At 42.3% G+C, this 71589-nt stretch overlaps 2 protein-coding genes across 4 annotated transcripts; one reads left to right on the forward strand and one right to left on the reverse strand.

Moving 5' to 3' along the window:
* Positions 1-23942: 23942 nt before the first annotated feature.
* Positions 23943-36413, reverse strand: ANKRA2 (ankyrin repeat family A member 2). Of its 2 annotated transcripts, none has more exons than XM_055136376.1 (9): positions 36222-36413; positions 32205-32591; positions 31266-31424; positions 28864-28929; positions 26913-27010; positions 26274-26399; positions 25933-25999; positions 25196-25276; positions 23943-24453 (listed from the first exon to the last, which is right to left on the reverse strand). In XM_055136376.1, the coding sequence occupies exons 2-9, from the start codon at positions 32491-32493 to the stop codon at positions 24398-24400; spliced, it is 942 nt and encodes a 313-aa protein (XP_054992351.1). In that variant the 5' UTR covers positions 32494-32591; positions 36222-36413; the 3' UTR covers positions 23943-24397. The 2 variants fall into 2 exon arrangements, with proteins under 2 accessions (XP_054992351.1, XP_054992348.1); XM_055136373.1 differs by lacking the exon at positions 36222-36413 and adding an exon at positions 35937-36215.
* Positions 36413-58233, forward strand: UTP15 (UTP15 small subunit processome component). Of its 2 annotated transcripts, none has more exons than XM_004608514.3 (13): positions 36413-36692; positions 41269-41436; positions 41909-42001; positions 42111-42295; positions 43842-44020; positions 47104-47229; positions 49287-49422; positions 52478-52562; positions 53249-53395; positions 54203-54304; positions 54933-55066; positions 55479-55537; positions 56336-58233. In XM_004608514.3, exons 2-13 carry the CDS (start codon positions 41347-41349, stop codon positions 56551-56553), a joined length of 1554 nt encoding a protein of 517 aa, XP_004608571.1. In that variant the 5' UTR covers positions 36413-36692; positions 41269-41346; the 3' UTR covers positions 56554-58233. The 2 variants fall into 2 exon arrangements, with proteins under 2 accessions (XP_004608571.1, XP_054992339.1); XM_055136364.1 differs by having other exon boundaries at positions 41310-41436.
* Positions 58234-71589: the final 13356 nt, after the last annotated feature.

Below are 71589 nucleotides of genomic sequence, written 5' to 3' on the forward strand. Positions count from 1 at the left end.
AAGGCTTTTTGGAGACACAGGACCATCTTGGGAGCCCAGGAAACCCATGTGATGCAGAATTCCAGACCTGGAGCATGGCTGGACATCTGAGAGGAGAGGCTTCCTCTCTGGAATGGAGAACACCTTAATAGCCAAAACCATCAACTGTCCAACCTTAACGATCACACTCGTCTCTCCCCCTGAGATGCCTGTTTCCTTCCTTTCACTGCATGTTGCATTTACCCACATCTCCCCTCAGATGTGGACTTTCTCACGCTACATAGTCTCCATCTTGGGAATTCACTGCAGATCTACTTGAGATATGTACTATACTTTAGTATAGGGTGCGTTTGCTTGCCTCTTTACCTGAGATGTATATTCTGTTTCTTTCATTTTAAGATCCTTTTGCTTACATTTCTGCCTGTGATGTCTGCTTTGCTTTCCACTCTGGAAAAGCCTCTATTCTCTCTCTCTCTCTCTCTCTCTCTCTCTCTCTCTCTCTCATCTCTTCTTCCTCTCTCTCTCTTTCTCTCTCTCTCTTTCTCTCTCTCTCTCTCTCTCTCTCTCTCTCTTTCTCTCTCTCTGTACTACTTATCTCCTCTCAAAATTCTTTACTGTGAGGGAAGATGATGGACCTGGAAAAACCTGGGTAGGATTTAGGAATTGCTTTCCTTTACAGCAAAGAGCAATTCTCTGCTCCAGCCTAGAAGCCACAGATCCCAGAAATTGGGTGGTAGGATTGTTTCTTATGCTGAGCCGAACAAAGGGGTCTCAAGTGTGGTTGTCAACCACCTTGTGGGACTGGGGAGAGACGTCATGTCTGTACTGTGCAGGAGCTCATTGCAGACTCTCATCCATCCTAGATTTCCCCATGTAATTCCCAGGAGACAGGGGTTGGCACAGGCGGAAGCAGCCTTCTAGAGGCTGCCTCCTCCCCACCCCCACCAATCATGAGCCATGGTGAATGTACCCAAGCCTGCAAAGAGTGATCCCTAAGCTCAGAACCAGTAGTAAACCCTGAGCATCTCCAAGTATGGCCCCCAAACAAGCCTAATAATAATAATAATAATAATAATAATAATAATAAAGTCAAAAGAATGAAGCCCTTGCTTATTTAGTTCTATAGTCCTGGAGAAGATTCCAAAGGTGAACGCAAACACTAATCATTAAACAAAATTGGAGATTAAAGTGAAGCTAGAGCAACGGAATGTGTCTTGACTACCTCTACGGTGACGGTGCATCATTGGAAATCAGCCAGAAGACAAGAGAAGACACTGTGAGTCTCTGGACTCTAGAGTCCGTCTTCACCAGGAGCAACACAGAAGGAGTTTCACGGGCTGGAAGAACTGAGGGGCTGATGCAGGGTTGGAGGATGGAAGTTCTGCAGGGAAGCAGGGCCAGGTGAGGCGGCAGGATTGCGAGGAGGGGCTGGGGAAGACGACTGAGCCAAGGCGGCCTTTTTGAAGGGCAGTAAGCCTTGGGCTTTCATTCCATGGGGGCTGGGAGACCCCATCGATCTGAAGAGGGCAGAAGAGAGTAAGAAATGGGCCCTAATTCTTCTCATCTTTCAATGCTAAATATCCCAGGTCTTACCAGCAGGGAGAAGCAGGAGGGTCGCATTTCTGTCCCAAGGAACTCTGGGATGTCTGGACAAGACATTTTATTTTAATTTTAGGTTTGTGGCTCATACCTCTTGATGCTCTGGGGCTGCTTTTGGCTCTGTGCTCAGAATTTACTCCTGGCGAGGTTGGGGTACCAGATAGGGTGTCAGCGATAGAACCTGGGTTGTCCGCGTGCAAGGCAAGTATGCTACTGTTCCCACATACAAGGCACTTTAGAGGGTTTGTGAGTAAGTTTTCCTCTTTTTAAATTTTTTTTTATTGTTTGTTTTTAGTTTAGGGCCATACCCAGCAGTACTTAAGGGCTTACTCCTGTCTCTGCACTCAGGGATCACCCTGGTGATACTGGGGGACCACATGTGGTGCATGGGACCAAACCAAGGTTAGCTGCATGCAAGGCAAGTGCCTTTAACCCTCTACTCTGCCCCCCATATTTTGAATGCTATTTATGATATCTGATTTCAATTTTGTCCTAGCAGCTTATGATATGATTATGAAATTTATAATTCATTTTATGGCTGTACATAGGATAACACTATAATAAGAATATAAAAGGTAGGGGCTGGAGTGATAATACAGCAGGTTGGGTGCTTGCTCCCAGCTGACCTAGGTTCTATCTCCAGCACCACATTTAGGACCCCAAGCCCCGCCAGGAGTAATCTGTGAGAGCAGAACCAGGAGTAGCATTGAGCAGCACTAGGTTTGTCCCCTCCCCTGTCAAACCAAAACTAAAATTACACACACACACACACACACACACACACACACACACACACAACTCCAGAGGGAGGAGCAACTCCTGGTAGACTCCACGGAGCCCAGTGCATGGGGGCATCAAGAAAACTCAGGCCTCGGTGAACACCGAGATCTCAACTGGTTATGACATCAGAGTTAGAAAAAGCTGGCATCCCCTCTAATGCGCGCGTACCTGTGGGAGTAGCAGGCAGAGCCTGGACCAGCGGGGCGCACTAGGAAAGCTAGCTGCGGTGTCGGTGAGTCATCCAGCCGGCCACCAGGACCAGGACAACAAGACTAGCAGGTTTTCACCAAGGACTTCATGGAGAGAGGGCAGAGCCCAACTTCCCAGGAGAGTCGCCAAGGCAGGCCAGCAGCTGCCTGGGGGCTTCAGGACAGCTGGGGTCGGCCCCAACCCGCAGCGGGGAGACCCTGTTAACTTCATCAGGGCCTAGAGTGGAGGTCAGTCCTGCTCAGGGGAATGTGGTGTCTCCAGTGGTGAAGAGGAGTGGACAGCCCGGTGGGTCAGTGCCTTCCCCCTGGTGGGAGACATGCCCTAAGTCCCCAGAGCAAGTTGCATCAATGGGCTGAAAGAGAGCTGCAGAGGTGAGCGGCCCAACAGGAAAGGGGCTTCCATGCTCCCCTAGGTAAGGAAACCTCCACGAGGCTATTGCTTTCGGGGAGAGAGCTGGGACTCAGTCACAGCAAAGACCAGTGGGGCAGAAGTGAAAATCCTGCCCACCCGTGTCTTTAAAATTTTTTTAATTTTAATTTTATTCTTAGCAAAAGGTGTAGGTGGGGGCTGGGAGTGGGGAGGCATGCTTCTGGTAAAAAGATAGTCATTGCAGGGGGGAGAGGTAGTGCAGCAGAGAGGGCACCTGCCTTGCACACAGTCGTCTTGGGTTCGATCCCCAGCACCTATATGGTCTCTAGTGCACCACCAGGTGTGATCCCTGAGTGCAGAGCTAGGAGAAAGCCCTGAGCATTGCGAGGTGTGGCCCAAATTCCAGCCTTCCCCCAACCACCCCACCCCATCTCCACCCCGAAGAAAAAGGAAAAAAAAAAGATAGTCACGGGGTGCCAGGGGAAAACTCATTCTGGAAGGGCATCTCACTCTGTCCGGGAGACTGAGTCTGAACTCAGTGTGCAGGGACAGCCAAGCTTCTGTTCCATGACAATCTTGCCTTTGAGTACATGCCACTGTTGAGTACATGTCACCCGGGTTCAGTTCTTGGCATATGGCCCCCTGAGTCCCACTAGGAGTAATTCCTGAGTGCAGAGCCAGGAGTAACCTCTGAGCACTCAGGGTGTGAACAAAACAAACGAAACAACTGGTGCTAGTGGGTAATAGTACAGGAGTAAGGCATTTGACTGATGCTGATTCAAGCCCCAGAGCTGCAGATGGTCCCCAAGCACCACCAGGAGTGATCCTTGGACACAGAGCACACTCTGAGCAGCACTGGGCATGGCCATATCCCCACCCCCTTCCCCCTCCCCCCCCCCCGCCCCGTCCCAGCTCAAACAAGAAAAAGCTGATGCTAATGTGCATCTTTCTGTTCAACTAGAGAAGCAAGGACCCCCCTGAGCTTGAATACGACTAACGGGGGCCTGTCTGACAAAGGGATGCTAATAATAACAAAACAGTAATAATTATCAGTCCTCGGTTATTATTTGCCATGTGTCAGAAATTTTATATGCATTATTTCAAATCCTTTGACAGTCTCTTAGACGCGGTATTATCATTTTACAGGGAAGGAAACCAAGGCTCAAAGGAAATCCTTGTTAAAAGCACGAGTTCAATCCAGGTCTCTGTTGAATTCTACAACTCTGAGCCTTTTCACATTGGACCTCCTGAGTAAATGCCACTAAGTAACATTTTGTAGAGCGAAATGCATTTGCAAAGTGAAGGGCTAGAGGGATGTGAGACATTGGCTTCACACCTAACGAAGGTTTCCACACCAAAGGACAAAAGCAAAAATAAATAAATAAAAATAAATAAATAAATAATAAAAAAATAAAAACACATCTCAGTAACTAAGTCAAGTGTTATGACTCACAGTCATGAACAAAGAAGGGGTTCTTGTGGCACTGGGGGGGTTGAACCCAGGGCCTCACAAATTACCCCTGTACCATCTCTTCAAAGCCTAGTAACTTAGTTGACAGATGAGAAGTTAGCAACTATGAAGGAGCAGGTGACAAGGGTGGGAATCACAGATTCTCCTCTCCCTCATGAGGCTACCAACCTTCGTTTGTTTCTGACTAAAGGTCGCTGGCCCAAGTGGTGGGAGACAAGCCTTGGGACAGGCGAGGGGAGCAGTTCTGTTTCTCAGCCCGCAATCAGCAGTGAGAAAACCCATTTCCAGAAAAGCAACATTGATTTGAATACCCAAGTGGTTAGATGAATTAACAGTTAATCCAAACCACCAGAATGGTTGGCTCAAACTCTAGCACAGAGAAGGATAAACAAGTCTTTCTAACTGGGACATGGTTCAGAGCAATTTTCCTTTGCTTTTCCAATTCATCAAAGATAAGCTTTCAACACCAGAATGTTTTATTAAAATTTTTCTAATAGGCGTCATTGTTTGGTTAATCACTTGTCACAGCACTGCATCTTTGTATCTGTCTTGCTAATTGGCTTCTTTTAAGCCATGTTGACACTTTTTGTTGTGAATCCTGCACTCTTCTTTTTTTTTATGAAAAGGTCCTGTCATATTAGTTTCTTTGAAGATTGGCCACCTTTTAGGGAACTTTTCTCTTTTAATCATACTGATTTGTGTGCTTATAAAATATGTAAAGAGGAGGACAGTTGGACCGAGGACTGGAGTGGAGAGGAGTGGAGAAGGAAATAATTATCTGCATTGTGCAAATTCTTCTTGGCATTTTGTAGGCTATGAGCTAAAAATATAAGGGAAAAAATAGCTCCAGAGATATAGTACAGCAGGTAAGGTGCTGCCTTGCACATAGTTGACCTAATTTCTATCCCTGGCACCACATATGGTTCCCCAAGCATTGCCAGAAGTGATCCCTGAGAGCAGAAACAGGAGTAAGCTCTGAGCATAGCCAGAAGAGCCCCCAAACTAACAAACAAACAAACAAACAAATCACAAAAATAATGATGATGAGCTGTTAAGGTAGCAGCTGTTTCATGTGGGTCTTGGGGTCTCAAGAGTGAGGCTCTTAGAATCAGGTGCCTGGGTGCTTACCTGGCCCATACTACTTACCACACCCGCCCAGTTTCCAACTGAGGCAGAACTGATATGGTTTTTAGGATTCAAAGTCCTGCCTCAACAACAGCTATCAGGGGGAAAAAAATCATCTTTTGGCTTGGGGGATTCTGGGGGGTTGGTTACACCCTGATGTGCTCAGTTAAAAAAAATTTTTTTTAAAAAGCTGTGCTTAGTTTTATTTATTTTTATTTTATTTTATTTTTTGCTTTTTTGGGTCACACCCAGCGATGCTCAGGGGTTACTCCTGGCTTTGCAGTCAGGAATTACTCCTGGCATGCTTGGGGGACCATATGGGATGCTGGGATTGAACCCGGGTTGGCTGCGTGCAAGACAAACGCCCTACCCGCTGTGCTATCACTCCGGCCCCTGTGCTTAGTTTTAAAATAATCCATCTTTAAAATTTTTGTTTTGTTTTGTTTGGGGGCTACACCAGCAGTTCTCAGGGCTTACTCCTGTCTCTGTGCTCAGGGATCATTTCTGGTGATGTTCAAGGGACTATACATAGTTCAGGGATCAAACCCAGTGCATGCAAGGCAAACACCTTAAGCGCTGTACTGTTCTCTGGCCCAGGGGTATGTTTGCATAAAATAAAAATTGATGACAAGTTCTTCACTTCATATAAATTTTTCATAGTAGGCCCTTAAATTATAGCAAGTGCCTTACAACAGAATTTGTTACAGAAAATCCTAGTGGACCCACAGTGTTGAGGGAAATAACTATTATCTAAAGTAGGTGACAGTTGTGTAGTGCCATCTCACAGGAGCAGCACTTTAAACCTGCTTTAATCTGCTGGGCAAAGAGGCACTCACAGGAACACATTAATGTTGCTCTGATATTTTTTTTCTCTTTCTTTTTTTTTGGAAAATGTAGAAAACAGAAAATTGTGAGCCATTAGCATCTTCTCTTAAAAAATGAAATGTCAGGGAGATAGCACAGGGGTTTAGATGCTTAGTCAGCACACAGGTGACTGGCTCAAACCCTAGCACGACATGAGATTCCCCAAGCACTACTAGGAGTGATCCCTGAGTGGGTCCTGAAGACAACTGGGTGTGGCCCCTAAATGGAAACACACACACACACACACACACACACACACACACACACACACACACACACACACACACCACACAACTCTTTTTGGCTCCCAGGAAGTCCAGGGTGAATCTAATGAGATAAAAAAGAGGAAGGATTTTGCAAACTATTGAAAGCTCTTACAAATATATGACAATTACCAGGAAAAACCAATACTTGGAACGTGTTTTGGCAAACATTTGTGGTAGTAGAAAGGATCTTTTCAGTTAATTTTTTACACTTTAAAAGTAATTCAGGGGGCTGGAGCAATAGCACAGGGGGTAGAACATTTGCCTTGCACGCAGCCCGACCCAGGTTCGATTCCCAGCATCCCATATGGTCCCCTGAGCACCGCCAGGAGTAATTCCTGAGTGTAAAGCCAGGAGGTAACCCCTGTGCATTGCCAGGTGTGACCCAAAAAATAATTCAGAACAAAATAAAGGATTGGATCTAAGTCTATGTAAAGACTACAGCCAATTTTAGGGTTTAAGAATGATGACAGATTCTCTCCAGGATTTGAGACATTGAAGAAGGTATTTGTGTGTGGTGGGGGTTCGGGGCGTGGGGTAGGGAGGTTGGATGAGAGGGGGGTGTTCAGTGCCAAGTTCTAGATTTTCTCAGGTTTTCCGGCTGGAGCCGTGAGCAGCAGTGTTGACTGTGAGAGAGCCAAAATTCTGTCCATCATTTTGTGAAGGGGATCACTTTAGATTAGATTTTCAGCCTTGGGTGTGGGTGACATGGTGACAACCACAGTTGAAAAGGGGTTTACAGACGATTAGGGTTTGAAAAGGCCCATCCAGCAATGGAAACTTAACAACAAAATTCAGAGCAGGAACTGGAGAAATAAATCAGGACTTCATATTCTTGCCTTGCACGTGGCCTACCCAAGTTCTACCTCTGGCACCACAGAGAGTTCCCCAAAAGCACTGCCAGGAGTGATCCCTGAATGCAGAGCCAGGAGCAGGCCTTGAGCACAGCTGGGTCACTGTCCTCCCCCCCAAAAATATGTCAGAATAGAAAAAAGATCAGACTGAGGCGATAGCACATCAGGTAGGGCATTTGCCTCACACGCAGCTGACCAGGGTTCGATTCCTCAGTCCCTCTCAGAGAGCCTGGCAAGCTATCAAGAGTATCCTGCCCACACAGCAGAGCCTGGCATGCTATCCTTAGTGTATTCGATATGTCAAAAATAGTAACAACCAAGTCTCACAATGGAGATGTTACTGGTGCCCGCTTGAGCAAATCAATGAGCAATGGGATGACAGTGACAGAGACAATGCAGAAAAAAGATGGTCTTTTTCTTTATTTTAGTACAATGCAGGGTCATAGAGGAAAAATAAGGGCAGTGGGCCGGAAAGATAGTACAGAGGGTAAGGTGCTTTCCTTGCACGCAGCTGGCCCTAGTTCAAATCCTTGGCACCACATATGGTCCTTGAGCACTGCCAGCGGTCACTCCCAAGCACACTTGAGCCCGGAATAGCCCAGAGAACAGCCCAACCCCTTCCCCCACCACCCAAGCAATAAATACATAAAGGGGAGATGAGAGGTTCTGCCCTCACAGGACCCATTGTGAAGGAGAATGGAGACTCGGTCCAGGCTTTCATCCAAGGCCGGCAGCACAGTATGGTTCTGGCTGCATTTGTCAAGTTAAAAATCCTTTGTAGGCCTCTAATTAAAATAATGAAAAATTGTAATCCTGTGGGGCTGATATTAGACCCCCGGACACCAAATCCTGTGGGAACCTCGTGAGCTGGAGCATGAGCCTCCGTCCAGGCTTTAGGCAGCTGCATGTCAGAGTCTAGGGGATGCCCCAAGATGAACCCTTCTTAGGGTTGGGTGAACGGGGGACTCTTATGTGCGCTTCCCCCAACGCAGGAGGGACACAGGGTTCTTGGAACTCTCTCTCAGGGTTGTCACTGAGATTTCTCTCCCCTTTTCTTCTGGATGGGTCTGATTTGGAATAATCCTTTCCCAGATCCCCTGACAAAGGACTCAGACGCGTGTGTGTGACCTTGGCAGCCCGAGACAAAGCATATTTGTCCTGTGAAAAATCTGTGCAGGCCAAAGGCACAGACAGTCACCTTCCGCAGCAAATGGGGATGATGGCTGGATTGTATTATTCTGTGAATGATTTCGTCTGTTTATAGCATGGAGCGAAAAAATTTAAACAGTTGGGCTGTGTATTTGTTTGAGTTTGTGATGGTGTGCTTTAGTATGTCAATAACTTTATTGAAATATGTCTTTATAATGAATCTGTTACACACATGTGTGGATGCGTGTGTTGTGTGTGTGTGCCAATAGAAACATTCACAGTGACGGAAAGTTGATTATTGCGAATGACTGGCAGTGGATGCAAGTGCTCTGTTCTTAGCAGAGTATTTGGTCCCCAGGAACCCAGAGTGTCCCTGTCACTGGCCCCTCTCCCCTCCTCACACTGTATTTCCCAGGAGCCAGAGTCTGGGACAACCCCTGATGATACTTTGTTGAAGTCATCATTGACCTGACAGAGGAGGTTACTGGGATGTATTTGAACAGTTCCAATTTGCTAGAAGGCACTCTATTTCATTTGGGGGGAAAAAATAGAAAAGTCACCTTTTTTGTGATTGGAATTTGAAGGCATTTTCTTTGCATCAGAAAGAGCAGAGTTTTCTGTCACCTACAAAAGAAAGAACAGCCTGGACTGTACAGATGCAGCGTGACTTGTCTGGGATTCCAGAACATTCTAGAGCGATGTGAAATTTTTCTACAGGAAGGTTGGGCTGAGGTGCTACCATCTTGTTTCCTTCTTTAAAATACTTCCCCTCAGACTGCTTCATGAGTGGAGGGGAGAAGGCAGGTGGAATAGAGAAGGGATCCCTAAGAAAATGATGGCTGGAGGAACCAGTTGAGATGGGAGATGCATGCTGAAAGTAGGTAATGGACCAAACATGATGACCTCTCAGTGTCTGTGTTGCAAGCCATAATGCCCCAAAGTAGAGAGAGAGTATGGGGAATATTGTCTGACATGGAGGCAGGGGGAGGGTGGGGAGAAGGGGGTATAATGGGGATACTGGTGGTGGGGAATGTGCACTGGTGGAGGGATGGGTGTTTGATCATTGTGTGATTGTAACCCAAACATGAAAGCTTGTAACTATCTTATGATAGTGAGATTCAATAAAATTAAAAAAAAATACTCCCCCCCATGGGTGGAGGGGAGTTTGGGTCGAATCCTGTTGCCCTCGGGGCTTGCTCTCGGCTCTGCACTCTGGGATCAGTCTTGGCCGTGCTGCTGAACTGGGAATGAATTGGGACTGGCCACGTGCCAGGTCTTGGGGGCCCATATGTGGTGCTGGGGATTGAACCAGGCCTCACTGTGTGCAAGGCTTGTGCCTTAATCCTTGTACTATCTCTCTGGTCCCCATCTTGTCTCTTTTTAGGGGTGTCTATGGAGAGAGGGAGGAGGAAGGGATGGAAGAAACTGGCATGATTCAAAACTGAGTCAAACCTGAGCAGTTGTCTTTAGCAGAATAATTTTGCTGTGCTAAACAAACAAACAAACAAACAACCCTCAAGACCTCTTTTAAAAGACGGTTTGCTCCATGGTCACTAATTTCTCAGCAGCTAAAGGGTTCTAAATGGGCCATGTGCAGTGTCTTAGCCTGGTGGGGGAACCTTGTGGGCAGGAAGGAAGAATGAGCAGAGTGGCTGGATCTGAGAGCCTGTTTTATGAAAGGTGCTATTTTATGTGGGTGAAGGCTTTTCTCCAGGGGCATTTTTGCAGGAGGTTGAGACCATGAGGGAGGAAGAGAAGATGTGGTAAATGTGGTTGTTGTGTCTGGAATCCTACCCAGAGAGAGTGAGGCAGGGATGAGAGAAGAGCAGGAAGGGGAGAATGGGGGAAGAATGGGGAGGAAAGCAATGACAAGCTTGACTAATGCACTAAAGGAGTCATTTTCATGAAGGGTGCCCTGCGCCTGGGGGCCAGAGTGAGATGCAGAGGCTGAGAGAGGGATGCTTTGCTCTTGCCTTATTACTATCTATGCCCTGAGCATCAGCAACCAGTTCTGGTTGCGCAGAAAAAGAAGGGACTACAGAGCATTTGGTCTCTAGAAATGCCAGGAAGTTTGAGTAGCAAGACTGGAGGAAGGGAGGACCAGGAAGATTTGCAGGGGCAAAGCTCAGAATCCTCCCATGAGACAAGGCAAGGCACCACGTGCGGTACAGCGTCTGCTAATCCCAGCAGCCAGAGACTGCTGTGGACACCGTGATTCTTCCTGCCATGGCTGGGTCCTCAGAAGACCTGGGGCAGAGTATGTGAGTGCTTCAGCCACCATCGCTAACATGCCTTCTGCCTGCAAGGGAGGCTGGGTAAGATGAACAAGGATAGAAAGAGAAACACCTGGGATTTTATCTCTTCCTTAGAAGGGTGGTGAGGGGTCAGAAATATAGCTCAGTGAATCACTGATGCAGTCCCCGGGGAGCTGAGCACCACTTGGGGATCCCCCAAAAGACAGGCCTTTTGTCTCGTTTTCAGGGGTGGCAGTTAGTTGGCTATATCTGGAAGTGCTTAGGGCTGAGACTCCGTGCTCAAGGATTGCTCATGGCAGCGCGGGGCCAGACGGGTGCCAGATGGGGGCCCGTATTCAGAACGAGCCCCTCTGAATACGGGCTCTCTCAGGCCCTAGGGCAGTAGAGGAACCATTTCCCTTGCTTTATGTCCAGACTTTCTAGCTGCTAGATAATTTGAAAATAAAATATACAAAATCTTCCTTCTTAGAACCAAACATTTTGGGCCCCTTCGTTTCTATGGGAGTCCCATGCTTTTGCTCTGTTTAACAAGTCATACATAGACTGACCTGGTGAACTCCAAGAATTTTATCCCGTCAAAACTTTTTATTTGGTTCCCATGTATAGCTTTAATTACGACAAACAGATCAGGCATCCAGAAAAGTGTAGAGTAAACAAGAGCGTTCTTTGTAACCAAAGAGAATAAATAGATGTTGACATTAAAAAAAAAAAGAAATATAGCTCAGTAATGGGGTATATGCTTAAGGCTTTGTACATAAGGCTCTGGGGAATTCTGGACACCTCCAAATAAAAATACGAAAGTGGACTGTTTGAGATATTATTTTGGAGCACCAAGGAACAAGTGGATTTAACTACACAAAAATAAGTTAAGATATAATAAAATATGACTGTTCTGGGGGGGGGGAAATGAACAGAGTTGAAAGTCATATTGGTTGTTGTAATTAACTTGCTGCAACTTCTTTCTGAAGATGGCTCAGTCATCAGCTTACATAGTTTTATGTACAAAAGGGTAGAGAGACAGAGAGAGATTAAAGACTATTTGATTTTGACCAAGACGAGTGGTGGTTTCTATCTTCTAGAGTTACAAATATCCATGTGAACGTGCTTGTCCATTGCTCATAAGGTTTTAGAGATTAAAAGCTCCATTTTGTACGAATGACATCAATCTTTGAAAGGCAAATAGTTCCCCAAAGGACACTTTACACAGGCTCACAAGGAAATCTTCCCGGTCACAATGTATAAAATGGATTTTGTACTTATTTGTTTTTAGGTTGTAGTTTAGGCAACGTGGTTACAACAGTGTTAGTATTTGTGGTTTTGATGTACAAAGTTACTGGCCTTCCAACATCACTGAAGTGTCCAGGGCCTGCCACCTCTGTCTTAGGTCTCTCCTTACCTGCCTCTTTCTGATCCTTCACTGCTTGGTTTGCTCAAATTTGTGATCCAAACCAAAGATTTATCATAGCTTGATACTATCTATTCCTTATTTACCACAAATAAATGAGATTTTTCCACTGTCTGCGCTTCTCCCTCTGACTGATTTTGCTTCATTTGATGAAGCAGTCCCACTCAAGTTGAAGCAAACTGCAAGGTTTCATATTTCTTCTAGCTTCATAGCACTCTTCTGTGCATATATGCCCATATCATATATCTGTTCATATATGCGATAGTGCCTTTATCTTTTCATCTATTGTTGGACATTTGGGTTACTTCCATATCCTGGACATTGTACCAGATACTGTAATGAACATAGTTGTGTACATATCTTTTTAGATCAATGGTTTTGTGTTTTGGGTATGACAAGACACAAGAAATGAAATCACTGGGCCATGTGGATGCTCTAGTCTTCTTATTTTGAGGAATCTGCACACTTGTGTTCCATAAAATTTGAATCAGACAACATCCCACCAACTGTGTATGAGGGTTTCTTTCTCACCACCACCCAGCCAGCACTGGTTTAATAGTGGGTTTGTTGGGGGGGGGGGCGGGCTGGAGCGATAGTCCAGTGGATAGGGCCTTTGCCTTACTCATGGCCACCTTGGGTTTGATCCCTGTCATCCTATCTGTATGGTCCCCTGAGCATCACCAGGAGTAATTCCTGAGTGCAGATCCAGGAGTAATCCCTGAGCATCACGAGGTATAACCCAAAAAGAAAAGAAGTGGGTGTGAGGAAGGGATAAGAGGGGGCCCTGAGACATGGTGCAGGGTATGGTATCGTAACGTTGGATACATGAAACCCTAGAATTAACAGTGTTGTAAATTGTGATTATACAAACAAAATTCAAACATAAATAAATAGAACAGGATTTTAGGGCCAGAGAGATAGTTCAGAAGTTAAAGGGCCTATGTTCAGTAAGGTCAGCTCAAACTCAATCCTTGTCACTGTTAAGAGTGATCTCTGAGCACAGAGTCAGGAGTAAACCCCGAGCACTGCTGGGTATGGCAGGATTTTATGAAGCGGAAATCATATAGTCTGCATGATTACACTTAGTGGTATGCATATAATTTTTTTATGTCTTTACATGATTTGAAAATTTATGTCTTTTAAGCAAGGACTAATATTCCATTGTCTGGAATACTAGATTGTTTATTCATTTATCAACTGAAGGATGTCTTGGTAACTTTCAAGGTTTGGCAATTCTGAATACCTTTGCCATAAGATCTGCGGGTAGCTTTTGTGTTAAAACTTAGTTAAAAGTCTAACTCCTTTCCTAAGTATCAGAACATGATAACTGAATATATGGTAACATAACACTTAATTACCAAACTATCTTCTGACGTGGCTTGATGATTTTGCAATGCTATCAGCAAAGAGTTGCTGTCAGAATGGGAGTTTCTGCTGCTTGCCATTCTCATCAACATTTGGTTGAAAATCTTCTAAACATTGGTAGAGGTATTTTGTTGTTTTAATTTGTATTTTCCTTGTAACACACCTTTTCATGTGCTTCTTTTTTTTTATTTTGTTTTGGGCCCACACTGGCAGTGCTCATGACTTACTCCTGGCTCTATGCTCAGAGATCACTCCTGGAGGGCTTGAGGGTGGTGGGGGGGGGGTGTCAGGGATCTAACCCGGGTCAGCTGTGCGCAAGGCAAATGCACAACCCTTTGTACTATCACTCTACCCCCCCACCCCCATGCTTCTTTTCCATCTTTATATTTTCTTTGCTAAGGTGTCTTTTAGGCTCTTTCTCCAAATTTTTTAAGGGGCAATCCCCAACAATGCTAGGTGTCTGGGGACCACTCATAGCAATATTCAGACCAGTCACAATATTCTGAGGGAGGGAGGAAGGGAGGAAGAGAAAGAGGGAGAGAGGTAGGGGGAGGAAAGGAGGGAGAGCAGGGAGGAAGGAAGAGAAGGAGGGAGAGAGAAGAGGGAGAGATCGAGTGGAGGGCCCTCAGAGGCAGCAGTCTCCTGCAGTTAGTTATTTGACCTCAGCCATGGTGGCAGTCTCGGTGGTAGGGCAGCAAACAAGGGGACAGCCCAGAGAGAAGTGGCGTGGACCCCGGGCTGTGGAGGGCTTACCTGGCTTTCGGGATGGATTCTGTGAACTGGCATGACTTCTGGAGAGTCAGTGCTTCAGTGGACGCTGAGCCTATAGGAAACCCTGGAAGAAAGGAAAAGTAAGAGCACAAAGCCCTTGGGTGTGTCTGGTCTAAACGACTGTCCTGGAAGTTCAGGGCTTCTTTTCATGCAAAAGGTAAGCAAGGGAAGGCAAGAATCACGCGGCAGCAGAAGGAAACTCAGGTTAGTGAAGAATGCTCAGGCATGACAGGCAGCTCTCTGGGTAACAAAAGGTGGATTACTCACCCATGGCAAGATAAGTGGTTTCAACATTTCTGTCATACAGGCTTAAAGAGGAACATGTTGAACGTCACAGAAGAATGATAGCAGGTACCAGCAGGCCAAGACACAAAGGCTTAAACCTGGCTCTTTCCTAACGTTCTTTTGTAATAGGCAATGTGAGAGGCATGGGCTCAAGAGTGGGCTGGGCGGTACTGGTTGCCCCAGCCAGGAGCGAATGACCCTGCGTGGTGTCCTCAGCCTTCCCTGTGACTGACAGCCACTCGGGGAGCTGTTCCCAGTACAGGGCCCCAGTAGCAGTTAGACTAAGAAATCAGACTCTCCAGGTTGAGGGTGGGGCTTTAGGGTTTTCCAAACCTTTCCAGATGGTTCCATTATGTTCCCTGGACTGAGACCCATGCTTGCGCAGAGCTTTCTCCACCAAGGAGCTGGCCTCTGGGTCCTCTCAGGAATAAAGGTTTCTGTTGGGTTGGTTAGGATGCACTTTGGCACTAAGCAGACCAAGACGCATAGGGGAAATCAAGTACGAGGATTTTAGAGCCTTGAATATAAGTCAGGTAACACAAACCCTTTTCAAAAATTTTTTCAAAATAGTGTCCACCCCTAGTGATGCTCTAGTGTTGCTTGGGTGCTACCAGGGCTGTACCCTGTGGTGTTCAGTAAGTCATGTGGTGCCAGGATGAAACTGAGGGTCTTACACATGCTAGCCGTTTGTCCTACCCTTGAACTTTCTAAGGCCAACATGGAGTGGTTCCATGCTCAGGTCATTCCCATGTGGTATTATGATATGATCCATATGTATCATGGATCAAACCTGGGCCTCCTGCACGCAACATATGTGCTCCACCCATTGAGCCACCGCTCTGACTCCCAGGGAAGATGATTTTGAGCAAAACCAAACTCATTTGGGAGGCATTTCCCTACATCCGATCCACAGGATAGGGCAGGGCAGCTGAGTGGTGGATCTCACTGCACCCCCAGACCCAGCGTGCAGCCCAGATTACAGGTTCAGTAAATGGGTGTGGCAGGACTGCATGCTTCCAGGGAAATTTATAGTTTCAAACATGGAGCTCTTTGGAGATGGGATGATGATTAGAAAATCAGCTGTGCAACCTGGAGTTTTTCTTTTTGAGGGAGGCATACCTGGAGTTGCTCACGCCTTACTCCTGGCACTGAGGTCAGAGATCACTTTCGGTGGGCTCAGAAGACAATATGGGGTACTCAGGAATTTGCTTGGCTGCATGCAAGACAAGTGCTCTACCCATTGTACTATCATTCTGGCCCCAGAAAGGCATTTATGATGCTTTCCATCGACTGATTATAGGATGTCTGCTATGATCAGCTCAGTGGATGTAAGAGAGATCACAGACACATGGGAAATATAACATTTCCCAGGCTCTGAACTTAAAAAAGCCACTCTGTCCAAACAGACAGCATTTCCCCCTAACTTTTTTTTGCCACACCAGGCAGTGCTCAGGATATTCCTGCTTCTGTGCTCAGGGGTCACTCATTCTTGGCAGGCTAGGGGATCATATGGGATGTTGAGGATTGAACTTGGGTTGGCTGTGTACAAGGCAAGTGCCTAATCCTTTGCACCATCTCTCTAGTTCCGATTTTCCCTAATTTATGAATTGATAGGGCTGGAGTGATAGCACAGCAGGTAAGGTGTTTGCTTTGCACGAGGCCAACCCAGATTCCTCCGCCCCTCTCAGAGAGCCCGGCAAGCTACCGAGAGTATCTCGCCCGCACTGCAGAGCCTGGCAAGCTACCCATGGCGTATTCGACATGCCAAAAACAGTAACCACAAGTCTCACAATGGAGACGTTACTAGTGCCCACTTGAGCAAATTGATGAGCAACAGGATGACAGTGATACAGTGATGAATTGATAATAAAATGAGGAACAAATTATTCATGTAGTGGCCTTTAGTCCATGTCACAGGGAGAACTCAGCAAACACTGAGTTTGCAAAGGTTTATTCTCAGGCTCATAATTATGGATCCAATGTTAAGTTCCACTCCATGATGTATAAAAATGACCATAATGATTTTTCTTACTATGGGCCCTGTGGTAATAGAGCACGAGCTGTGGTCCCATGCGCATAGTCAGACTCACACATCCTGCACACAGGGGAAACCTTTACAGTTTCTCTTAGAGGAGCATTACTCTGAATTGTAGAGATAGATGGTCATTTATGAGTCAAATCATTTCCTCAAATCATTTCCTGAAAGTTAATAAACGGATTGTGTGTATATATATACGCATGTACATATATATATTTTTTTAAAATTTATTTTTTCTTTTCAGGTCACTCCCAGCATTGCTCAAGGGTTACTCCTGGCTCTGCACAAACAAATTACTCCTGGAAGTGCTCGTGGGACCATATAGGATGCCAGGGATTGAACCCAGGTCAGCCACATGCAAGGCTGATCCTACCCACTGTACTATTGATTCAGCCCAATTGTCCAATATTTTTTTTTTGGAAGTCAGGTTTTTATTTCATGGAAATGTCTTAAGGATTAGAGCTTTGTACAAAGCAGTAACTGGAAGTTTTGGGGTTTTGTTTTAAGGACTTTTAGAGAAAATAATTATTAATTCTATTCCCATTATTCTTTCTTTCTTTATTTTTTATTCAGTGCACCATGATTAATGATGAGTTGGAGAAATTGTACAGCAGGTAAAGTGGTTGCTTTGCATTCAGTCAACTCACTTTCAATGGCCATATATTCTGCCCCAGTTCCTCTAGGAGAGATCCTTGAGTGCAGAGCCAGGGGTAAGACATGAGTTGAATGTGGCCCCCCACCAAAAAATAAACATTTTTTTTTTTTTGCTTTTTGGGTCACACCTGGCGATGCACAGGGGTTACTCCTGGCTCTGCACTCAGGAATTACCCCTGGCCGTGCTCAGGGGACCATATGGGATGCTGGGATTTGAACCCGGGTCGGCCGCGTGCAAGGCAAACGCCCTACCCGCTGTGCTATCTCTCCAGCCCCAAAATAAACATTTTTAATCATATGTTTTTTTAAATTTATTTTTCAATAAGTGAATCACCGTGAGGGTACAGTTACAGATTTATACATTTTTGTGCTCATGTTTCCCTCATACAAAGTTCAAGAACCCATCCCTCACCGGTGCCCCGATTGTCCAATATTTTAAATGAAATAGACTACCCACCCCCACCTCATCATGCCAGGTAAAGAATGAAGGTCGAAAGTATGCGGTGCAAGTGCTCTACTGTTGAACAATGAAGCTGGCCCCAAAGTATGCTAGACTTTTAAGAAAAAAAGTGCTTTTAGAAAATAGTCCATGGCCTGGAATGTGATTCAGTGGCAAAGCACATGACTTGTGTATATGGACTCAATTCCCTAATCCTTCGTAAACCCCCAACACACACACACATACACACAAATATAAGTCCACATAATGAAGGTGAGTTTTGCACAAATTACATTGATTTAATAATTTGACTCTGTTTATTTATTTTTGATTTTTTTGCCACATCTGGAGTTCTCAGGGTTTACTCCTGGCTCTGCACTCAGGAATCACTCCAGGTGGGGCTCAGGGGAGCCATACAGGATGCCAAGGATCTGAACCCAGGTGTGTGATGGGTGGGTGGCAAACACCTTAAATGCTGTACTATTGTTCCAACCCCTACATTTTGGTTTTTTTTTTTTTTGGAAGTTTTGTACACTTTTATTATGTTTGTTGTAAGATACAATCACCATTACTTAACTTAAAATAAGTTTAGTACATGCCCTTTGTCCAAGAGTTCCATTGGGGAAATAAAATATTTTTGTCTATTTTATTTTATTTTATTTTATTATTATTTTTTTATTTCATTTTATTTTTATTGAGTCACCATGAGATACACAATTACAAAGCTTTCATAATCTAGTTTCAGTCATACAATGTTTCAACACTCATCCCTCCACCAGTGTACATTTCCCACCACCAATGTCCCCAGTATCCCTCCTGTCACCCTCTCTCCCCCAGCCTGCCTCTATGGAAGGCACTTTTATTCTTTCTCTCTACTTTTGGGTATTCTGGTTTGCTATACAGATTCTCAGAGGCCACCTCGTTTAGTCCTTTACCATTGTCAGCACACATCTCCCATCCAGAGCTATCCTTTCCAACCATAATTGTCATAGTAGTCCCTTCTCTATCCCAACTGTCCTCTCCCCCAGCCCTTGAGGCAGCCTTCCAACCATGGACCAATCCTAGTGGCCTTTTTTTATATTGTCCTTGGGTGAAGGTTAGTCTCATACTATGGTTTTTTTTTTTAATTTATTTATTTTTAATTAGAGAATCACCGTGAGGGTACAGTTACAGATTTGGGAACCCATCCCTTCACCAGTGCCCATTCTCCACCACCCGTAAACCCAGTGTCCCTCCCACCCTCCCCAATCCCATCTCCCCCCCACCCCACCCTGCCACTGTGGCAAGGCATTCCCTTCTGTTTTCTCTCTCTAATTAGCTGTTGTGGTTTGCAATAAAGGTGTTGAGTGGCCGCTGTGCTCAGTCTCTAGCCCTCATTCAGCCCGCAACTCCCTTCCCCCACATGGCCTTCGACTACAATGTAGTTGGTGATCCCTTCTCTGAGTTGACCTTTCCCTGGAACGTGAGGCCAGCCTCGAAGCCATGGAGTCAACCTCCTGGTACTTATTTCTACAGTTCTTGGGTGTTAGTCTCCCACTCTGTTATTCTATATACCATAGATGAGTGCAATCTTTCTATGTCTGTCTCTCTCTTTCTGACTCATTTCACTCAGCATGAAACTTTTCATGCCCATCCACTTGACTACAAAATTCTTGACCTCCTTTTTTCTAACAGCTGCATAGTATTCCATTGTATAGATGTACCAAAGTTTCCTCAACCAGTCATCCGTTCTGGGGCATTCGGGTTTTTTCCAGATTCTGGCTATTGTAAACAGTGCTGCGATGAACATACATGTGCAGATGTTGTTTCGATTGTACTTTTTTGCCTCTCTGGGATATATTCCCAGCAGTGGTATTGCTGGGTCAAATGGGAATTCAATATCTAATTTTTTGAGAGTCGTCCAAATTGTTTTCCAGAAGGGCTGAACCAGTCGGCATTCCCACCAGCAGTGAAGAAGGGTCCCTTTCTCCCCACATCCTCTCCAACAGCGGTTGCTTTTGTTCTTTTGGATGTGTGCTAGTCTCTGTGGTGTGAGGTGGTATCTCAAAGTTGTTTTGATCTGCATCTCTCTGATGATTAGTGATGCAGAGCACTTTTTCATGTGCCTTTTGGCCATTCGTATTTCTTCCTTGGTAAAGTTTCTGTTCATTTCTTCGCCCCATTTTTTGATGGGGTTGGATGTTTTCTTCTTGTAGAGTTCAACCAGTGCTTTATATACCATTGATATCAACCCCTTATCTGATGGGTATTGTGTAAATATCCTTTCCCATTCTGTGGATAGTCTTTGTATTCTGGTCACTGTATCTCTTGCGGTGCAGAAGCTTTTTAGTTTAATGTAGTCCCATTTGTTGATCTCTGTTTTTACTAGATTGCTTAGTTCCGTGTCACCTTTGAAGATACCTTTATCTTCAATATCGTGGAGGGTTTCGCCGACCTTGTCTTCAATGTACCTTATGGTTTGTGGTCTAATGTTGAGGTCTTTAATCCATTTTGATCTGACTTTTGTGCATGGTGTCAGGTCAAGGTCTAAACCCATTTTTTTGCATGTGGTTGTCCAGTTGTGCCAGCACCATTTGTTAAAGAGGCTTTCCTTGCTCCACTTCACATCTCTTGCTCCCTTATCAAAGATTAGATGGTCATACATTTGGCAACCCCTACATTTTGTTTAAAAAAATAATATCCACGTCTTTACTGAGTTTATTAACATGGAGCATAATATAAATATACATTTAATTTTTAATAATTAGATTTGGATTTGGACTGGAGCGATAGCACAGTGGGTAGGGCGTTTGCCTTGCACGTGGCTGACCCGGCTTCGATCCTCCATCCCTCTAGGAGAGCCCGGCAAGCTACCAAGAGTATCCTGCCTGAATGGCAGAGCCTGGTAAGCTACCTGTGGCGTATTCGATATGCCAAAAACCGTAACAAGTCTCACAGTGGAGACGTTACTGGTGCCTGCTCAAGCAAATCGATGAGCAATGGGATGACAGTGACAATGACAGATTTGGGTTTATTATTTCAGGAAAAGATTAATAATACAAATTTTCTTAATTTTGTTACTGGCTTACTGATGAAATAATATACTGGTACTTAATTTTAAGATACTTGTTTTTATTTGTTTATTTAGGGTACTACCTGACGATGCTCAGGGGCTACTCCTGGCTCTGCACTCAGGAATTATTCTTGGAGGTGCTCAGGGGTCCATATGGGATGCTGAGGATTGAACCCGTGTTTGCCTCATGCAAGGTAAATGGTCTACCCACTGTACTATCACTCTGGCACCTAATTTTAAGGCATTACAGTACAAATTTGTATTCAACAAAATTGCAATGAATTTGACAGATGTATGGTATCATCAGTAATTATATTTGTAGTTTGTTTGAACATGATTACCAAGATCCTTAGCAACTTAAAAGTTGGGTTCATAAGTTGAATTATAATTATTAGACACCTAGGTAATTTCGAAGTATGATAAAATATTAAAATTGTATATTATCTGTTTAAATATAATGAGACATAATTTTAGGCTTACATACTCCTAATATTTTTTGTATGCTACAGGTTGGCTCTATCTTTGGATTATATTAATGAATATGTGTAGTTCTACCACTTTGAGGAACTAAGGGTGGGATTCATGTGGCCATAGAAAGCTGAATCATGAGCTCCTTCACTCTATTAAAATGACATGACAGGTAACAGTTATTTACCTCATGGTTTTTAAGTTTACTATCTATCCATTATTTTCAGAATTGTAACTGATAGAGCCAATTTGTACTTCACTGGAATCAACAAAGGCAGAGGAATTCAACTGTTTGTGTTCTCTTGTTTTTCAAGAAAAAGGACAGCAGTTTTACTGACAGTGAAGTGTCACGCTATATTCCAGAATATGGAAGAGCTTCACACTCTTCCCCTCAGGGAGAGCACTGAGTCCATTCCAGTGTGAGTGCTCCTGGGATTGAACTGAGAGGCCTCCTTCTGGCCAGGGAAGGGCTCTGCTGCTGACTTACATCCCAGCTCTGAGCATTTTTTCACAAAGTAATGTTAAAAGAGGGAAAATCTTCCTCCTTTCTATGATTAAAGGAAATTAATTAGGTCACTCAATTTTAGGATTGTTTTTAGTGGCTGCTGGTCTGAAGATTCTGCTTCAAATTCGGAGACATAGAGAAAAATGTAAAGAAAGGAGCATTGGAACCAAGGACTCTAATAGATATAATAAAGAATAGACTTGGGGGCTGGAGCAATAGCACAGTGGGTAGGGCATTTGCCTTGCACGCGGCCGACTCGGGTTTGATTCACAGCATCCCATATGGTCCCCTGAGCACCACCAGGAGTGGTTCCTGAGTGCAGAGCCAGGAGTGACCCCTGTGCATCGCCAGGTGTGACCCAAAAAGCCAAAAAAAAAAAAAAGACTTGGATATGAGCTTCTTTTTTTTTTTTTTCTTTTTTGGGTCACACCCAGCAGTGGTCAGGGGCTACTCCTGGCTCTACACTTTGGAACTGCTCCAGGCGGTGCTTGGGGGACCATATGGGATGCTGGGGATCAAACCGGGGGTTGGCCGCATGTAACAAACACCCTCCAGTACTATCGCTCTGGCCCTGGATGTAAGCTCCTTAGCAGACGTCATTTAACACTTTTGAGTGGGTGTGGAGACACCTCCCAAGCGGTGCTGAGGTCAGGGCCCCCTCCTGATAATTCTTAACAACGGGGCTGCTGGTTCAATGTGAGATTCTGAAGAGGAATGAATGATTTATAATTGTGTCATTGACAGAAAAACAACCAACTGGCAAGATAATGGATTTAGGCAAATCTAAGAGAAGTGTTAAAAATTTATATTAAAACACTTGGCTTAATAACGGGTGAACCTCTACTACTATTTCTTCATAGTTTCTACATTGCCTCTAGAGGGACAATCTACTTTTTTTTTTTTTTTTTTTCCTTTTGGGTCACACTCGGCGATGCACAGGGGCACAGGGGTTACTCTTGGCTCTGCATTCAGGAATTACTCCTGGCGGTGCTCATGGGACATATGGGATGCTGGGAATCGAACTCAGGTCTGCCACGTGCAAGGCAGACGCCCTACCCGCTGTGCTATTGCTCCAGCCCCAGGATAATCTACTTTTCATTCCACCTGGTTTTCCTTGTGTAGCCTTTGCCTCCAGCCTTCCAAGTTGTCTGGGGGCAATAATAGATTGAGAATCAGTCTGCATTTTCTTCTATTGTATGAATGATTTTGGGCAATGGCATATTGTTAAGTCAGTTACCTCCTTCTTACCAGCAACTTCTTAGAATAAACTAAACAGATTTCTGTTTCTTGAAAAAAAGGATGATAAACAAGGGGATTTAAGCTAAACATTACCAAAGCCGTATTCAAATGACTAGACAAAATTTTCAAACTGGGAGCCCAGGTTTAATTTTATTCCTTGGTACTGTTGTTTCTTTAGCTTTTCCTTCCATTGTGTATTGTCCCATTAATTCCCTATTGCTTTAATTAGATAAAAATTTATGTGATTTATAACTAGAGCATCATAATTGATGTAACATCCATTTTCCAGATGAGGGCATTCAACCCAAGAACCATTTTCAATATCAACTTGTAGCCCATAGGCACTCTTTTCTCTAACTTTTGATGCAACCCAAGTATTAAATTTATTGTGTTCCTTAACAGAATAAACTTTTATTTAAAAATTAACTTCACTTCCACAGAAATTTTTCTTACTGAAAAAAAAATCACAAGAGAAAAATATTCTCAGTATAATTATACAAATGGCAATCTATGAAAGTTCTTTTGATTAATTTGTATGTATTTTGTTTGGTCTATTTTGAGTGTCCTAGCAGGATAGAAGTGTTCTGTATTAGCTCTCAGAAGGAACAGAAAGATAATACAGGGGTTAAAGTATGTACCTTGCATATGGCTGAGTCTAATTCAAATTCCCAGCACCACACATATTCCCCTCAGTACCACTAGGTGTCACACCCAACACCAAAAACTAAACCAAAACAAAATGAACAAAAAAGTCCTCAGAAAACCCTAATAATCTTAACTAAAAAAAAAAAAAGCATGCAAACTAACAGAGAAAGTACTTTATTTATAACATAATTTTGTAAACAATCACACTGTGCATTTTAAATTCAACAATAACAAATTTTTTCTTTTATGGACTTATAGCAAACCCTATATAAAGTCAATGAGTTAAAATAAGTGAAGATGAATAGGTAGAATAATTTCTGAAAATGTTAAATTACATCACTTGATACAAAGACAAATAACTATCTGTACTTTAAAAATTTACAAGTCACAAAACATTAATTTATAATTTTAAATACACAGTAAAACATTTATAAAAAAAGCACTGATATTAATTTTATTACAAACCAGTGAATTACTCAGAGTAATATTAAAACTTACTAAAAATCAGTAAATATTGCAACTGAGGTAAAAAATCTGTAAGTAAACAAAACAATTATTTTTAAGGGCCAAAAAGTAAACAAAAGGAGAAGACAGCACTTTCAGATGACTGTGTCTACTCCTTGATATTCTGAAGCAGCTTCAACAAATGGGACTCGATAACCTGTTGAACTAAACAAATGAGTTATCAAGATCACAGGAGAGAGATTACAAAATTTTAAAAAGAACTATCAAATTTAACTTAATATACCCAATTTACAGTTGTGTTTATTTTTTTTTGCCACACCCAGCAATCTCAGAGGTTACTTCTAATTCTACACTCAGTAATCACTCCTGGCAGGCTTGGGGGACTGTATGGGATGCTGGGGATCAAAGCCCATTGGCCACATGCAAGGCAAGCACCCTACACACTGTACTATCTCTCTGGCCCCCTAAAACGGTTATTTTTAACTTGAAAATAACTTAAATGAATTGGATAGATTCATTCTGAAGGTGATATTGCAATGGAATAATTAAATGTTAAAAAACTTCATGTGTTGCTGACTTAGTAACTAAATTTACTAGATTTTTCTGTCTTGGTCCCAAAATTTGAAATTGAAGAATAGTACTGAGTATATATAAACCTGTTCTAAGAAACAGAGAAAGTGTCACTATTAAATGCTTTGTAATTAATATTGCTTGAGAATATTAAGTAAATCCCATAATCAGATGCACAATTATCTTCCAGAAATTATTTGGATGGAAGAAAATTTAACAATAACTAACTTCTAGAATTTATAGGAATTTTTTATTTTTCTCATTGTTAAAGTTAGCAGTTAGGGTAACATGAATGTTCTATGACTATAATTGATATAAATGGTTTGTACATTTTCAAACTTTTAGTAAAATGAAACTGAGATTCTAAAACACTTACCACTTCTATAGCCCAAGGCTACAGCTAAATCCATAGAATTATATCCAGAGTCAGTTTCAATTGTTGGGTCAGCTCCATTTTCTATACCAAAATAGAAAAACCTACGTAAGTAAAATGAAAATGTGGATGTATCTGTCCACCACTGGCTCATGTGCAAATAACAGGGGAGAGTTTCAGCCATTTTGGAGGGTATTTTCAGGCAGTCAACTAAGATAAGAGTCTAGAGAAAGCACAGGGTTCACCTGGGTGAGCCGGAGAGAAGACACTGGGCATCAATTGAACTAACTGGCATGTACAGGTGGAGACAGACCTTCTGCATATGTGACAGAGAAAACAACAAGGGACATTCAAAAGGAAAGCGCCGAGGACAAGGGCTCTGCCTGCAGAGATGTGTGTGCTCAGGAGGGTGCTCACACGGGACTCCTGTGGGTGGTGTTCTGAGGGTGAGCGGCAGAGGCATGAATGCAGCTAAAAAGACCGAGTGGGTGTCCTGACCATGGGGGGCAGTTTGTAAATGAAACAGGAAGTCCTTACAGGGCACTGTTTCCCTTTTTTGGGGGGAGCGGTCACACCCAGCTGTGCTCAGGAATCACTGCTGGCAGGGCTTGGGGGACCATATGGGGTGCTGGTGATGGAAACAGGGTGGGATGCGTGTAAGGCAAGCACTCTACCCACTGTCCTACTGCTCCAGCCATGGAATGGGAATTTTCTAAATATTTTCACTTTTATCTGCTTACCTAAGAGCATTTTTACACATTTCACGTGATTCCCATGTACAGCATAAAGCAAAGGTGTCCCTCCATTCTGCAAAATAAAGAGTGATTTAGTGGCCAAGACTCAAGTTTAATGCTGTAGCAAACTGTTTTTACAAAGAGCTGGGCACATGAAAGTAAGCTACGGGTCATTTTAATACTTTGTGAAAAATATTTAAATCAGAACTAATAATTAAGTTTATTATGACCTTTACTTTTCCTTTCAGTGTTTAACCCATTCAGTAAATACATTATTCTGTGGGTGTTTATTATGTTGCTCCTACACCCAGTAAGTCTTAAGAGTTTGTTGCAGTAGTCATACTCACCCAATCATATTCATTTACATCGACTCCACAGTCAAGCAGCATTTTGACAATGTCTGTATAGCCTTTACTACAGGCCAATGATAGTGCACTTTCTCGGCCTTTTCCTAAGAGTTGTGGATCAGCACCCTGGTGTGGGAAGGGGAGATAAAAAGCTTTTCAGTTCAAGGAGACTAGGATATGGTCACTTCTGTCAAAAAATACTACAGCTCATCAGGTAAGCGAGGTAATATTCTGCAGTTAATAAGAATTTCAACATCGATTCATGGGCGCTCATGTTATCAAAGGCGTCCAGAGGCCTTCCTTCCTCCCTGTCCAATTCTAACTACCCTTTCTCTCTGAAGTCACGTTACAGCTCTTTCCTGAGGCGGCTCCTGCAGGGCTGGCAGTCATCTTGCTCCAGGGCTCTGAGAGGGGCTGGGCACGAAACCATCTCTCAGAGTTCTGTGTAGGGTTAGTTCTGCTGCCCACCGAGGTCTAAGTTCCATGAGTACAGAAAAAGCATTTAAGAATTTTTTTTTTAAATTTTTTGATCTTCTACCCATGGTCTCTGGCTGGCTGAAGACACAAAAACTTTACTCAAGACTGCACGGAACTTAAGTAACTATACATATACATTTTTTTCTGAGGCATTTTCCTTACATTCTGAAGGAGAAACTCTACCACAGCTATCTGCCCGTGTGCTGCAGCCCACATCAGAGGAGTAAATCCTTCTTCATCCGTGTGATTGATAACATTTTCTATTTAAAAGAAAAGCAATTTAACAACCACATAGTAAACATCACTAAGAAAAATACTGGCATTCTAAAAAAAGCTGGTTATACTATGCAATGGGCTGGAGCGATAGCACAGCGGTTGGGCGTTTGCCTTTCACTCGGCCGACCCGTGTTCGATTCCTCCGCCCCTCTCGGAGAGCCCACAAGCTACCGAGAGTATCGAGCCCATGCGGCAGAGCCTGGCAAGCTACCCGTGCGTATTGGATATGCCAAAAACAGTAACAATAAGTCTCTCAATGAGAGACGTTACTGGTGCCCACTCGACAGTGACACTATGCAATGAGGTTCACTTTTTAGATCACTGATGTCCTACTGCATGAGGTAGCAATCTGCTAAGTGTGCTTATATGTGCCTCAAGGGACATAGTTACATTCAAGAAATCTTGTTTTTCCATATAAAACTACTAGGATTGACATAATACTAAGTACATGTTATAGAATATCTAACTCCGAGTTAGATATTCTATAGCATGTACTTAGTATTATGTGTAACCAGCTTTTTTTAGAATGGGTTTATTTATAAGTTTGGCATAGGAAATCCTTTCTAAGCAAGATATAAAATGCAGAAGGCACAAGAAAAACTTACACTGACTACTTAAAAATGTTTAGTCTTTGGGCCAGGGCCAGGGCTCATGTGGCAGGGCACAAGCTTTGCATGGGTGCAAGGCCCAGGATTTCATTCCCTGGCACTGCAAGGGATCCTGAGCATCACCCGTGTGGCCCTGGTGGTCCCAAGCACAGTCAGGCCCAAGCACTGCAAGGAGGGACCCCCACAATAATGTTTCAACTACGATAAGCAAACTCAAAGGAAAAATGAAAAAGTAGAAAAAATATGCCAAAAAAAAACACAAAGTGAATTTTGAAAACTTAGGCAAGTTCATACAAAACAGTATGCAACAAGCAGTTCACACAAAAGAGAAACCCAAATAGGTGATTTAAGAAATATGAATGAACAAACAGGCAAAGATCCCATTTTTTCAACTATCAGATTAGCAAAGATCAAAGTCTTATGTAATATCCCGTGTCAGTGAAAATGTGGGGAAACTGACTAATTTTGATGTGAGAACAAACACTGAATAGTATTTGTGAAAATAAAAATCCATATACCTTTTGGTTCAAATATATTTGTAGGAATTTAACCCTACAGTTTAAGGGAAATCTGTTTAAGGAGCCCTTTCCCATAAAGCCAGGAGCTTCCCTAATTCTTTTCCTCTTTCCTTTCCCTTACATAAAACCTTTTTTGAATTTGGCAAAAAACAAACAGAAACTTTCTAAAATTAATGCCCATACTTTCATTTAATAGCAACACACTGGATTGGCCACCACCAGGGAGACTAGTCGAAAAAAAAAAAACAGTATATGTATAGGCAATACAATGCAAAATCATGAGACTGTTACAAAGAACTGCAATTAATCCCACTGAATTAATGTGGGAATCACTCCTTGCAGTGCTTATAAGAAAATATTACCAAAAGATTAGTAAAAAAGTAAAGTGTATTTCATTTTTCCTATATTTCCTCCTGTATAAATAGAAGCACAAACATATTCTGACACACAATCCCAAAGATAAACAAATGTTTTCAAGAAAAAAAATTCAGAAAATGTAAGAAACTTATATTTGGTCTTGGGGAAAAAGTCTGAGAACAAATAAACCTCCAAACAAAACCCAACTTTATGGAATTATTTGCTTGGCGACAAACTGCAACTTACTCATTTTTCTCTTTTGTATTTCCCTGTCCGAAAAATGAAACAGTAACAAATCTACAAAAAAACCCCTACTGAATTAGTTTTAAATAAATTTAAAAAGTGGACTATTACCTTGTTCAATACGAGTGGCCAGGTACAGCATCTCTCCTTGAGCAGCCAACTGGTGAACAGACAGAGCTGAAGGAAAATTAGAAAAAGCATTATGTATTGTACACTTGCCTTTTCATTGTGCATGGTTGCACAGCAATTTTGTTTTCAAAATAAAGGCTATCATTTTTGCAATTTTAAATAGATAGCTTCAAATATATCATGACATTATAAGCAGCTATTTTGCTTGTTTGGGGCCCATACCCGATGGTGCTTAGGACTTACTCCTGGCTCTGCACTCAGGAATCACTCCTGGAAGTACATGGCAGTGTATGGGATGCCAGGGATCAAATCTGGGTTGGCTGAGTACTAGGCAAGCGCCATACCCACTGTACTATCCCCCCCCACAGCCCTGCAAGTAGTCATTTTTATCTGAAAATTAACTCTTACATGTCCAAGTTAATTCCAGTATCAACAAATTATATGACCAATGAATACACAGATTTATTATCAATGATTAAAAAGTCAATTGTCAGTTTATCCTTTCTCTCTTTTCATTTATGATAAATGCAGGGCTAGAGAGACAGTACTGCAAGTAAGGCACTTGCCTTGCATGTGACTGCCCTAAGTTTGATGCCCAACACCCTTTATGGTCCCCTTAGCTTGCCAAAAGTGATCCCTGAATGCAGAGCTAGGAGTAAGCCCTCAGCAGTACCAGATGGGTTCCAAAAACAAAACAACAAATGATAAATGCATGTTTTCATGGGAGGGTGGGGAGGAAACACTCTCTCTCTCTATCCAAACTTAAGAGGAAGTTGGATCCAACAAACACAAAGACATACCTTTTTTGTCTTTTTATTGATTTTTAATCCTTCAAAGTGCCAAATACCATACTGAATTCAATGGGTATTTAACTTTAGGAGTGAGATAATAAATGGAAAACTGGCCTTGGAAGTAAAATTTTTGAGTGCTGACCTAGATATGGATAATTAGCTGTGTGACCTATGTTAACTGTTCAAACATTTCTGTTTGTAACATGAAGGCTGTGGACCGCATGATTTCGAGACATTTCCTTACAGCTCAAAAATCCTGTGGTTGAACTATTTTAAGACAATCTATTTTATTCTTTTTTCTTCATCTGTACCAGTAATTGAACCCAGGCTTTAACACAAAAAGGAAAGCAATCCGAAAGCACAAATTGACGTAAGTAAAGCAGAAATAGCAATCAAAAGAAAAAGTCTGACACTCCTTCTGGCTTAACTGCTAATAGCAAATAAATTAGGAGCGGGCCTGAAGAGAGGTCAGCCCTAAGAGTCCCTGCGAGGTCAGGAGCTTGATCCTTGACACCGCCCCACACAGCCAGCTGTCATGCTCAAAGCTCTGCTATCTAGGGTCCAATTGTGTGATATGCAGCATATCACAACCAAGTGTATGCAAACCATACAACTGCATGCGCACACCCAGTGAGCACAATAAAAAGTGGGGGAACACTTTTACTCACAGCAAAGGAAGGGAAGGGGGTGGGGAATCTGGCAGGGTACAGTGTTTCTTTCCTCTTTTTTTTTTGGGGGGGGTCACACGTGGCAGTGCTTAGGGCTTACTCCTAGCTCTGTGCTCAGGGATCACTCCTGGCAGGCTTGGGGAATCAGACGGGGACTGAACTTGGGTCGGCTGTGTGCCACGCAAGTGTCCTACCTGTTGTACTACCGGTCTGGTCCTAATGGCACACTATTACAAAGTAAAGCCCTATGTTTCACAATACTCTACAGCACAGGCACATTTACGTTACACTCTCATATATGGCTCCTAACCTCAACTAGTTAACTGGCTCTCCCTCATCACCCTATCTGTAATACAGCATACAGTTTAGTTTATATAGAAAAACTTTAACTAATTTTATTTATTTTTGAATAATTGATAATTCTTTGTCTTTTTCTTAGTGGGGGAGGGGAATACCTGAGAGGCTCAGGGCTTACTCCTGGTGGGCTTGGGGGACCATATATGGTGCTGGGAGTTGAACTCAGGTTGGCTATGTGCAAGGCAAGCACCCTACCCACTGCACTATCTCTCTAGCCCTTTCTTTTAGAATGATTCTATAGTAAAAAAACTGTGAATTCAAAGTTGTATAAAGCGGCTGTAGAGTCAAATTAAAAAAAAAAAGACAGTAGAGATTAACTTTCACTACAAATCATATGCTGATCTTAGTGCTGGGGATTGAACTCAGGACCTCATGCATGCTAGTCATATGCTCTCCCACCTGGGCTCTCTCCCCCAGCCCTGGTGAAACAGCTTTAAATTACTAAAATTATTAAGATGCCACATGCCTTCCCAAACAGAATAGCCTTTAATGAAAACAATTTCAAAGCCAAACCCCAAACCATTACAATAGTAGTAAGGGTATTTTTATGTATTAGTGCGGCACTTACAATTGGCTAACAGAGGTGTGGTTGAGACCTCATTTCCTCTGTGTTTGTTGGTCAAAGTGGTCGACTGTTTAATAGGTGAGAAGTGCTTTGTTGTAGAGGGAGTGTAGACATGCCTTACTTGAATTCCCGGAGAAGGAGATGTATGGATATTGCACTCCGCTAAGTAAAAATTAAGTTAGAGAGATTGAAACAGTATTTTAATGAATAAGTATTTAAAAGTTCTATGTAACTTTATATTAAGAAAGATATATATGAAGTCTAATATTTTTAGCTGTTTCTAGAGTGTTATTAAAACTACTTTTGTCATAAATCTATATTACAATAGTATAAGTTTCAAGAAAAGAAATTGTATTACCCTTGAGCAACTTTATTTGAACTAGTTTTTATACTTGATAGATTATTATAAAAGCAAATCTACAAGACAAACTTCACTGCATTAAAGCATAGGAAATTGGGCTGGAGCAACAGTACAGTGGGTAGGGTGCTTGCTTTGCACATAGCTGACTGGGGCTTGATCCCCGGCATCCCATATGTTCCCCTGAGCTCTATCAGGGGCAATTCCTGAGTGCAGAGCCAGGAGCAACCCCTGAACATTGCTGGGTGTGGCCCAAAAACCAAAACAACAACAACAAAAAAAGGCACAGGAAACTAATGTTAAAAATATTCATCTAATAAAGAATATAAGTCAATTTTGTTTCTCAAAGGTATACATATTTCTTTCCTATAACTAAAAAGACACAGCAAGGAATTTTATTAATCTCCAAAAAAATAAAGTAAAAAAAAAACACCTATTCACATACTATGAGATCATTTTTGATTTCTATGAGATTCCACAAAATCATACTATGAATGGAAATACTAAGTCACAATCAAAAAAGGAAAAATAAAACCACAAATAAAAACCAAACAAATACAGATATTTATACCATAACTTTCAACCTTTAAATAGGACAGATGCCACTTCCAGGTCAGAGTTAACCTGATCTTGAATATTTTTACTATCCTCTTCATTTAAGGACTTGACGAATCGAGAACACACGTTCATATCAAATCGGTTAGGCAGTATGAACTTCATTCCCATGGCAATGCCCTGTGCTGATCCTTCCTCTGCGGTTGGGTCCAGTGAATGCTCTAGTTTAATGTCGGGCATGCCAGCTAAACTGTAACTGCTGGCACACTCTTCCACTTTCAGCTGGGTGCCCATATCCAGATTCGATGTTGTAGCCATGATTCCAATCGTAGTTTTAATAATTAAAGCATTTCATCATTTCCTCTTGGGTTTGTAGGGGAGGTATCCAATGTATTGTTAAAGTTGATATAAAAATTCTGAAAAAAAAAAAACTCTATCAATGTAAGTAGAAATATGATACAAACTAATCATTTCAATCAAGCATACAAACAAGGCTTTCAAAAGCCTACTTTAAGGAAATGCACAATGTTCAAGGGTAGAGAAACTCAGCGTGAAGTCACACTTCAGCATTTAATAGCTATGTGAACTGGAGTGAGTTATTCATCTCACTAACTCTGTCTCACTTGTAAAATGGGTCTTACCATTAACTTTTCAAGATCTTGGCAAAGATAAGATGAAATACATTACATTCTTACCTCTACCACGAGGTGGTCAACAAATTTTAGTTGCCTATCTCCCTTTTCCCTATTCCAGAATATGCCAAATGGGTAACAATAAAAATAAGCTTTCATATGAAACTTTAAGCTCTGAAGGCTCATCTTTTTAACATGCTGTATTTATAAAGTAGCTCTCTCACTTTTCTGATACCCATGACTCCCAGGATAATGAAAGAAATTACAAAGTTTTGGTTATGGTGAACTAAAGATATATTTATTTTATTCATTTCATTCAGATCAATGACTAGCAAGTTAATACAGTTTTTTGTGAAAATTGAGTGTGCATAGATTGGCTTCCTTTTCTGGGACATTAGGTATCTCCATCTTCGTAATAACTATTAAGAAATAAGAATTGCTTTTTTTTTTTTTTCAAATACAGGTTTTCCTCAGCTATCTGAAAATAGAATGCTCAGATGTTATGGTTCCCATTAATTTATACAGAAAAAAATAAGCATTCCCAGACCTAAAAAATAATAATAATTACTATATCATTTCAACTAGGAGCATTCCACTTTTTTTTTCTTCTTTTTGGTGATATCCACTGATGCTCAGGGTTACTCCTGGCTCTGCACTCAGGAATTGTGCCTGGTGGTGCTGGGGGAACCATATGGAATGCTGGGGATGGAAGCCAGGTTGGCTTACTTGCAAAGCAAGCATCTTACCTGCTGTAGTATTGCTCCAGCCCCGAAAGCATTCTACTTTGGATTGCAGGGAAAACCTGTATAGGTTGTCAAGACGTGAACTCAATAAATGCCACTCTTTGGCAGATCAATGCAAAATTAAATGACACTGGGTTCTCATTCGCTGACTGAGAGGTACCACAGCTGCTGCTGTACTGTAAGTGATGCTCAGGATCGTTGTTTAGCTCTGGAAAACTAATTTGATTATCTCCCTAGTTGGGCATGTTTGCCAGGCTCCAGAGCCTAGACGTCTAGTGAATATTGTAGGAACTTCTTTTTCTATGATCACAAATAATATTCTTTGGACCAGTTTTGGACTATTTTTATGATATATATGTTTTGTTTTTTGTTCTCTTATCTCGATTTGAAATGCTATAGAAAGATAAAGCATTTACTTTACATTTGCTTTACTTACTCTACATGTCTTTTAATTTTCCCTTGAATGTTTGCATTGTAAACTTTATTGTATGTCATAAAATGTTTCCTATACTTCAAATCTCAAAAAAAGCCACTCTTTTTCAAAAATGCTAACTCTTCAAGCATAATTTTAAGATTCATTATGAATTATTATTTTTAAATAGATTATTAGTAATCACTAGGACAGCCCTATAGATCTTAAGAATCTTAAGAGAAATTTCATTACTTAAAAAGAGAAAATTTTGGGCTGGAGTAATAGCACAGCGGGTAGGGCGTTTGCCTTGCACGCAGTTGACCCAGGTACAATTCCCAGCATCCCATATGGTCGGTCCCCTGAGCACCACCAGGAGTAATTACTGAGTGCAGAGCCAGGAGAAACCCCTGTGCATCACCGGGTGTGACGCAAAAAAAAAAAAAAAAGAGAGATTTCAATACTGTACTTAATGTGCCTCTAAAAAAATGAAGAACTTCAAGATTTATAATTGTTCCACATAAATGATCACCAGGACAGAAAGAAAATAACATCCAGTTAAGTTCTTCACATTAGGGTTTACAGACCCTTGGAAATATTTGAGAGGGCATAGGGTGTATTAAAATCGGCATTAATTGGAATCAAAAGAGAAAATGCTGTAGGATCACAGTGGAGCAAAGAGTAGCAGACCATACATTTATAACCACTGTTTACAGCTGTGAAATATGTTTTCAAGATGGATCCTTACATAATCCTTTGAGTAGTCAGGGCAGTAACTATTATCCCCATCCTCCAGAGGAGAATGAGCAAATTTGTGAGTTACAGGAACCCAACCAGCCCTTCTGATTCCATCCATCTATTCTATTTAGCAGGACTAAATGAACCCGACTTCCAGAGAAGAAAAATGTTGGAAGAAAAGAACAAATAGTAATAATAATAAATAGGCAACAAAGTCAGTACACTTCAGCAAAGGCAGGCAAGCAGAAGAGGAAATGAATCCTGGTGACGGGCGGGGGGGTGTTGGGGTGGTCTTTTGAAAGGCTCCATTTTCCTCAGGGGTGAACACCCTCCCACAGCCTCCTACCCCAAGGAAGTAAGTGTAACTTCCCCGAGCTCTCCCTGCACTCCGCTTATAACACTTCGTGCTGTGGCCCCAGTGGCCGCAGTGTTCGCAGTGTTTGGGGGCAACTCCTGGCTCTCTGCTCAGGGACCGCATCCCGGAGGTGCTCAGGAAACCAGATGTGCGGCCGGGATTCGAACCATTGTCGGAGCCAGAGCCGCATGCAAAGTGACTGCCGTAACCTCTGGACTGTCTCCCAGGCCCCGTACTTGGCTCTTCAAGCATTTCCCATTCCTTTGAAACAACACTTCCCCTCTCCCAAACCGAAAACACTTGTACCATGAGGACTCGTCTTTCATTGCACACCAAACTTACAAAAATCTTTTAACTAGTGCTTCAGATTCTATCCTGAAATGACCCGGCATGATGCAAAAACAAACAAACGAAAAAAGCACGAGCTCAAACCCCATTTTCCATTTCTTCCAGCACTATCTATCCGCGCTGTGCCACCCCGCGCAACTCATCACCTAAGTTTTCTAAAAGGCTCATTTGACTTAACAAAGAACGGTTGCAACAGGCATCTCTGACATTTCCGCCGCGTCCTCTCCCGCTCCGCCCCCCCCCCCCCCGCAAACATTTCCATATCATTTGCCAGGGTTTATGGATATACAGGGGAGGGGTCTTTGAGGGCAGAAGAACAACTCTGAGTGACAGAGGGCGGAAATAGAACACTTGTCACTAGGAAGGAAGGAAAAGCAGAGCCGACGGGTTCAGTCAAATTTCTGCAGACTATGGAGGAGGTGAGGGTGGGGTAAGAGGACCTCGGGGAGGAGAAAGCGGCGACCGAGACCGAGTGAGCCCCCTGGGCGGGTCCCTCCCGGCCGCGGCTGGGAGCGCCCCCTCCCCAGCCCCCATACTTCCAGATCCTGCCGTGAGAGGAACGCCCGACGCCTCCCGGGCGACAGGTGTCCGGCGGCGTCCCGGACCCGAGCGCGCCGAGGCCCGGCTGTCGCGGAGAGAGCGCGGTCCGCGCGGTCGCGGCGCGTCCGGAGGGTGGAGGGGGAGCCCGGCCGGGTCCCCACCCGGTGGCAGCTCCGGGCCTCCTCGCAGCCACCTGCGGCAGCGGCCGACGAATCGGCTCTTCCCATCTACGTCCAGGCTGCCCGGCCCCCGCCCCAGCCCCAGCCCGGGCTTGTTTGGACCTCGACGTCACTTCCGATGTCTTCTTTCGCTTTCTGGCCGAAAGCGGTTCCGCTTCGCGATAAACCCGAGAGGCCTCCTCGACTGTTTAACCCGCCGCGGCGCGCGGTGCGTCGGTCCGGAGCCTTACGGACACCGGATCGTTCCAGGTGACCGATGCGGGTCACTTAGAACCAAGCTTGGGAGTGGGGGTGGGGTGGGGTGGGAGGGGCGTCTCTCCCTTCCGCCCCGCCCCGATGGCCCGCCCACCAGCCCCACCCCGGCGCCACCGGGTTGCGCGATTCTCGCGCGTCTGCGCCGTGACGTCATCTCCGCGCGACTGGCCCGGCAGTTCCATTCACCGTGTGTCTCCCACACCTCCGGAGAGGGTCCGCGTGATCTTCTGCAAGTGTTAGTGAGCGGTCCAGGGAGGGTGCTGGCGGGACCCACGAAATTCACCTTGATGTGGAGGCGTCCTGGCGGGTCCATCGGAGGTAGGTGAAGGCGGCTCCTGCCGGGGTGAGTTCCAGCCCCGCGTTGGGCCTCCCCGGGTGTCCAGCATGCTGCTCCGGAGCTTCCTAGTGTCCGCAGGTTGGTCACTCCTTAAACCAGCCTTTCAGGGTCCCGGCCACTGAGCTTCGATCTAGATTTTCCTCTTGGATCATTTCAGCCTTTCTGTCGGTCCCCGGAATAATCCGCCCCAGCCCAAGGCAGCCGGCAAGTTCCCAACTCTTGTCTTCGCTATGGAGTTTCGAATGCGCCCTCCTTTGCAGTCTCCTCCCGCTTCTGCGCGCAGCCTAAGAGTTGGCTCTGATTTAATGTCACACTTCAAGAGCGAGCTGAAATGCACAGTCTCAGGGAGCCCTCTTTCTATAATGGGAAAAAATACCCCAGTCACAGTACGCTGAAAGTTACTCGTGGCGTTTACTTGATATTCTACATGATAGTGCAGTGCAATATGTATACATATATATTATCATCTTAGCTTCTCTCGGACTCTAGTCTCTCTCCAGTAATTTTATCCCTCTTTATTTTCACACCACTTCTTGCTTCCAGGCTCTGTATTGTGTGGACTTAGTCTCTCTCCTCCCACTTTTTTTTTTTTTTTTTGCCTTCAGTGATGTGTGCCACTTTAATCTGACAAACCATCACTGCTACCGTTCTTTACAAAACTTTAAAGTGGTTTCTTTCAAAGTAGAGTTAAGTATTCCTTTACCTATACTTTTAAGGGGCTAATACATTCTCCCTCTAATATGTTTTGGGGCAGTCAGTGAATGTTCTACAGATGAGCATTTGAGCATGTATGATAGGAAACATTAACTTTGACAACATTTTAAGGGAAATGTTGTCCGTGTTCTCCAAAGAATCTCATTCTTTCACTCATAAGCAAAAATTCTCTCCATTATTTGGGAGAGCTTTGTTAGAAAAAAATTGCAATTTCTTTATCTTGCTAAGAGCTATGTGATAGCTTTCATTTTTCCTGCTAGTCTGTCTCGCCTTAAAATACTCTCTGGTCCTGTACAGAAAAAAAAAGACTTGTACTGTATAGTAATATGAAAGAGAACACTTGTGATTTTTAGTGTTTTCCTTGGGACTCAACACAATATTTATTTTCTTTCCCACCTTTCTTATATAAACATTCTTTGAACAGTCTAAAAAAATCTTCTAGACAAGAAATGTCCGATTGAAGGGGAGAGATCATGTGCCATCATGCATATTGACAGAAATTGGCAGTCAAGTGGGAGGACTGTACAAGACAGACCTTTGTTGCAGTCTACAGAATCAAGGAAATGTTGGTGGAAGACCTGGCCCATGAGTTGAGCTGTAGGTGATGAATAGGAAGTAGCTAGAAAGTTGTCATTTCTGGCTGAAATTACAAATGAGCAAAGACAGACAAGGGGGAGCATGATGCATGAAGAGAGTAATGAGCCATGAGGCTGTAAAGGCAAGAGGGGGCAATCACAGCACCGTACGTGCCATGTGAAAGAGCTTTGGCCTTGTTTTCTGGGCAGTTTTGTATTTTGTAGCCAAATTCATATTTGAATTTAGTTGGATTACTTTGTTGGCCATTTGAAAGATGGATGAGTGAGAAAGGGAGAGAGAACATTATTGTGCTGTTTTTGTGAATGAGATATGATGGAAGTAGAACAAAGTAGAGTGAATGTGATGATGTATAGAGAGATTTTGAAAGTTTTCAAAATCTTGTTAAATAAATGATTAATTTGTATGTTAGGAATAAGGAGGGTAGATTTCAGATTTCTAGCTGGTGCCTACGTAATGTTGAAATTGAGTGTTGGGTTATCGACCACTTCTGCTTCCTTCTCCAGTGTATGCTTGAACAACGTGCTTGGACAGAAAAAATATATCCCTTCTAATGATTGATTGCCATGTTTCATCAAAACAGACTTTTTTTGTTTCTGATTGTTTTGTTTTGGGACCATCCTTGGCAATGCTCTGGGGTTACTCCAGGATCTGAACTCAGGAATTATTGCTGGCAGTGCTCAGGGGACCATATGGGATGCTCGGAGTCAGCTCTGTGCATCAAGGGCAAGCACCCTACCTGCTGTAGTATCTCTCCAGTGCCCAAAACAGACTTTAAAATAAATTGTATCATGCAAAAAAATGGGCTTAGACCTTGACCTGACACCATGCACAAAAGTCAGATCAAAATGGATTAAAGACCTCAACATTCGACCACAAACCATAAGGTACATTGAAGACAAGGTCGGCAAAACCCTCCACGATATTGAAGATAAAGGTATCTTCAAAGGTGACACAGAACTAAGCAATCTAGTAAAAACAGAGATCAACAAATGGGACTACATTAAACTAAAAAGCTTCTGCACCGCAAAAGATACAGTGGCCAGAATCCAAAGACTATCCACAGAATGGGAAAGGATATTTACACAATACCCATCAGATAAGGGGTTGATATCAATGGTATATAAAGCATTGGTTGAACTCTACAAGAAGAAAACATCCAACCCCATCAAAAAATGGGGCGAAGAAATGAACAGAAACTTTACCAAGGAAGAAATATGAATGGCCAAAAGGCACATGAAAAAGTGCTCTACATCACTAATCATCAGAGAGATGCAGATCAAAACAACCACGAGATACCACCTCACACCACAGAGACTAGCACACATCCAAAAGAACAAAAGCAACCGCTGTTGGAGAGGATGTGGGGAGAAAGGGACCCTTCTACACTGCTGGTGGGAATGCCGACTGGTTCAGCCCTTCTGGAAAACAATATGGACGACTCTCAAAAAATTAGAGGTTGAGCTCCCATTTGACCCAGCAATACCACTGCTGGGAATATATCCCAGAGAGGCAAAAAAGTATAATCGAAACAACATCTGCACATGTATGTTCATCGCAGCACTATTTACAATAGCCAGAATCTGGAAAAAACCCGAATGCCCTAGAACGGATGACTGGCTGAGGAAACTTTGGTACATCTATACAATGGAATACTATGCAGCTGTCAGAAAAAAGGAGGTCACAAATTTTGTATTTAAGTGGATGGGCATGAAAAGTTTCATGCTGAGTGAAATGAGTCAGAAAGAGAGAGACAGACATAGAAAGATTGCACTCATCTAGGGTATATAGAATAACAGAATGGGAGACTAACACCCAAGAATTGTAGAAATAAGTACTAGGAGGTTGACTCCATGGCTTGGAGGCTGGCCTCACATTCTGGGGAAAGGGCAACTCAGAGAAGGGATCACCAACTATAATGTAGTCGAAGGCCATGTGGGGGGAGGGAGTTGCGGGCTGAATGAGGGCTAGAGACTGAGCACAGTGGCCACTCAACACCTTTATTGCAAACCACAACAGCTAATTAGAGAGAGAACAGAAGGGAATGCCCTGCCACAGTGGCAGGGTGGGGTGGGGGGAGATGGGATCGGGGAGGGTGGGAGGGATGCTGGGTTTACTGGTGGTGGAGAATGGGCACTGGTGAAGGGATGGGTTCCCGAACTTTGTATGAGGGAAGCATAAGCACAAAAGTGTATAAATCTGTAAATGTGCCCTCAGGGTGATTCACGAATTAAAAATAAATAAATTAATTAAATAAAAAAAATAAAATAAATTGTATCTATTTTAGTATTACTGATGCTCTGTCTTCTGACTTTTTGGAATTGGTGATAAGTTATGTCACTGGACTCGTTTATCTGATAAAGTCGAATCTCTTGCAGTGAAATACTTATGGAAAGACTTTTTGGCTTAATAATAGGAAGTGTCATAATGACTTAAAGTTTATTCTTTTGTATCCTGTTCTGTCACTTTAGTTTGAGAATTGCTTTTTTCCTGTTTACATTCCTGATATTTGACCCTTTCAAAATTAACTTTTTTTTAAGCTTCCACATCAGAATATTAGCTGTTTCATTTTATTTCAAACCTTAAAATTTACCTTTAGATACTATATTAGCATATTAGCTTTGTTTTCCTTCTTGATATCTTTAGGTTTTTTAAGGAAGACAAGTCCCCAGGCTGTGTTCTGATAAACTAAATGTCATTTTTTTTTGCTTTTTGGGTCACACCCAGCGATGCTCAGGGGTTACTCCTGGCTCTGCACTCAGGAATTACTCCTGGCGGTGCTTGGGGGACCATATGGGATGCCGGGGATCGAACCTGAGTCGGCCGCGTGCAAGGCAAACGCCCTACCCGCTGTGCTATCGCTCCGGCCCCTAAATGTCATTTTAAAACTAGATTAGGATAAGTCTTGTCTTTGCATTTTCAGTTTCATGGGTTTTTTGGGCAGTAAATGAGCTAAGCCAGTGTGCCTCTCTCTGGCTTCTGGTTGGCTGAACCATATTTATTTCCAAGCACTGTAAATTGATTGTTAGGTTTGTGAGCATTGTATATAGCCTTGTATATTGCCAAGAAAGTGGTGTGATAGGGTAGCCCTATCTATGTTCTTGCTTCCTTTATATCTTCTTTGTATTAGAAATTAGTGTCATTAATTTGTAAGCTACCACACTGACTTAAAAAAGTAGAGAGTGAAAATCAACACAATATATTCAAAGGTTTATGAATAATGTGAATATAAAATATTTTCTTTTTCAGACATAAGCAGTCAATACAGGTGTTTCTGATCTCAATTCCAGACTATTTACCATTGAACCGGTATAATTATATGCAATTATGTCTGGTTATAAGCCTGCTGCTATTCAAACATACCCAGTACTTGGTGAAAAGATCACCCAAGACACATTGTACTGGAATAATTACAAGGTAAATAGGTGATAAAGGGGTGTGTGTGTGTGTGTGTGTGTGTGTGTGTGTGTGTGTGTGTGTGTGTGCATGCGCACTCGCACATTTATGCCGGTTACTCCAACTTTGCATGCTGGAGAACCTGGTTCAGTGTGGCATTACATGGTTCCTCAAGCACTGCCAGGTGTGACCCCTTCCAAAGTCGCACACTTAAATGTATGCTGATATAATGATATTTCACCAGCAGTAATCACAGAAAACTGTTGACTAGAAAGGGGCGGGAGGTGTGGTCTGCCAACCACATATTTATTTACTTTAATGCAATAAGAATATATAACCTGGGTGATGGGATATGAACTTTTATTTGATATCTGTATACTTTTATACAGACTTGTTTTACTAAGAATAACAAATGATCTGTAAGAAATTTTGTAATAGTACAATAGATGTTACCAGTTGCCTCTGTTAATACTTTGTATTATTTTTCATTCAGACCCCTGTTCAGATTAAGGAATTTGGAGCAGTGTCCAAAGTTGACTTTTCTTCACAGCCTCCATATAATTATGCGGTCACAGCTTCTTCAAGGGTAAGTATAATATTAAACATTGAGTTTTCTTTTTTATCGTTTATATTTATTCACTAATCTTCACTTATCTGTTAAAAAAAAAACCTTAAACATTTTTTTTATCTTGTAGATTCACATTTATGGCCGATACTCTCAAGAACCTATAAAAACCTTTTCCCGGTTTAAAGACACGGCGTACTGTGCTACTTTCCGGCAGGATGGTAGACTTCTTGTGGCTGGGTGTGAAGATGGGGGCGTTCAACTTTTTGATATAAGTGGAAGGGCCCCCCTCAGACAGTTTGAAGGCCACACAAAGTAAGTGGCAGTTGGTGTTGTTCTAAGCTCTGTTTGTTTTCAGTGTTTTCCTTTATTTTATTTTTTATTTTTTTTTATCAAAAGACAATTTAGCAAGATTGTGTTTTTTCTTGAGCTTGTATCTCGCCTGCTTGTCTCTGGAGGAGTTTGTCTTCTCTTGAAAGGTACTTCTCCCTCTCTGTCCCCTCACATTTTCCTAAATCTGTTTCAGTAAAACTTCCTTGTTTCACTAAAAAGAGAATCCATTAAAAATCCATAAAAGTGGGGCTGGAGTGATATAGCACAGCGGGTAGGGCATTTGCCTTGCACACGTCTGACCCGGGTTGGAATCCCAGCATCCCATATGGTCCCCTGAGCACCGCCAGGGGTAATTCCTGAGTGCAGAGCCAGGAGTAACCCCTGAACATCGCCGGGTGTGACCCAAAAAGCTAAATAAATAAATAAATAAATAAAAATAAAGAGAAGATCAAAAAAAAATCCATAAAAGTTATGCATCGTCAAGACAGTGCTTAAAGGAGAAACCACTCCCCAGTTTCCCAGGACTTAGTTCCCTAGAATTATGTGTGACGTTTTAGGAGCTGAATGTCCGTATTTATTTAGGGAGGCGTCCTGTTGCTCACAACACTTCGCAGTGGCTTCGGTGGCTTGGTTAACATTATAAACCACTGGCTTTGTAAAGGCAGCCTCCTAATTGTTATCGAGAACTCTTTTTTTTTTTTAGGGCTTCATTATGTTCTCAGTTCTAATTCTGAAGTCATAGCAAGGTGAACTTTTTTCTTTTTTCTCCTTAGGTTTGGAGCTTTGCCCTTTGATGTACTGTATGACAGGGAATTTTTATATTGCATTGTTTCCAGATTGCCAGTATAATCTGGGACTTTTGCTATTAGTTTAAAATTCCAGAAGTGGGGCCAAAGGGATAGTACAGGGGTTAAGACATTTGCCTGGCATGCAGCCAACCCCAGTCTGGTCCTTAGGACCACATGGTCCCTTGAGTGTTCCGAGTGTGGTCTTGAAGGACCCCAGTCCTGCAGGGCCTGAGCATGACATTTCCAGAGCGCTGTTTATAATGTATTGTCAGACAGGCTTGAGTACTTTCAGGGTGGTATGGTCTCTGTCTTATAGTGTCGTGTTGGGATAGTCTCACTGTTAGGGAAACATTAAAACACAACAGAGATTCACTTGACATGATCCTAATTAGTGCCTAACATTTTAGAATTTTTTAAAGAAATAAACATTTTCAAATATTTTAAAGAAAAATGCCTTTGTCCGAAATTTAAATATTCAGCCACTAAGTGAAATTGCTAATATGTTAGAAAATAGAGCTTTAATTATTTAGTAGCCCTATGAATTTCATAGTATCAGGGGTAACTTGACATTTCAGTTAGCTTGGAAACTGACTTCAAAGGCCTTCTTTTTCTCTTTTGTGTTCTTTCTAGAAAACTGAGCATTTTTTTTGTTGTTATGGGGGGAAGGGAATGTGTTACTGGTAGAAGAGACCAGAAACACATTTCCGTGCCACTAAATATTTTGATCCTTGCTCTTTCAGGGCAGTTCATACAGTTGATTTCACAGCTGACAAATACCATGTCGTTTCTGGGGCTGATGACTATACAGTTAAATTATGGGATATTCCAAATGCCAAAGAAATTCTGACATTCAGAGAACATACTGATTATGTGAGATGCGGTTGTGCCAGCAAACTGAACCCAGATCTTTTTGTAACAGGTTGGTAAAGTCTTTGATTTTTTTAAGTGGAGGGTTGGGGATGCTTCCACACAGTGCTCAGGAGGCCTGGGGGTCCCCACCAGCAATTCTCAGCTAACCAGACTAGTGGATAAGTACAAAGGCTGAGACTATTGTGCTGCTTGGTTCAGTGGTGCCAGGGTTTACCTGGGCCACATCAGCAGTGCTCATGGCCTCCAGGGATGCACCCGGTGATGCTTAGGGCTACCGTGTGTTCCTGGGGATGGAGGCTGGGTCAGGCACAGACTAGGCATGTGCCCTGATCACTGTCCAAAAAGTTGATAGTCTTAGCAAATCCTTGATAATTTCATCAAAAAGTTGATAGTTTGATAGCTTTATTGTGACATTTTAATTTTACTTTGTGACTCTTGGGATAGAAGAGTTTAAAACTTCTTAATAAAAGGTAGATTTCTGGGGCATGGAGGCCTCCAGACCTAGCTGAAAGGGAGGGGAATTCGCCCATCCCATTCTGAGAAGGCGTCAGAGTTGTCAGTAGGGCGATCAGTGTACCTGCAGTGGTATGGTGGTGTGCAGGGTTAGGAGTTGTGGAGCTGGGTTCCTTGCTGTGGCAGAGTGTGGAGGCTGCCCTTAGGGCAGGGAAACTGAGGACACTGGTGGAGGGAAGATCACTTTGGTGGTGGGGTTAGTGTTGGAACATTGTATGCCTGAAACAACTGTATTATGAATGACTTTGTAAATCACGTTTTTCTAATAAACATAAATGCTTTTGAAATGGAGGAATAGAAAGAAAAACATCAGAATGCTCTCAGGAAATAAAATTATCAGTGAAGGGGAAAAAAAATTTTTTTCTCTTTAGTTAGAATTTTTTTTTTGATGATCTTCCAGTTCTACAAATGTGTTCGAAAATGTCAGGTTGAGGGCTGGAGTGATAGTACAGCGGTAGGGCGTTTGCCTTGCACATGGTTGACCCAGGTTCGATTCCCAGCATCCTATATGGTCCCCTGAGCACCGCCAGGAGTAATTCCTGAGTGCAGAGCCAGGAGTAATCCCTGTGCATCATCAGGTGTGACCCAAAAAGCAAAAGAAAAGAAAAGAAAACGTCAGGTTGCCCTAAAAATGATCAGAACTATGGGTGAGTTTACTAACCTGGTTTCCTTGGGCCTCTGGAAGCCAAGAAACAAAGACCATCCAGTTCATTCTGTCCGTGCCTGTCTAGAGATCCAGATGCAGACTCTGCAGGAGCCCAGTAGCTTGAGTATGGGACTAGTTGGTGTTTTTGTGGGGCATAAGATGGTGTTTCTTCAGATACACTAACAGCATATGGTTTGGGGGTCTTATATCTTCATGAGTAAATGTAACTGTGTCTTTAAAATTCCGTTATCTAGGGGGTATGGTGCTGCCATCAGGTCAAACTGTACCTGTGGGGCGAGTGCATTAGCAGCCCGATGGTGCCTTCAGGCCAGGATTCCTGATCCCCCAAAATTGCCACTATGCCTTTGGCCGGACCCCAACAACTTGGGACCAAGTTTACCAAGAAATTAAACGGCCAAAAGTTAGGTTTGTGGGAGACACACCCACAAACCACCTCTGGCTCACCTATTTAAGCTCAACACAGGCAGGGGAAGGGTTGGAATGGGGGTGGGGGGGCAGCAATACTGGGGATTTTGGTGGTGGAAAATGTGCACTGGTGAAGGGATGGGTATTTGATGATTGTATGACTGAAGCTCAAACATGAAAGCTTTGTAACTATCTCACGATGAATCAAAAAAGAGGAAAAAATAATAACAAAATAATAAAATAAAATTAACATTCAGAATAGAATTAAAAAAAAAAGCAATGTGGAGATCGGCTACTGTCCAGATCACAAGGCTGTTTCTCCTGAAAGGGAGCATAGCATGAGGCCCCCATAACCATGCCACCGGACTCCGCACCAGGCTGTTTCACATGGGCACCCCAGAGGGGGGCAGGTGAGAGCCCTCCCCCCTCCAAGGGACCCAGCCTTGGCAGCCAAAAACCTCTACAACCCAACCACCACCATGCTCCCCACGCGCTCGACTGACCCTCGTGCATGAGTGAAGTCCTACAGAACCCAGGTAATGCAAAATTTTGTGACCTTGGGCTCTGGGCTCAATGGGACCAGGAGTGGAGATCCTCTGCCCACTTTCCCCAGTCTCTGGTGACCCAGGGGTCACTCCCATAAGCCACTTCTTGCTGGTGCCAGATAATCTCGTCATCGGCCACCATCCAGATCACAGCTGCTTTTCCCGAAAGGGAGGGAGCATAACATGAGGCTCCCATAACTGTGCCACTAGACTCTGTGCCAGGCTGTTTCTCACAGCCGCCCCAGATGGGGGGCGGGTGAGAGCCCTCCCCGCCCCAAGCGACCCAACCCCGGCAGCCAAAAACCTCTACAACCGAACTTCCACTCCCCGTGCACTCGGGCTGAGCCTCACATGTGAGTAAACATTTTCCTGGACCATGCAGCTGCTTTTGCAGCCATGCGACACATCTTAAAACACTCCCTGCCCATTCTCCATAATTGTCAAACCACATTTGATGGGGTTCAGATGGTAGGCAACAAATCACAGAGGGAAATATATATATATATATATATATGTATGTATGTATATATACATTTTTAGATATATATACCAAAGCTCACATCACCCAGGCTTTAACAATGTGTTAGTGATGTCCTATAGGATGTCTTAATGGCTCCTGCCAAAATAGAACAATCTTTACACTGTTTCCTATATGAACACATTTTTCTAAGCATATTCAGCAGTTCTTCATAACAGCCAATACGAAATGCGCTATTTTGGTTGTGTTTTGGGGCAGGGATTGGAACTTGGGATGGAAACATCCCGAATTTGGTGGTGGGAAGGTGTAATGGTGGTGGGATTGGTGTTTGAGTATTGAGTGAAATCAAATATTGTGTACTAACTTATAAAATTAAATAATTAAAACTGTCATCTGTACCTTTTTTTCTTAAAATTTGTCTCAGTACACACACACACACACACACACACACACACACACACACACACACACACACAGAGTTCTTGTTTTTAATGGTGAAACTCACCCTGCGTTAATTATTTCAGGGTCCTACGATCATACTCTGAAGCTGTTTGACACCCGGGCCAATCAGAGCGTTCTCTCCGTGGAGCACGGGCAGCCAGTGGAGAGTGTCCTGCTTTTCCCCTCTGGAGGTCTTATGGTATCAGCAGGTATTTAAATTTTTTTTTTTTTTTTGCATTTACTGGTAGTTTTTCCTTGTGAGTCAGATATTCATCTGTGAACCAGATTTCTTTTTATCCGTTACTTTTTATAAATTGTCAGTGTGCACTTGAATTGCATTTCTTAAGTTTTTGCCCAGTTGACAGTGGGACAGGTAAGCAGTTCTGACCCGTGAGCACAATACAAAGGTGTGTTGTGCTGTTAAATTCATATTGCCTGCAGTGCCTTAGCTGAGCCTGCAGAGTAGGTATTTTCTCTGTTCTGAAGCTAAGGAAATAAAAAGGCAAAATGCTAAGTGACAGATCTGATATTCCAGAGCCATAGAACCTTGTGTGCTTTCTCCTGTCTTCTCTGAGCCTAGAATATTATTGCTAGGAGATCTACAGCAAATTTTGGAAATAGGTTTTTCTAGATCTTGAATCAGGCTTGTCTTTTTTTTTTTTTTTTTTTCTGGTTTGTTTTTTTGGCTTTTAGGTCACACCCAGCTGCTCAGGGATTACTCCTGGTGGTTTTCTGGGGACCATATGCAATGCTGGGGATTGAACTGGGTTAGCTACATGCAAGTCAAACTCTTCAACTATCCTCCTCACCATCCCCCAGGCTTGTCATTTTTATGTCACTCCTGATTGAAGTGGCCTTATTCAACGAGTAGCTGATCGTGCTGGAAGAGGAGAAAATGTGGAGCCCAAAGCCCATGATATATATTTACAAAATACTAGAATGGAGACCTTTATTTTTTTTTCTTTTGGTAACATTGATTATGATGCATTTTCAGAATTACAATGGAAGAAAAATTAGATTTTTCCATTTTTCAGTATGGTCAATATCAATATATTTAATTATTGAAGGATAGGTAAGCTAATATGTGTACTCTATAGCATACATAGGGCTGTGTTTTCTGCCCTTAATTAAAAAAATCTCAATAGGAAAGACCCTGTTTTACTCTTCTGTCTCTTTTCTTTTTAAAGTAAAATAGTTTTATTTAGAGAAATGTAAGGGGGAGAGATGAGAGGAAGAAGAGAGGAGAGAAAGAGAAAATACAGGGCATTTGATGTAGGTAGCAGAAGTCCACCTTTATACTTATTCCCCCCTTACTTAATTTGCTTTGAAAATACATTGATAACATTGTCAGTGTATCTTTTTTCTTCTTGCTGTTATTTTGAGAAATGGAAGCAAGTTCAAGTTGCTCAGGGAATGGGAACCTATTTATTAATCTCCTTCGTGTCATTATCAAGTTGTGAGACGTTTGCAATCCCTTGATTTCTGTTGGCCTTGAAAATGCAAGACTGGACTAGATCAGTGGTTCAGGCTTGCGTATGTGGAGCTGCCTGCTGTAGGGAGCTGGGGATTAGGAATTGGGTCTGAATTCAGCCCTCTAGGTGAGAATTCACTCCCTCCTTCCATTGTGTTGTCTATTACTTTACTAGACTTTTTTTGCTGAAAGAAACAAATATTAAATTCTTTTGGATTTGGTTGCTTCTGCAGATGTTTCTAACATTTAAGCTATAGTAAGGAATTTTTTTTTTCTGGTTTGGTTGGGATGTACAAAAAAAATCTTTAGGAAATAAATTCTACATTTATTTCATGGTCAAACAAAATTTCTTCTGAAGAACCATCTTATAATAAAAAAATATATTTTGGCTTATCTTTTAATTTCACCAAGCAGTTCTTTTTGTATTTTGCAGGTATGGATTTCTTTTTTCTTTTTGGGCCACACTGGCATTGGTTACTCCTAGTGGTGCTTGGGGGACCCTACAGGGTGCTGGGGGTTGAACCCAGGTTAGCCACATGCAAGGCAGGCACCCTACCTGCTGTACTATTGCTCCAGCCCCTCAAAGTTGAAATTCTTTAACTGTAACAGTTAAGGGGTAGGAACCACTACTGTAACGCACCCAGTAAATGATGGAGCCAGGATGGAAACGGGTTTGGCCCCGGAACCTCTCGCTTTGCCTGCTTGCTGCGAAGCATCTGGGAAGCATGCTTTCTGTGCCTTTATGATGTCCTACCTTCAGGCAGAGTGTGAAACCAGTCCTTGTTTCTTTTCCAGGGGGTCGTTACGTTAAAGTCTGGGACATGCTGAAAGGAGGACAGTTGCTGGTGTCTTTGAAAAACCACCACAAGACCGTGACGTGCTTGTGTCTGAGCAGCTCTGGACAGAGACTGCTCTCTGGCTCCCTGGATAGGTGAGTTAGTTCAGCACTGTTTGTGATAAGCTATTTGTACAACCAAATGATTTCCAGAGTGGGCAGGGGGTGGGTGACTTGTGTGCGCACCTGGCTGTGGCCGTCCCTGAGGTTTGTGCTCTTCTCAGTTGGGGGTTTACACCTCTGCTCCCCAGGGGCTCCCTCTTTGCGTCCAGGCATGCAAGTTACGGTGGTAACACTTTGGGGGCTGGCACCCCTGGCTGTGGGGCTCACATAGCTTGCAGATAGATACTGTGCTTGCTGTGGGGCTTGGTTGCCTTTGTGGTGCTTAACCACATTGACTGTGGTGCAACTGGAAATTGCCTTCGGCCCAGGAGTTCAAACAGCAGAACTACTGGGGTTGTGCTGGGCACATGTGGCAACACCAGGGATTTGGCCTTGTGACCGGATGATCATAAAGAAACTGTATGTGTCTTTGGGCCCCATTACACAAACTTCTATACTTAAGCAAAATTTTTCTTAACTATACAGATTAATCTTTTGAAATAAGCTTTTAGTTTCTTTTAAAATCAACATGGTATATTTTAAAATATTTAAGAATATACGTATATAGCCTACCTTATATTCTTTAAATTAAAACTTCATGTGATGATTCCTATGGTAGTGTGAATCAGATATTTATTTGGAGGTGAGCAGTGGGTGCTCAGGAAGCACAGGGACCCTCCTGGTGAATTTGGATTGGCTGGGCCTGAGATTCAGTGATGGGGCCTGAGGATGCTGCAGACCTGCCTTGCTGGGGGTTGTCCAGACACACCAGGCAGTGCTCAGTGCCTTAGGGCTGCACCCAGCAGTGCTCAAGGAACCATGTAGTGTGGGGGATGGAACTAGGGTTGGCTACTTGCAGAGCATGTGCCTTAACCCCCGTACTGTTACTATGGCCCCTGAAGACTTACTTTTATTTGTTTGTACCACACCCGGCTGTGTTCAGGGCTGCTTGCTTCTGTATCTGTGCTCCTTGCCAGGCTTGGGAGACCATATATGGGGCCAAGGATCAATCCTGGGCTAGTCTCCTACCTGCTAGATGATTGCTTCGGCCACCTAAATGCTGTTACATTTAACTGTATATGATTCAGTTAATATTTTTTAATGTGACTGTCCAAAAAACTAGAATGTCAGCTACGTTTGTAATTTAAGAAAAAAAACCAAAACAACAAAAAAACAACTGGGGCTGGAGCGATAGCACAGCGGGTAGGGCGTTTGCCTTGCATGCGGCCGACCCTGGTTTGAATCCCAGCATCCCATATGGTCCCCTGAGTACCGCCAGGAGTAATTCCTGAGTGTAGAACCAGGAGTAACCCCTGTGCATCGCCGGGTGTGACCCAAAAAGCAAAAAAAAAAAAAAAAAGAAAGAAAGAAACAAACAAACAACCTTGGGGGCCACACCTGGCAGTGCTGAGGTCCTCCTCCTGCTCAGTGCTCAATGGGGGACACTCCAGGAAGTGCTCGGGAGCCCTTTGGTGCTGGCAGTCGAGCCCTGATTGTAAAGCATGGCTCTAGCCCACTGAGCTGTACATTTGTAATACTAAATGCTTTAATAACCACATTATAAAAGGTAAAATAAAGTGAAAAAATGTTTTCTTTAGTTTATTGTACCCAATATGTTACCATTTAGTATTTAAACTATGAAGACATTGGAGTCTAGAAGCAGTTAAGCATCTGAAATATTCCCTGTGATAATAATATTTTACAGTGATGAAATTGAAATATAGTCAGGTATAATAGAAATAGGTTTAAAATACTTAACTAAAATTAAGTTTAAAATCCCTGGCAAGACAGGCCTGAGTTCAAAATACTTAACTAAAATTAAGTAAAAATAAGCTCAGTTCTTAATTTTCACTAGCCCCCCATCAGGTGCTCTGATGTCCGCATGGCACAGTTATTCACGAGTTGTCATTTTACTTTGGGTTTTTCCCTCCACTGTATGGGAGTTGTTGCTCTGCAGCATGTTTGTTTACAAGTAACTGTCTATTTTAATACCAAAAATATTTCTAATACTAAAGGAGTTTATTCTTCGTACATAGGAAAACCATGAGATGGTGTTCCCAGGCAGCTTGGGACTCAGTTTTGAGATCAGTCTCATGAACACTACATGTCGCTTGGGTTTGTGTGCAGTGCTTCTTAAGCGGGAGTGATTTTTGTCCCCCAGGGGGTGTTTTCAAAGAAATACCTTAGTTTGTGCTACCAGCTTGGTGGTAGAGTTTGGCTGGCACTGTGAAGAGAGGTTATGGAGGCCACTGAGTGGCTCGCAATGCACCATCAGCCCCTTGCAGCAATTGTTGATCAAAGCTGAGACCAGAAGCCTGCTCTTACAGTGTTCAACATGCTTTTTCTTTACCCTCAGACAACATTGTTTTTATTTATTTATTTATAATTAATTTATTCTTTTATTGAATCACCATGTGGAAAGTTACAAAGCTTTCAGGTTTAAGTCTCAGGTATACAATGCTCGAACACCCATCCCTTCACCAGTGCACATATTCCACCACCAAGACAACATTGTTTTTAAAGGAGACTCAGTGATTAAGTAGCTTGGGCTTAACAGTAGTGATCTGTTTTTCTTACTGTTGTGTAATTTTTTATATTCAGACGCTGAATTTTTTTTTTTGCTTGTTTTTTATTTTATTTTATTTTATTGAATCACCATGAGATAGTTACAAGCTTTCATGTTTGGGTTACAATTACACAATGATCAAACACCCATCCCTCCACCAGTACACATTCCCCACCACCAGTATCCCCGGTATACCCCCTCTTTCCTACCCTCCCCCTGCCTCCATGTCAGACAACATTCCCTGTACTCTCTCTTTACTTTTGGGCATTATGGTTTGCAGTACAGATACTGAGAGGTCATCATGTTTGATTCATTATCTACTTTCGGCACACATCTCCCATCCCAACCATCATTTTCTTAGTGATCCCTTCTCTATTCCAGCTGCCTTCTCCCCTCCTCAGATGCTGGATTTTCAGCTAATACAAATTGTGTGTTTTATGATTATTTTCAACATGACTTATGACAAACTTTTTTCTTTATTAGGAAGGTAAAAGTGTATAGCACAACTTCCTACAAAGTAGTCCACAGTTTCGATTATGCAGCTTCGATTTTGAGTCTGGCCCTTGCAGTAAGTAATTTTAGCTCTGTTTTACAGAGTGCTTCTTTCGCTCTGAATTAAATGAAATTCAAATGAATGTTTGGCTTAGTCTCTGTATGTGAACAAGTCATTTTCTTTTTGCCTTCTTCATAATTTTCTTTGGTAATTGAGTTTGAGTGAAACACTGATATGATTATTAAAATGTCTGACTGTCCAAATAACTTAATATTGAATTTGAGTTAGGTCCCATTCTCTGTGAAGCTGCAATTAAGGGAGTGTTGCAGGCACTTTTGATCTCTTTTTCTAAAACAATCTTTTATTATTGAGGAGAGGAGGATTTGAACACTATATTGAAATTGGAATTGGGAGGGAAAAAGCATTACACAGTATTAAATTGGCAAAGTTGTAGAAAGTCTTGCTGCCATGTATTCCTTTTTGTATTAGAGGATGTAGTAAAAAAAAGTTACTTTACAAGTTTCTCAAGATGTCATCAACTGTATATTGTTGTGTGCCCTTAGCCTGTGATATTTTCTATCAGGTGTAATAAATCTGTCACCAGATAACATCCTAGAGGAAAAATGTTGCTTTTGCTGCATTGGCCATTGTCAGGGACACCCTGAAAGTACAAATAAGTTGTAAGCAGGTTATAAATGTTATTTTGAGGGGAAATTACAAATTATGATTTAGGAGTAAACTTGTTTCTCTTTCTGCTGCAGCACGAAGATGAGACAATAGTTGTAGGAATGACCAATGGAATCCTGAGTGTTAAACACCGGAAATCTGAAACAAAGGATTCGATTCCCAGGAGAAGGAGGCCTGCATATCGAACCTTTATTAAAGGGAAAAATTACATGAAGCAAAGGGTATTTTTCATATATTTTTATTAAGTGACATTTGTTAGGCTAGCCAATTCCTCCATCTGTTTGTATTACTGGAAAATGTAGTTCATGTGTTATTTAACTTTTTATTTTGCTTTTCTTTACCACCAGATTTATATCTTGATTGCTACTTTTAAAACATTATTAATGAGTAATGGGAAATAAAAACTAGTTAATACTTTGAACTATAGCAATGACATAATGCTTTGCTATGTTCAAAATAATGTTTTTTACACACACACACACACACACACACACTGATTTTGTCTTTTAAATCAATGTTTTGCAGCCTTTTCCCATTTGTGGTCCACTCTTGACCTTGTTTCCTTCCTGTGGCCTTCCTGTCCTGTAGATTGGCCCCTAGTCTTGCTATACCTTCTTGGATAAATCTCCTGGGGTCCAAAGGGAGCACAGTGTTTGACATGTAGGAAGACTGAGATATAAAGAGGTTGTGATTGATGTCGGATTTCATTACTGGTCAGCAGAATGGGCCTGGATTCCAATATCGCTGGCTGTTTACTTTTAGACAAATCCCATTGCTTACCACGTAAAGAATTGAAATGAGCAATATTTGCCTAGAATTCAAGTATTGTGTATTCACTGTAAGTTAAAATCACAGGAGAGAAGAAAGACACTACTTCATTTTTATTTGACTTACATAGTGTACATGTAGCATCATTTACAATATATCTGGGCTAACTTGTATTAAAAAAATCATCACTTGAAAAGGTTGGTTTTGGATGAAACTATGTTGATACTGATTTTTTTGTATAAATTTATTTTTCAATATAGGATGACATTTTCATAAACAGGCCATCCAAGAAACACCTAGAATTGTATGACAGGGATCTGAAAAATTTTCGGATATCTAAGGCGCTTGACCGAGTACTTGAGGTGAGTGAGGAGCATTATGTATATATACATATATCTTACCTATGTTTATCTCAGAATGGCTTTAGGTTTATTAAAATGAAGGGGAAGGTGCAGGGATCTTCCATGTTGCCCTGTACCACACACATTTATATATAACACAAAACCAGGCACATGGTTACAATGGATAACATAAAAGGAACATTTTTATTTTTAACTTAATTTTATAATTTTCGGTGTTTGGCCCACGTCTACAGTGCTTAGGGTTACTTTTGGCTTTGCATTTGGGAATCACTCCCGGTAGTGCTTGGAGTTTGTAATGGGATGCTGGGGATTGAACCTGGGTCACTGGCGTGCAAGACAAACACCCTACCCATTGCACTATCTCTCTGGCCCCAAGGAACATACTTTTAAAAGAATCATCTTATTTCTTGCCTTATGCATTATTTTGACTCAAGGCAGTGAAGATGATAACCTATATAAAGTTGGTTATTGTTAATGAGTTCCAGGACACTTGCTTTATTTCTTGTGCTTTATTATTTAGAAGATTAAAATTTTTTTTTCCACTGAAGTACTGTGTTTTACATACTGCTAATGATAGTTTTTCTTGTTCTTCTTTTTCTACTTGTGTTGACTGTGAAATTTTTTCCAGCCCAGCTGTACCATAAAGACCCCTGAGATTACAGTTTCCATCATCAAGGAGCTGAATCGAAGAGGAGTCCTTGCAAATGCCCTTGCAGGTCGGGACGAGAAGGAAATCAGTCGTGTTCTTAATTTTTTGATACGGTATGTTTTATGTATCACTGAGATACTTGGAGTTTTGCATCTGAAATTCTTTATCTCTTAATAGGAGGTATTTAATTTTAGTTTAATCTTTATGGAGAACCAACAGAATAATCGAATAAATCTATTTTAAAGATTTTAAGGGGTGGGGAGTGGCTGAAGGGAAACTAGGGACATTGATGGTGGGAAAAGTACACTGGTGAAAGGATGAGTGTTGGAACATTCTATGACTGAAACCCAATCATAACAGTGTGTCTCCCAGTGATTCAGTAATAAATAAATAAATTTATTTATTTAGATCCCTGCACCTTCCCCTTCATTTTAATAAACCTAAAGCCATTCTGAGATAAACATAAATATTTATCCCCAGAAATAATTAATTACCAATTTTCAGTAAACAATTTTTGCTTTGTAGGAATCTCTCTCAACCAAGATTTGCCCCTGTCTTGATCAATGCTGCTGAAATCATTATTGGTGAGTAGTTTATTTACTTACATATTTATTTATTTTTGGCTTTTGGTCCACACCCCACAATATTCTGAACTTACTCCTGGCTTTAGGCTCAAGGATCACTCCTGATGGAGTTCCAAGGACCATATGTGATGTTGGCGGTGGAACTTGGATTGGTTGTGTGCAGGCCAAGCACCCTACCAGCTGTACTATGGCTCCAGCCCCTAAACTGATGGATTTTTGTTTTCTAAAAATTTTTAATATTTTTACTGATGCATTTTTAAATGAAATAAAATGTTTACAGCAGTTTATATTGTTGAAAGTGGTTATTATAATTATTTTTTTTTAAACATCAACAGTGCCTGTGATTTTTTAAATGGGAAATGAAGGTCAGAACATGCGTAGTACTTTCTGTAATCATTTTTTTTTTTTTTGGTAATACACTTATTCAGATAGACTATTAGACTTTCTGTAAGTGACAAATTAATTATAAAATATACTTTTTTACTCACACGACCAACCCAGGTTTGATTCCTCTGTCCCTCTCGGTGCCCAGCAAGCTACTGAGAATATCCTGCCTGCACGGCAGAGCCTGGCAAGCTACCCGTGGCATATTTGATATGCCAAATACAGTAACAAGTCTCACAATGGAGACGTTACTGGTGTCTGCTCAAGCAAATCAATGAACAATGGGACGACAGTGCTACAGTGCTACTTCTTACTGTGTACATATAATATTTTTATATGTTTTTCTAAATGTTACTATCTACTGGTTGTGTAGGAAAAAATGTTTGTTAATGTGCTTCTGCTTTCTCTTTCTAGATATATATCTGCCTGTGATTGGTCAGTCACCTGTAGTTGATAAAAAGTTTCTATTACTTCAAGGACTTGTAGAAAAAGAGATTGATTACCAAAGAGAGCTGCTGGAAACCTTGGGGATGATGGATATGCTTTTTGCTACCATGACAAGGAAAGAGAATGTTTCTGAGTTGCAGCAAGCAACCGATGGCTTTCTGGACAACAGGAAGATAGAGGCATAGTGTCTGCTGGATTCGCCACATGAGAACTCGAGTTCTAGCTTTCAAAAGATTTGACTGTGAATGATTCGGAGGAGAATCTTTTTGATACAGTATAAGTGCTATTCATGGAAGCAATTTTATGGAAGAGACAGAAATAGTTATGTCTGGAAAATAAGTACGTGTTTTAAGACATGCTTAACACATGGTTTCCATGTGATATTTTGAATTATTTTATCCCATCTTCTGCCAGAAGATCTGAACTGTCACATTTATGGTATAAGTCTCCCCTGGACAAGCCAACATTAATCTCGATGCAACAAAGCTCTGTGTCATAACTAGGGTTGGCATTCAGAGCTCTCAAGAGGGTTTCCACTGGGAGTTGGGCCCAAGGACCAGAGCTTATGGAAGAATACCACAAGTGGACAAATGGCGACAGCAAATAAACTCTTTGTCTACTCTGCTTTGTGCACTTTGGGTTTCCAGGCCCCAGTAGCTCATGCCTCCCCTCCCCAGGTCCCCTGCTGGGCCTCTTTTGGCCACAGGACGGTCAGCTTCAGTTGTGGCGATTCAGCGGCAGGCTCGGAACAATTGACTGGACTGGGACACTAGTCAGAGTGGGATGAGCCAAATTTGATACCCAAAACTTGTGCTTTCCACCCCAGAGTTTCTTTTTCATTTCTGTAATTTTGGATATCCTAGTCAGAACATGGTCTGTAGTTAAGACTACTGGATTGTGGGGTTATGTGTTTTCCTTTCCTTTAATAAGCAGTCAGCCTTGGTCCCTTTCTTCACTTCCGTTTTTTTCTGAGCCATACCCTGCTGTGCGTAGGGACTGACTCCTGGCTCTGCACAGGAATCACTCCTGGCCGGCTCGGGGGAGCATATATCTATCTGGAGATGGAGCCCACGTTGGCTCTGTGAAGGCAAGAGTCTAACCTGCTCTATTATCGCTGCAGCCCCAAAAAGCAGGTTTTCTTTCTACCTGCTTTTCAGATCAGTGTCAGAGTGACATTTCTCTTGTAGCAAATAGACGTTTAGCCTTCTAGATGTATCTCACAGTTACCTGTATCTCTGAAATGGTTTTCTTTGCTCTGTACTCAGATATCCCAACCCACCCCCATTCCTTCTTGTGTTTCAGAACCCCAAGCCAGACTTGATGGTTGGTGTGTTTTTTAAGGAAAAAAAGAAACACAACCTCTTATTATCCTCTTGATTTTCTGAAATGTATGAATTTCTGATGGATAGTCACAAGCTAGAGACTCTTAGCACGTTGATTTTATATTCCTACCTCTCCATTCTTGCCTATTCCTTTCCCATCTCAAGTAGTTAATGAACTGTAAGAACTAAGCTCTTAGTTAAAGGAAGATTTTGTAGTTGGACTCTTAAAAAGTTCGAGTCCGTGAATTTGAATATTTTTTTAAAGCGAAAAAAGTAGGATGCTTCTGTGTTCTCTGGGGCAGAGGCTCAGAAATAGGGCCAAGGTTCCCTTTTATGAATTGATTTAAATAATTTGCAGCACAGTGGCTTGTAAGAAACCAGAAATCTGCTTCCCTGAGAAATTAGTGAAGTTTAGAACTGTTCATATTGAAAAGGGTTAATTTATTTAAATAACTTTTGTATTTAAAAGTTTATAAATTTTTAACTTCTTGAGTATGCTGGTAATTTGTATGCTAGTAAAAAAAATTATATGTTGAAATCCTATTGGTGTTACTGTCTCTCAAGTGTCACATATGACCAAGGTACCATCTGATTCTCAGCTCTGAAAGGTGGGGGTGGTTCACCCTTGAGCCCCCCGCCCACCTTCATATCATCCACACTCCTGAACTGCCTCCCTGTTAGGGCCAAAGTGACTCCTTTTTCCATTGAAGTTCGCTGACTGCTCTTCTTAGAGGAAATGTGTTACGTTATAAAGTTTCATGAACACTGGGAAGCAATCCTAAGCATAAAAGTCTTTGAAGTTCAGTGGTGGTTTTCATCATTTTAATTTATTGGGACCACTATTTACTATTAAAGTATTTAATTAGCATTGGCACATCATATAGCCTAAGTCTTCTAACCTATAACTCGTACTATTTTTAGATGTGGGGGTTTTCAGCTTAAAGATTTTTGAATATTACTAGGCCTGCAACAATATTGGAACATTTCAGATATAACCTGGAAAGTTGCTGTACAATTAATATATTGTGTTTATAAGAATGAAGCAATTGGGAAGGTTCTGCCAGTTGGGGCAAGCATTTGAAGTTCTGTTTGAAAGGAAATTAAGTTTGAAGAGTACTTGCTGTTGAGTTGTTTAAAGGAATTGGGTTGTCAGTGGACTGCTTCAAGAAATTCAATCTGTTCAGAACTTACATGAGCTCTTTTTTTTTTTAATGAGCTCTTTTTAATAGATTTTCATTAAAGATATTCTTAAAAGTGATTTTTAAAAATGTACCAGTTTTCTAAATGGACTATTTATAAATTAAACCGTACAGACTTAAGGCAAGCTTGAAAATGCCCTAATAGGTAACTGAGTTGGCTTCTGAAAGACCACAGTACCCTTTTCAGACTAAAAACCCCTGAAGACCATTTCTTCAGCCATAGTTAACTGGAGCTGAGTGGTAGGCCTGACTGAAGCAGGGAGTTTGTGGTTAAGATTTGTGGATATTTTTTTGGTTTTGTTTTTGGGCCATTGCAGGCGGGGGGGGGGGGGTGGGTGGGAGGGAAGAGCGGAAGGGGTGGGAGTGGGTGTTCAGCGCTCACTCCTGGCTCTGCACTTAGTGATAACTCCTAGTGGGACTGGGTTGGGGGTTGGGGGAAACCATATCAGGTGCCGGAAGCTAAATCTGGGTTGACCTCATGCAAGTTAAGAGCTCTGCCTGTGTACTATTGCTCTGGCCTGGAATTAAGATTTGTAATCAGATTCCTTTTAGGGGGAGGGGAGGGTGGGCGTGGGCACACCTGGTGACTGCACTCAGGAATCACTCCAGGCAGTGCTCCTGGAACCATACGAAATGCCAGGGATAGAACCTGCAAGACAAGCATCCTATCTGCTGTCCGCTGTATTCTCCATCCCGAAGCTTTGTAATCAGATTTTTTTTTTTTTTTGGCTTTTTGTGTCACACCTGGTGATGGCTCAGGGGTTACTCCTGGCTCTGCACTCAGGAATCACTCCTGGGATGCTGGGGATCGAACTCGGGTCAGCCGCACGCAAGGCAAATGTCTTACCCGCTGTGCTATCACCCTGGCCCCTGTAATCAGATTTTTGATTGAGAAAAGTGTGGGAGGCTGGGAATGCCTTTTGGGATGCAGCAGTGAGAGCTGGTCTGTGGAGAGAGAGCATGAACCTAAATGTAGGGAAAGCAGATGAAGAGATGAGAAGTCATGGTAGGTCCTGATGGTTTCCCTCCCGCAGGCGCTTCCTCTTCTGTGCGGCCTTTGGAATCCTTTGCCTCGCAGGGCGAGAGTGGGACAGATCATGATGAAATGCCCACGCTTTCCCTAAGAGAAGCCATGTTTGGAGGAGGTGAGGTGAGGGCTGTAGAAAGATGATTCCCAGTATCTTCCAGGCACAGTAGGGCACAAGTCCTAGCACATAAAGGTATTCTTGCCAAAACCCCAGCTTGCATTTATACAGATTTTATTTTTGAGCCACCCCTGGCTATGCTCAGTGGCACTCCTGGCTCTGTACTCAGGAGCAACCTTGGTGGCCCTATGTGTTTCTGGGGATTGAACCTGGGTTGGTCACATACAAGGCAAGTATCTTACCTCCCTTCTATCTCTTGCCCAAGACAATTTTTTTTTTTTAAAGTTAGTAACAGCATAGCTGTAGTTCTGAGTACATTGCAGCTGCCTCATAAAATGCAGCAAGCTTTCATAGTTCCAAGGAGTATATGATGAAAGGAAAATCCACTCTTCCCAATTTTCAGTCTAATTTCTTCCAAAATAATAACTATTGCTAGTTTCTAATGTTCAGGAATAGTGAAGGTTCAGTGTAGGAAACATCATTTTAGGAAACTAAAGCAGACTCGGATTTAGTAAGAGCCCATTAGGTCTTCACAAAGCGTTGAAGAGCTGAATGAGAACGGGAACCTACACATGCAGGCAGTGAGTTCAAGAGCTTCTTCTGCAGAGAAGCTGAGTTCCAGGGAGTGAAAAGCCTCTAGAGCTGCCTCCGTGATGCCAGGGAACTGGCTTGGAAGGCCCTGGAGGTTACGTCTCCACAGTCACTCCCTAGCTCCTCCCAGGTGTGCTGACCAGGGAGAGGTGAGGCGCTGACTTCCCTTCATGCCTGGCTTCCAAACTGGTGAGGCCTCATGTAGCAGCCAGAGCGGTTGTACTGTGAGCATCTCTGCCTGTGGGAGAGAGCCCTGGGGTCACTCCCAAGCACCCTCTAGCCCTCTGAGCACCACCAAGCATGACCCATAAATAAAACAAAAGTACTTTTTAGATGAATCACCCTGCAGTTCCTATAGCATCCTAGGAGGTTGGAGCGGTGTATCTTTCCCAACTAGTCTCCACCTCTTTGTTGGTGGTTTTGAACCAACACCAGCTATGCTTAGGACTGACTCCTGGCTCTGTGCTCAAGGATCACTCCTGACACTGCTTGAGGAACCATACATGGTCTTAGGAATTGAACTGGTGTCAGCCATGTGCAAGGTAAGCATCCTAACTCCCGCACTATCTCTCCAGCCCCTTTAATTGCTCCATATCTTTAAATACTCTCTGCATGCCTTCACTTCCAAATAAATGGAGCATACTTATACTCACTGTTCTGTATTTGTTTCCCACTTTCAGATGTGTCCATATCTGTACAGAGAGCTCTGCTCCATCCATGTTTACTCCACTAACCCATCTATCTATCTATCTATCTATCTATCTATCTATCTATCTATCTATCTATCTATCTCTATTGCACTCCTCTGAACACATATGTTTGTGTCATTTGTAAGTTAATGCTAACAAAGATAATAGACTGGAGGAGCAATTCTGGGAAGGATTATGATTATCTAGTTTGTAGCAAATATAATCATCTAGTTTGTTTTTTTAAACATTTTTAATTTTTATTTAAATTTTTTTTAATTGAATCACCATGTGAAAAGTTACAAAGCTTTCAGGTTTAAGTCTCAGTCATACAAAGATCAAACACCCATCCCTTCACCAGTGCACATGTTCCACCACCAAGAATCCTAGTACACCTTCCATCCCATCCCCACCCACCAGTGTGGCTGATGATTTTCACTTTACTCTCTCTTTGATTACATTCAATATTTCAACAGAAAACTCACTATTATTATTTGGAAATTCTCCCCAACAATTATACCTGCTGAAGAGGCAGCACTTGATAATTTGTTTTCCATTGCTGAGACTGAAGAGCATGTGAGCTCTTGCGGCCTGCACTTTTGGATTTCTGATATTTCAGTAATTAAGTCCAGAGAAATTTCTGCCAGAAGCCGCATCACTGCAAGCTTGTACTCTGTCTAGTGGGCCTTATAAGATGGTGGTCGCAAAAGGAAAGGCTGAGAGAAAAAAACTTTTCCCCTCCCCGGGGGGCATGGGGCCATGACTTAGTTCACAGTTTAGAGGCATTTCTGCAAGGAGCCGCTGGGTGCCAAAAGTAGTTAGTGGGCCTCCAGGATCATGGGTGTTCAAGAAGAGAGGAGCCGTTCATGTGTGGCCGCTAGGGTAATAATCTAGTTTTAAGCCTTTACCTTCTTTCTTTCGCTTTCTAGGTGAAACTCAGAGTCTTTTCTTTGTTTACCTTTCAGAACTGTCTGTTTAAATGCTAGAAACTATTTAAGTGCATCAAATTTTGCTGTCTTTTGAGAAACTGAATTTGACTACAGAGCAAAAATATCTAAAATTACTATTTCCAGGTTGGCAAGCAAACAGCTTCTGGATGTTTTGACACCTTGGCTTTGCTAGAAAAAACTAAAGTTTGACACAACTGTATTGCTAAGGTCTTTCTGAATGAGGTGCAACAGAATAAAATAAGAACATAACAAAAGCACATTTTAAAAAATTTATTTATTTTTAATTAGTGAATCACCGTGAGGGTACAGTTACAGATCTATACACTTTTGTGCTTATGCTTCCCTCATACAAAGTTCGGGAACCCATCCCTTCACCAGTGCCCATTCTCCACCACCAGTAAACCCAGCATCCCTCCCACCCTCCCCAATCCCATCTCCCCCCACCCCACCCTGCCACTGTGGCAGGGCTTTCCCTTCTGTTCTCTCTCTCTAATTAGCTATTGTGGTTTGCAATAAAGGTGTTGAGTGGCCACTGTGCTCAGTCTCTAGCCCTCATTCAGCCCGCAACTCCCTCCCCCCACATGGCCTTCAACTACATTATAGTTGGTGATCCCTTCTCTGAGTTGCCCTTTCCCCAGAATGTGAGGCCAGCCTCCAAGCCATGGAGTCAACCTCCTGGTACTTATTTCTACAATTCTTGGGTGTTAGTCTCCCACTCTGTTATTCTATATGCCATAGATGAGTGCAATCTTTCTATGTCTGTCTCTCTCTTTCTGACTCATTTCACTCAGCATGAAACTTTTCATGCCGATCCACTTAAATACAAAATTCATGACCTCCTTTTTTCTAACAGCTGCATAGTATTCCATTGTATAGATGTACCAAAGTTTCCTCAACCAGTCATCCGTTCTAGGGCATTCGGGTTTTTTCCAGATTCTGGCTATTGTAAACAGTGCTGCGATGAACATACATGAAAAGCACATATTTTTAACCATGATAGTAGCATCTTATAGTCTAGAAACATGGAGTATATTCTTTTCTTTATCTATCCGTCTATAATAGAGTTATATAAAATATGTGTTTTGTAGTGTCAGGGATCATATCTAGGGCCTCCTACATGCAAGGCACATGCTCTATCACTGAGTAAAATCTCTGTTGTCTCATCTTTATATTCTTTTCTGGAAGGGTGGTGGGTGGGTACCCCTGGCTTTGCTCAAAGATCACGCTTGGCGTGCTTGGGGGTGCTGGGATTCAAACCAGGGTTGTAACCATAGCAATATGATAGGTGAACTCTTCAACCTTTGTGCTGTCTCTCTGGCATGTTATCTTTATATTTTTGACTTTAGCTCCAGCACATAGATTGTGCTTAGTAAATGTGTGCTGAATGAATGACTATGTGATCCAACTTGAAAACTTACATGAAAACAATTTGGTTAGTCTACACAAGAAGAAATTGTCATGTAATTTTTCCAGAGAGGTACACCTAAACAATTTTCTGGAAGCTACCATTAGTACCCATTGTGAGTTTTTTTTTTTTTCTTTTTGGATCACACCCAGCGATGCGCAGGGGTTACTCCTGACTTTGCACTCAGGAATTACTCCTAGCGGTGTTCAGGGGACCATATGGGATGCTAGGAATCGAACCCAGGTTGGCCGAATGCTAGGCAAATGCCTTACCTGCTGTGCTATCACACCAGCCCCCAACTGTGAGTTTTTTTTTTATTAGTTTATTTTTAATTAGAAAGTCATCGTGAGGGTACAGTTACAGATCCATACATCTTTGTGCTCATGTTTCCCCCATACAAAGTTCGATAACCTATCCCTTCACCAGTGCCCATTCTCCACCACCCGTAAACCCAACATCCCTCCCCCCTTCCCCAGTCCTGTCTCCCCTCACCCCACCCTGCCACTATGGCAGGGAATTCCCTTTTGTTCTCTCTCTCTGATTAGGTGTTGTGGTTTGCAATAAAGGTGTTGAGTGGCCATTGTGTTCAGTCTCTAGTCTGTATTCGGCCCGCATCACCCTTCCCCCACATGACCTCCGACCACATTTTACTTGGTGGTCCCTTCCCTGAGTTACCCAGAATGAGAGACCAGCCTCCAAGCCATGGAGACAATCTCCTGGTACTTATTTCTACTATTCTTGGGCGTTAGTCTTATAGTCTATTATTCTATATTCCACAGATGAGTGCAATCTTTCTATGTCTCTCTCTTTCTGACTCATTTCACTTAGCATGATACTTTCCATGTTGATCCACTTATATGCAAACGTCATGACCTCATTTTTTCTAACAGCTGCATAGTATTCCATTGTATAGATGTACCAGAGTTTCTTCAACCAGTCATCTGTTCTAGGGCACTCGGGTTTTTTCCAGATTCTGGCTATTGTAAACAGTGCTGCGGTGAACATATAAGTGCATATGTCACTTCGACTATACTTTTTGGCTTTTCTGGGATATATTCCCAGCAGTGGTATTGCTGGGTCAAATGGGAGCTCAACCTCTAGTTTTTTGAGAATCGTCCATACTGTTTTCCAAAAGGGCTGAACTAGCCGGCATTCCCACCAGCAGTGTAGAAGGGTCCCTTTCTCCCCACATCCTCTCCAACAGTGGTTGCTTTTGTTATCAGGTGAAATGGTAACCTTAAGGACTGGGTGAGTGGTCCAATTTAGTGTAACTCACTATTTGTCCAGGAGATGGCAGTATTAAATTGAGATTTTTAGCATTCACCCGTAAATTATGACCTCAAAATGAAATCAAGACAGGAAAGAAAAGTTATGAATTCTTGGCCTTTCATTTCTTGGGAATCACTCTCATTATTATCTTGCTTCTAATATATTATCTTATTTCTACTGCTGCATTCAGGAAAGGCTTATATTTTTTTCACAGAAGTGTTTAGTGAAACTTGTTGCACTATCAATTAATTAAGTTAGAGATAAGCGTACATACTTATTTTATGAGACAATAAAGACAAGATTGATAAAAATTAAGATTTATAGAAAAAGATGTAAAAATAATTTTCTCAAAAATGTATATACTTTTGGATTAAGATTAATGAAATACTTTAAAAATAATGTAATACACTATAATGTCCTGTTATTCATCTTGCTCTTGGTCATAGGGGGAAGTCATCTTTCATCATTAAAAATATTACTTTCCTTTTTCCATAGAAAACTAACTCTCTTGTCATAGAGCCTCAGTTTCTTCAGCTCTTCAGATGGACAACATCAGGGAGTGGCTCAAAAGGCTAAAGCACATGCTTTATATTTGGGATGCCTGGACTTGATCCCCAGCATTGCAAGGTCCCCTGTGCACCTCCAGCAGCAGCTCCTGACAGCGAGTAGCCCCGAGAACTACTAGGCGTAGTCCTTTTAAAAAAAGGGACAATATCATTGTGTGTGGGCTGGAGCGATAGCACAGCTGGTAGGGCGTTTGTCTTACACGTGGCTGACCTGGGTTCGATTCTTCCATCCCTCTGGGAGAGCCCGGCAAGCTACTGAGAGTATTTTGCCTGCATGGTAGAGCCTGGTAAGTTCCCGTTGGCGTATTCCATATGCCCAAAACAGTAACAACAAGTCTCACAATGGAGACGTTATTGGTGCCCACTCGAGCAATAGATGAACAATGGGACGACAGTGCTACAGTGCAGTGCTGATATATTTCACTTGATCATCGTATATAGTTTTTTTTGTATATGTGACTGAATTTGATTTGATAGTATTTAGTTGATTTTGGTATCTAAATTCTTAAAAGACACTTCTTTTACAATTTTTTAAATAAAGTTGTTCATGATGATTTGTTACATTCAATATTCCAACACCAATCCCACCACCATTGCACCTTCCCACCACCATTATTTCCAAGTTTTCCAACCACCCCTCAAGTCTGCCCGTACAACAGACCCTGAATAATTTATTTTACATTGTTTGTTATAAATAATTTGCTAAAAGTGATCAAAAATATTTCCTTAGAAGAAAGTGTGTGAAGATTGTTGTAGCTCAGCATGGAGCTTGTGTAAGAGATTACTAACATGTTGTTACACGTTGATTTTTTATGTGTTTTTATTTTGTTAATTGAGATTGGTTTCCTTCTACTTTACATTGACTCCAATATGGTGTGCTGCCCTGGTTTATCAATGATGTAAAATTTGAATCCCATCCAGGAATTCAAAAATTTTGAATGAGGTGATACAGCTGGAGTTAAATTTTTAACTGGATGGTGACTTTGGGTGTCCCAGACAACAGAGCGTAGTGTGGGTCTGGAAGCATCTCTGCAACTTGTTGATTTCTTTCGAGATTTATTTATGAGTCTCTAGATCATGGCGGGTTAATGAGCTTATTTGTTGCCAGAGGCAGTTCCTGGGTATGACTGCTGAAGTTTCTAGAAGAACAGAGAGATGGGGGGTGGTACCCATCCCTGACTTTATGAGAGCCTGGAGATTTCAGTCACAAAACCCACAAACCTGCATTTTTCAAAGGATTAATTTCTGTATGAGGCTCATCGGAGCAGTGGAGTCCAGCTGTAAGCATGGCGATGATTGTGGAGTATGGAGAGTTTCAGCTGCTGGGGCTCTGGGCTGGTGCTGGGCTCACTTGTCCCCCTCCAGGGTGATGACTCAGCTTCACATGGGTTCCAGAAGCATCTCTGCTGGTATGTTTTCATTGATTCTATTTTCCTGTTTGTTTGTTTTTTTGTCTTTGTTGACTTTGTATCAGGATAATACTGGTCTCATTGAATGAATATTACCTTTGCGAACCATGTTTTTGGTGATTTCCTTCAATTTTATGTAGGTTCACTGTATCTTGAAGGAATTTCTTAAATTTTATGGTATGAGGTTATTTTTAGCAGGGATATTAGTTTGCTTTTAGTTTTGTTTCTCAATGGTCATTACAATCATTTTCTAGATTTCTGCAATTCTGAAGTTTCCTACTATCTGAGATTCAAGAAAAAATACATATATATTCTTCCATCAAGAAGTGAAACACTCAAAAGCAGGATCTAGTTCTACAATGACTTCTTTAAAGGTTTTGGTATACTATCAGAGATTCTCTGCCTTTTTTTCTTTAAATTTTTAAAATTTAAATTTTTTTAAAAGTTATTTATTTTATTAAATCACCATGTGGAAAGTTACAAAGTTCTCAGGCTTATGTCTCAGTTATACAATACTCAAACACCCGTCTCTTCACCAGTGCCCATATTCCACCACCAAAAACCCCAGTATACCTCCCACCCCTGCTCCCCACCCCCGCCTGCCTAACTGATAAATTTCACTTCATTTTCTCTTTACCTTGATTACATTCCATATTTCAACACAAAACTCATTATTGTTGTTGGAGTTTTCCCCCAAAAAAAGACAGCCCTACTGCCAAGGAAGCATTTGATAATTAGTTTTCCATTGCTGAGAATGAAGAGATATGAAGTCCTGCTGTTCCAAGTACATAACTCTTCTTTTTTTCTTCTTCCCGAGCCACCAAGTTTGTGCCTGCTTAATAGTTCTCATAATATGGCGGACACCACACCATCTGAAAAGGGAAAAAAAATTAAGAAAGAAGAATATTTCCCCTCCTCGGCTGGTGTGGGGCTATGGCTTAGTTCACAGTCTAGAGACATGGCTGCAAGCAGTTTCTGGGACCAAAAGTAGTCTAGTTGGCCTCTGGATCCTAGTCGATCAGCAGCAAAGCGGCCGCACAAAAGTGTGGCCACTGGGGTCGAATTTCGGTGGAGCTCAAGCTGGTATCGGCCCCTGCCCGAGACTGCCCAAGCGTCCCGCTGTTCCAAGTACATAATTTTTTTTTTCTTTTTTATTTCTCCTCCTTTTCGAGCCACCAAGTTCATACCTGCTTAATAGACCTCATAATATGGCGGACACCATGCCGCTTCTCCCCGAAAAGGGAAAAAAACCGAGAAAGAAGGATATTTCCTCTTCTCGGCTGGCGTGGGGCTATGGCTTAGTTCACAGTCTCCAGACATGGCTGCTAATTTGATTACCTTCAATATTTCAACAAATAACTCACTGTTATTGTTTGGAGCTTCCCCCCAAAGTCAGACCTGCTAAAAAGGAACCATTTCACTTTGCTGACAATTAAGAGATATTAGGTTTTGGATTTCTGTATAAAGTCCAGGGAAAATTTTGCCAGAAATTGCATCACTGCAAGCTTCTACTTCCCTTTTGTGGTGCTCATAAGATGGAGAAGCCTGGAGAGAGAAACCCTTCCCCCCTGGCGCCGCATGGGGCAGTGTCTCAGTTCACAGTCTAGAGGCATTTCTGTGAGCTGCTGGTGTCCAAAGTAGTTTAGTTGGCCTCTGGCATCATGCTCATGCAGCAGCAGGAAGGCCACACATGTGTGGCTGCTGCACTTAAATCTTGGTGGAGGGTGGGGCCGGTACTCCCCGCCCCCCGGAATCTTCCTCACGTCTCGCAGCAGCCGGCTGGTACCTCCATTTTGTGCTCAAAAAGCGATGATCACCATGCTATGCCTGGAAAGGAAGGGTTGAGAGAGAGAAACCTTTCCCCCATGGCGCTGCATGGGGCAGTGGCTCAGTTCACAGTCTAGAGGCATTTATGCGAGCTGCTGGTGTCCAAAGTAGTTTAGTTGGCCTCCAGGATCATGCCCATGCAGCAGCAGAAAGGCCTCTGCCTTTGATTTTATTTCAAGATGAATTTTTTTGGAGGGGAGGGGGCTTCCAAATCAGAGTTCAGGGGACAGTGTGATGCTGGGGATTAAATTCAGTGCCTCTGAATGCAGGCATTCACTTTGAACTGTCTCCTGGACTCTCAAGATCTGATGGAAAGTGTAGTCTATCTGAATAGATTAACTAATTCTCCACAGACATATTAATTTGTAAAACCTATAACTTTGTTCCCTCTCTCCTTCAAACCACTACGTTCATATCAAAACAGAGTTAGGTATTTAAATTTGTTATAATTTTCAAAAACACCTTTAAATGGGAAAATGTGTTGTAGGCTAAGAACAGAGTATGTGAAAAGACACTTTTTAGGGCTCATTGCACTTAAAAAGTTCATAGTGCAATCCACCCTATGAAGACAAAGGAAATGGCTCTTATCTCATTTTGCAACTGGAGAAATTGACATTGTTATCAGGGAATGTCCAAGTGGACTCAGATAATCAAGCTCCCGGGAAATTTCACTGCTGATATTTTCTTGTTTTGTTAAGAATCAATTCACCACAACCTAAGCCCTGACTGGCTACTAAAGTTAATTTCATGCTTGCTTCAGGGGTTCTCTTTTTCCCTCTAATAACGTTTGTGATGACTTTTAATTTATTAGAGATGGTTGCATGGAGCTCTTGCAGGGAATTCCACAGAACTATTTGCTTTCTAAATGAAACACTGCCTCTGCTGTCTTTGCTGTTGTTTCAGACAGGTTGTGTGAGACATTTTCTTAGAAACAGGGTATGGAGGTCCTTCGATAGTCAGGGACACACCAGTTTAATGTTCAACCAATGTAAATTATTATATCAATAGCACGAAATAACAACATAAATAAATTTTTTTCTGAATTTCTTTCTGAACAGCATAGTAGTTGAGAATCTGGATCCTCTGGATGCATTCTGGAAAAACAATGTGAGGAAATTATTTGAAATCTGAGTGGCTGGGGTGCGTGGAGCACACTTGACTTACTTGTACATATATAAGACCTGGGCTCGGTTGTTGGTACCACATACACACAAAAATGAATATGACTTGGGGCTGGAACGATAGTACAGAGGGTAGGGCGTTTGCTTTGCACGCGGGCGACCTGGGTTTGATTCCCAGCATCTCATATGTTCCCCCGAGCACCGCCAGGGGTAATTCCTGAGTGCAAAGCCAGGAGTAACCCCTGTGCATCACTGGGTGTGACCCAAAAAGGAAAAAAAATGGATATGACTCTATGAGGACACAGAGACCAGAGACTGTAGCTGCCATTTTTGTTTGTTTTGGGGTCAGGACTTACTCCTGACTCTGCACTCGGGATCACTCCTGGTGGACTCAGGGGATCATAAGAGATGGCGGGATCAAACCAGGGTCTGCCGTGTGCAAGGTGAGCTCCCTCCCTGCTGTAAGATCACTCTGCTCTGCATAGCTGCCTTTTGGAGGGCGTGGCACCCAAGAGTTTCTAAATAAAAGTTTCCTGCCAGAAACTGAATTCGGAGCAGGCAAATGCCAGGGAAAACTGGAAGCTTACAGGATGGAAGACTTCAGAATTGTGGACTTCAAAAGTATTTTATTTTTAAATTATTTTAGAGTTACAGAAAACTACCAAGAATAGTACCATTTAGTTTCCCCAATGTTAGCGATTTACATAACCACAGCACAAGTATCAAACCCAGGAAATGAACTTTGATGGTACACTAAACCCAGCTCAATTTGCTGGTGTCCCAGTTTCCTCTCCAATATCCCTTTTCTGTTCTAGGATCCAATCCAGGTTCCCACCTTGCACTTGCATTAAATGTGTTTTCGTAGTCTCCTCTATTCTGCATAGTCCTTCAGGGTTTTTTTTGTCTTTTTTTTCTTTTTGGGTCACAACTGGCGATGCTTAGGGGTTACTCCTGGTTCTGCACTCAGGAATTACTCCTGGAAGTGCTCAGGGGGCCATATGGGATGCTGGGAATTGAACCCGGGTTGGCCACATGCAAGGCAAACACCCTCCCCACTATACTATCACTCCAGCCCCTTTCATTGTCTTTCTTGACCTTGACACTCAGAGTAATGGTCAGTTACTTTGCAGTAACTTGCCTCACTTTGGGGTTTTCTGTTCTCCCTGCCTCATGATTAGATCTAGATGACCTGTTTGGGGCAAGAATGTTACAGAGTAGTAGAGATAAGGACCAGGAGGTCTGCCCCACAGCTTGGAATCTGACCTCACATGCTGGGGAAAAGGCAGCTCAGATAGAGAAGGGAACACCAAGTAGAGGATGTTGGGAGGACCCATTCGGGTTGGAAGATGCGAGCTGAAAGTAGACTATAGACCGAATATGATGGCCACTCAATACCTCTATTGCAAACTACAACACCCAAAAGGAGTGAGAACAAAAGGGAATGCCCTTCCACAGAGGCAGGGTGGGGTGGTGGAGGATGGAGTGGGGGTGGTGAGAAGGATACTGGGATTATTGGTGGAGGTGAATTGGCACTGGTGGAGGGATGGGTAAACAATCACTGTATGAGTGAAATGCAAACACAAAAGTGTATAAGTTTGTATCTGTACATCACAGTGATTCTCTAATAAAATTTTTTTAAAAAATTAAAAAAAAAGAATGTTGCAGAATTGCTAGCTAGCATTTCTAAAGAATCCTGTTAGAGCTGGACCATGTCTAGTTGCCTTGTTTTTG

The sequence above is a fragment of the Sorex araneus genome, chromosome 1 (genome assembly GCF_027595985.1).
Source record: "Sorex araneus isolate mSorAra2 chromosome 1, mSorAra2.pri, whole genome shotgun sequence".
In the NCBI taxonomy this organism is placed as follows: domain Eukaryota; kingdom Metazoa; phylum Chordata; class Mammalia; order Eulipotyphla; family Soricidae; genus Sorex; species Sorex araneus.

What these genes read in the sequence shown, in the direction of transcription:
- ANKRA2 (XM_055136376.1), bottom strand. Translation starts at nt 32,493, where the DNA reads ATGGCTACAACATCGAATCTGGATATGGGCACCCAGCTGAAAGTGGAA. An exon ending in TAGAGTTTCTCCTTCAGAAT is followed by an intron (nt 26,400 to 26,912) that starts GTAAGGAAAATG and finishes TTCCCACACCAG; the next exon opens with GGTGCTGATCCACAACTCTT. An exon ending in ATGTGTAAAAATGCTCTTAG is followed by an intron (nt 25,277 to 25,932) that starts GTAAGCAGATAA and finishes ATTTTGGTATAG; the next exon opens with AAAATGGAGCTGACCCAACA.
- UTP15 (XM_004608514.3), top strand. Translation starts at nt 41,347, where the DNA reads ATGTCTGGTTATAAGCCTGCTGCTATTCAAACATACCCAGTACTTGGT. An exon ending in CGGTCACAGCTTCTTCAAGG is followed by an intron (nt 42,002 to 42,110) that starts GTAAGTATAATA and finishes TTTATCTTGTAG; the next exon opens with ATTCACATTTATGGCCGATA. An exon ending in AAAATTACATGAAGCAAAGG is followed by an intron (nt 53,396 to 54,202) that starts GTATTTTTCATA and finishes TTTTCAATATAG; the next exon opens with GATGACATTTTCATAAACAG.